General features: G+C 32.3%; 5 protein-coding genes across 5 annotated transcripts in view; 3 read left to right on the top strand and 2 right to left on the bottom strand.

Annotated features, from left to right (window-relative positions):
• Positions 1-797, top strand: part of LOC133783163 (pentatricopeptide repeat-containing protein At2g18940, chloroplastic) — a 2867-nt gene extending 2070 nt beyond the window's left edge. Inside the window, exon 1 of the mRNA XM_062222710.1 lies at positions 1-797. This exon is cut by the window's left edge and continues 2070 nt beyond it. Within this exon, the coding sequence (XP_062078694.1) occupies positions 1-636 (636 nt within the window). The 3' untranslated portion in view covers positions 637-797.
• Positions 798-6749: 5952 nt separating this feature from the next.
• Positions 6750-9646, bottom strand: LOC133783162 (shikimate O-hydroxycinnamoyltransferase-like). The gene is made up of 2 exons (XM_062222709.1): positions 9143-9646; positions 6750-7828 (listed from the first exon to the last, which is right to left on the bottom strand). The coding sequence occupies exons 1-2, from the start codon at positions 9596-9598 to the stop codon at positions 6914-6916; spliced, it is 1371 nt and encodes a 456-aa protein (XP_062078693.1). The 5' UTR covers positions 9599-9646; the 3' UTR covers positions 6750-6913.
• A 9102-nt stretch (positions 9647-18748) lies between these two features.
• Positions 18749-23183, top strand: LOC133783161 (polyphenol oxidase I, chloroplastic-like). Its single transcript, XM_062222707.1, has 2 exons — positions 18749-18956; positions 21287-23183. The coding sequence occupies exons 1-2, from the start codon at positions 18856-18858 to the stop codon at positions 22902-22904; spliced, it is 1719 nt and encodes a 572-aa protein (XP_062078691.1). The 5' UTR covers positions 18749-18855; the 3' UTR covers positions 22905-23183.
• Positions 23184-28502: 5319 nt separating this feature from the next.
• Positions 28503-48212, top strand: LOC133785961 (uncharacterized). The gene is made up of 2 exons (XM_062225173.1): positions 28503-28707; positions 47746-48212. The coding sequence occupies exons 1-2, from the start codon at positions 28503-28505 to the stop codon at positions 48210-48212; spliced, it is 672 nt and encodes a 223-aa protein (XP_062081157.1).
• A 14809-nt stretch (positions 48213-63021) lies between these two features.
• On the bottom strand, positions 63022-69019 carry LOC133783160 (shikimate O-hydroxycinnamoyltransferase-like). The gene is made up of 2 exons (XM_062222706.1): positions 68541-69019; positions 63022-64114 (listed from the first exon to the last, which is right to left on the bottom strand). The coding sequence occupies exons 1-2, from the start codon at positions 68985-68987 to the stop codon at positions 63224-63226; spliced, it is 1338 nt and encodes a 445-aa protein (XP_062078690.1). The 5' UTR covers positions 68988-69019; the 3' UTR covers positions 63022-63223.
• Between the last annotated feature and the right edge of the window lie 3070 nt (positions 69020-72089).

The raw sequence follows: 72089 nt of genomic DNA, 5'->3' as shown, positions 1-72089 counted from the left end.
AAATCTGTGAAGGGCATGGAAAAGGCATTTCAGCAACTGCAAAATAATGGATTTAGACCTGATTTGGTGTTGTTTAACTCTATGCTTTCAATGTATGCTAGAAACAACATGCAAGATCGAGCTCACGAGATGCTGCAATTGATTCGTGAAGCTGGCCTGGAGCCGGATCTTGTTACCTACAACGGCTTGATGGACATGTACGCTAGACGGGGAGAATGTTGGAGAGCAGAGGAAATCCTCAAGAGACTACACGAGACCGGCGGGAAACCAGATCTTGTTTCCTATAACATTGTTCTTAAAGGATTTTGCAGGCGCGGGCTTATGCAAGAGGCCGTAAGGATTCTCTCTGAGATGACAGCTAGAGGGATTAGGCCATGTATATTCACATACAACACATTTGTGACAGGCTATGCAGCAAGGACAATGTTTTCAGAAGCAAATGAAGTGATTAGCTATATGATTCAGAACAATTGCAGACCCAATGAGCTAACCTACAAGATTGTGGTAGATGGTTATTGTAGAGCCAAAAGGCATGAAGAAGCCATGGACTTTGTGTCAAATATTACAAAGATAGACAGTTCCATTGATGATCAATCTGTACAGAGACTTGCTTCTCGCATAAGGGAGAATTTGTAGTTCTGAATTTATTATTTCTATAGCTTCGTTTTAGGAATGTGTATATGATGGCAAGTCAGTCAATGATAGTTTGTATTGTTTTTTTCTTTGGTAAATGACTGTCACAAATCGGTTTTACTCACTTTGAAATAGAAGAAAAAGGATATATAGGCTTTGGATTTTGTCACAAATCGCTTTACTTCATTTTTTTTATGTACTTAGCTTTGGACGATCAAATTACTGATCGGACGGTTGTCTGTGAGACAGAGAATTCATCTTCCAGTGAGACAAAATACAGCCTATATACATATATATATATATATATCTATAAATATAAGACAAGGGTTTCACACAATTTTCAGCGCGATTTTCTTTTATAACCGTGTATATTGTAGCTGTTTAGAGTATCTTGTAAACTTTCAGAATAGTTTACAATACCGAAAATTAGGTTCAAATATGTTGCCAAAAACTGTTCACGGGTCGAGAACACTGAAGAGTCCCACCAGTAAGACTTAAAGTGAAGTGCCTACATAAGAATTGTCCTATAAATATATATTATGTGTGCATGTTTTGAGGATGTTTCATTAATTAAAATTGAGCATTTCACAGTTCACACAACTCTTTTTGTGCTTTTCTAGTGAAGGGGTTGAATTGGTTCTTGGATTTTTAGCGTCCAGAATATAGTTATTATACCTTAGATCTTTACATCAAGAAAACATAATATGTTCTAGGATATTACTAAATTTAATTTTTTTTTTCTAAATTGTGAAAGTTTATGAAGTAAATTAGCTAGTTAAATCACAGCCAACCTAACAACTCTTCACTAGAATTATAATTTGTATAATAAGAAAATAGGATTGTGTTGTATTGTGCTAAATGGATTGTTTATAAAAGAATAACATTAGTTCCACCAACTCATTTTAGTTCTACTTCTCATATTTTTCATAACTTAGTTCCATCACAATACTATTCAATCAAATTCAGTCCCCAATAATTCAAAGAGTTGAAAACATAAGCAAATGATAAATTAAACAAAAATGTAGCAATTCAGGTTTAAAAAAGTTCAAAAATGAAGATGATGATGCTTCATCTTTTAATACTAACATGACGATTGATAGCAATGGCCATGGTGGCTTTTTTTTTTTTTTTTTTTTTAAATTTTAATTTTGGCAATCCAAGTGTGTTTAATTTTGGTTTCACTTTTTTACTATGGAATTACTTTCTAGTTTCCATCAAATTATATTACCATTCATTTGTAAATGTATCTTCTTTTTGTCCTTTTTTGTCATCAAGTTTTGCTCCAACTTTTTTATTGTTTTGTATTATTTTTTATTTTTTAATTAATCTAATATAAATGTGCAATGATTTAAAAAAAAAACAAAACTGCAATATAACGTTTTTTTGAAAAAATAATAATATACATTACTTTTATAACTACTAATTAGAAGAAAAAAAACTCCATTTGACATGTGGTAAAATAATAATTACTCTATAATTAAAGACAATCAGTAATAAGAATGTGAAAAATAATTTGAGTTTCTTAAAACTAAGAAAATAATAATTAATTATTCACAAGTGAAAATATTATTAATTTTAAACAAAAATGAGTCAATTTTTCTAAAAATAATTTAGTTATTTATTTTAAAATATGTATTAATTTAATAGTTAGGGAACATTTGTTAAAATACAATTAAGCTTTTTAATTTTGTTGAAATACAAATATAATAATCCTTATTTAAACTTCCTTTCTAAAGTTATTTTCTTTCCATTTTAAATTCTAACCAAACAAAGTAATCATGATTTTTTTTTTCTTTTCCATTTCGGTTCCAATTGCTATTCCCATTTCAATTATTATTATTATGAACCAAACCCCACCTAAGCTTTTGGCTCTGACATTTGCATTCTTGGTTGGAGAAATGAAGAGAATAGAATAAAAAATAATTCTTTTTTTTTTCTTTCTTTTGTTTGGTTTCAATTTAAGATATTAAAATATCATTATGATTAAATATATTTGTACTATTTTAATAAAATGGTTATTCTTCTAAAAAAACGAGTTAAAAGGTTATTTATGGGTTATTCCGATAAATAAACTTTTTAATCATAATAATTTTTATTTCATTTTGTTTTTGTTCATATTTTCAGTAAGAATAAGAATGGGGATGAAAATTAAAAGATTTAAAATTAATAAAAAAATTGATAAAAAATATATATATATATTTTTTTGTTATGTTTGGAAATGATTTTTTCTTTAATTTTTTAGATAAAATAGTCATTCCAATATTAATTTTAGTTTATAACCAAACAAAAGAAATGAATAAAAATGAATTCTTTTCCTTTCTCTTCAACCAAACGGAGCCTTAAGTATTCTTCTCTAATTGTCTAAAACAACACTATGTTATTTTTAATTTCTTTGGAACATTTGAATAAAGTTTTGTTTTTTTTTTTTTTTGCAAGTTCTTAACATTTTCTCATGTTTTAAATGTTAAGCCTTTGTTTGAAACTGGAATTTTAAAAAAGAAAAAATAAATAATTTTTAAAAGAGCGCAGTTTCTCTTATTTGGATTTAAATAAAAATAAGGGTCTTTCTTATAATATTTATAAATTTTGTAAAAAGGAAGAAAAAATTGTTTTTGGCTTGTCTTGTGGTCAAGCAAAGTTGGACGTTTTAGTAATTTTTCTTGGCGGTAGTCCCAATTATGTAATTATATCATACCACTCTTATTGTGGTCACCAAATTACTTTTGTGTGAGAAAATAAATATCTAACTTTAAATGTAAACGAGACCTAATTTTGGGTTTTTTTTTTATTTTGAAAAGAATTTTGGGTTTTTCATAGTTGTACAGAAAGTGAAGGTATTGTAAACATGGACAAAATAAAGAACTAACCAATAACTACTATACATTTGTCTCTCCAATATTTGTTTTCATTTTTTTTGAGTGAATATTTTTTTTAAAAGCAATATTTGTTTGCATTCATTCATGGTATGTTTTTTTTTTCTCAATAAGAAATTATTACATCTCTATAAATATACTGATCTAAATGGATACAAGAACTAAAATAAATAAGAAAATGACATGTGGATGTCAATGTTGTTACTATGAAAATTAAACACAAGTACTATTATGTTTAGTTTAGCTCGACATAATTTGATACTAAAATAAATTTAGACTAAGTTTGGAGCATGGTAATGGAATTCATAGGAATAATAATTTCTATGTTTAGTGGAATCTTCATTACTAAAACTATTGGAAATGAATCATTTCCAAAATAATATTAGAAAAAAAAAAAGTTAAATGACAATTTTGTTGCAAATCTTTTTATTGAATATTTAAAATAAAATACGAAGTAGAGATATTTTTATCAATACAACACTTGTTACATTCAATTCTTACACCAAACCAAACAAGAAAATTCTAATTCGAGTGTTCGTTCCAAAACTAAAGTGAATATCATTCACATTACCGTTCTTATTCCATTCCCATTATACCCTTCTAATTCCATTCCACTAACTAAACACCACCTTAATTATTTATGAGGCAAAGTTTCATGGCTTTGAAATTTGAGGAATAGCGATGTGAGTATATGGAGTAGAAAGTGACCACACACTATGACTTATTTATTACTTGTAATAAATTAAAGTTCATTAATTATTATGTGTTGTTGATTTGTATAATTGATCAGATACCATAAATACCCAAAAGTAAAAATAGACCTTTCATCCTTCATATTACATTAAAATTGTGATGAGTTGAGACCATGCACCAACTAGGGCAAACAAGGACAAAGTTTTATTGAAGTTATTAATTTGAATGGGACAAAGTCTCAAATTATTATGACACTTGCTAATTTCGCTCTTGAAAATATAATAAGAAGGCCCACTCAATTTATTACTCTCTCTTTTTCAATGTATGTAAAAAAAAATCTTATAATTTATGAGAAAATAACAAATACTTATATTGAAGAGTTTATTCATTATTTGTTTGGACCATGTATTTTAATAAATTATTTTTTGGACCCTATATTTTGTAAAATAGTTAAAATAGAACCATAAATTCAATTTTGATGAAAAAAATTGAATATAACAACACAATTTTTAAGCAGAATGATTTTATTTTTGTTCTGAATTACTAATTTGGTAAATTATTTATAATTTTAGTTAAAAAAATATTGACCAAAATCAGATTTAGGGTTCTATTTTAACTATTTTACAAAACATAAGGTCTAAAAAGTAATTTGTCAAAACACATGATTCAAACAAGTAATAAAAAAAAACACAGGTTCAAAAAAGTATAAACCCTATATTGAATTTTTGTTCGTATAAAGAAAAAAGATCCACATTGTAATAAAACATTGAATATTTTGGGAGTAGGACTTAATAATTACTTACTAGGTATGAATTAATGCTCATTAAGTATTATGTGTTGTCCTGTATAATATTCATTCAATAACTGATAAGTTATATACCATAAATACACAGAAATAAATTAGTATCCAAATACAGAAATAAATTAGTATCCAAATACAGAAATAAATTAGTCGCAGAAAAACAGTACACGTATTCTATGTTTGGCTCACTTATATTTTTCCTTGAATTTCTCTTTTAATTAGTTTTGTTGCGGAGCCAGATGGGAGGTCCATCAATTTATTTATTTAAAAAAATAATTTTCAATTTATATTGTTTAAAAAAAAAAATATCTGAACACATTCTAAAATTTAAAAATATAATAAAATCAAAATAATGATGATAATAATAAGGCGCCCCTATTACATACTCTACATTCGTCTTTATATATTATTAATTAAAACCATATTATAAAGATTATTGTAGATTTACATATCTCTTCTATATAATAAGTGTGTAGATAACAGAAATTATTAATTTTAACGGTTTTTTACTTTTTTTAATGTTAAATTTAACGGAATATTCTTATATTTAACAGAATATTCTTATATATATATTTTTTTAGGAGATAATATTCTTATATTTAACGGTAGTTTATAAACACTTAAACTTAAATAAAATAAAATAATTAATTAAATTAGGATATTTTTGAGATATTTTACAATGATAATTATTTAAAAATAATAAATAATTTAACAACTTAAAATAAGATATTTTACAATGATAATTATTTTAAAATAATAAATAATTAAGCAAATTAAAACATGATATTTTAAAGATATTTTATAATGATAATTATTTAAAAATAATAAAATTATACGTTTTATAACTTAAATAATTTTTAATTAAATTTAAACTCACTTATTAGAATAATATGGTATTAAACATACAATATAATCTATTATGAATTAGCAACAAATTTTTATTTAAAAAAAACTAGCAATAAACTTAAATTTAAAATACACGTATAATATTTAATATTACATTAAATATATAATATATAATCTTTTGTTGTCACTTCCAAATTCAAAAGTTAGAACAAGCATAAAATTAAATAAATTATTTAATTGAAATAAGATATTTATTTCAAAATTTATATGACATTAATATAAATTTAATAAATTCTATAAATAAAACTAAATAAACGTGCATATTGCACGTTGTTTGTATCTAGTATATATATATATATATATGATAACATTGTTTAGAAAAAGAAAAACAAAACTCATTAGAAAGGTAATACTCCAAGGTTTTCCTATAATTAAATAAATCACATTTTAAAAGTTAATTTAACACATTGGATCAATTAAAAAAATTTGAGTATTTTATTGTTTAATAAGTTGATGTAATTGAAATCGGTTTATATTATTCCCTAATAATCAAATTATTCTCTAATATGAATGTCAAGGAGGTCACGTGTAATCTAAGCAATCGCACGTGTTTGTCTACTCGAAAAATACAAGTAAAATCTTTTTTATTTTATTTTTTTTGACATCATTGTGAATGGAAAATTAAAATTCGGGACCTCCTCTGTATAAAGAAAGGGTGTAGTACCACTTGGATATATCTATGACCGTTGTCTTCTTTATTTTTATTGATGTTTATTTTAGCATTTGTTGTTTTTGTTTCAACACATACAATTCTTAGTACAATTAATATTTTGATTAATTAGTTAAATAAATTTAAGTAATTATTTCATTATATATATAAAAAGCTAATCTTATATTGAGACTAAATCAAAATACAAATTCAACAATACATAATTAAAAACATACATAAACTTATAACAAAATAACCATACACACCAAACATTAAAAAATTTATAAAAAAAAAAAGAAAAAAAAAACATTTTAGAATCTCTCACACACGATCTTCTCATTATGTTCATCATGATCATCACATGTCATATAGCAACTTCTCAAATTCTTTCATGTGCTCATGTTGGAGACCAATTGCCACTGACAAGCTCCCATCATCATCATTTGGATTATTCATCAAATAAACTAAACCATCAAAGAGAATTGCAGCAGGTCCCACAAAAATTGGTCTACCCCACCCAAAATCAGCATCATAAAAGGGTAGTCTAACCCAACTAACAATCCCAAGATTAGGGCTACCAAAAGTATGTGGTCCTCTACTAAGGACTGATATATCAGGTTGGAGTTCTAAGTAGTCAATTGCTGATCTTAAATAAGAATCATCCGTTTCCCTTAGTGTACTCTGGATTTGGTTTGCAGCGTACCATAACTTTGAATGGACTAATTCTTCTACCTTAACTATTGGTGTAGTTGAGAAAATTACATTGCCAAGGTAACCAGGTGGAAGTGGTGGCTGAAACCTAAATCTTCCATCGACCACAATGTGGAGTTTGGTCTCTTGATCATGACCAAGTTTCCTTGCTTTGCATGCACATTTCCAAACATGACCTGCCAATATCTCGAAAGTGCTATAGCTGAGCTTGGTGCCATTTTTAGTGTTGCCACACTTGGCTTTTAGGGTTTTGAGTTGTTCATTGCTCAACTTATAAATAGCAACATCAATGCTCTTAGTTGAAGTTTGGGTAGTGATGGTAGTTGTAGTAGTAGTTTTCATTGTGAGAGAGGGTAGTTTGTATTCGATGTGGTCAAATACAGGTTTAGGTGGGTTACGTGCACAAAGTATAGTTCTGTCTATAAATGGTGGAGTTTTAATATCAATTCCACGAGCCATATCTGACCACGTATTGAAAAAATGAAGGGCAGAGAAACCATCTACAACATGGTGGTCCATGGCAACACCAATTGACACTCCTCCACATTTAAAGTAAGTGACCTGCAAATCAATGCAATAACTATTATATTAGTACCATATTTATATATATATATATATGAGTGCATTTTAATGATTACTAGTTATGATGAATGATTATTTTAATATTAACCATTGGATTAAGATCAATGGTCCATATTTATAGTTGTTAATTAATATTTCTAAAAATAAATTTTGACTTTTTCCAAGTTTTTTGGGTTTCCTGATAAAAAACGTGTATTTATTATGAAAATTTAATATTGTAAACTTTTCATTTTTCAAATGCATGTCAATTTCTAAAAATAGCTAGTGTCTCTCATTGGTTGGAAACAACATTAATTATGGCAAAAAAAAAAAAAAAACTAAATTCGAAATTAATGTAGAAAAAAAATATTTACTTATTGGTGACTTGCTATACTAAGTCACCATATTGCCACATCATCATAATTGTTAGTACCCATCTATGGGTAGTAATCATTGAGAAGTCTTCCATATATATATATATATATATACTAGGTAGAAGCAACGTCCAATGCACATTTGCTTAGTTTTAAAGATGTAAGCATTGTCTATAATTTTAATAAAAATTGTTTATAGAATGAATTATAATTCTATAGTATATATAAATATTTATATCAATAATCTCTACATGTATGCCATCTAAACTCAATGTTGCCATAGATATATATATTTACATGGCTACATGACATATATATATAATACAAAAATATTTAAAAAGAAATTAATAATAGAAATAAAATTAGAATAGAAAAAAGTCATAACCTAGATAGTAGTATACATGTATCAACTATTTTTAGTTTCTAATGTATCTCACAATATTTTTTGGTGAATTTGATGAGAAAAATAACTCTAATCACTTGATAAAAAACAAACTATCACACAAATTTATAAAATAAAAAATGATGTATGTCTTTATTGTTTTTAAATAAATATGATTTAATTATTTAAATTATCATAAAATATCATTTTTCAATTAATTAATTAATTTTTGTCTAAGTTTATATTTGTTCTATTTTCAATTTGTCGGTGACAATAAATGATTATATAGTTTTATAATTTTAAATAATTATCATTATTAAATATCTCAAAAATATTTTATTTTAATTTACTTAATTTTATTTAAGTTTAAATTATATTTATAATCTACTATTAAATATAAAACTATTTTGTTAAAGTTAATGAGAAAAATTAAAAACTATTAAAACTAAAAATTTCCTTTTATCTACAATAAAATAAATAATTGAGTAATAGAATAAAATTTATTTTATCTGCACACTATTATAATTTAATTAGATTCTTCAGTTAAGATTCGTATACCTGTACGAGCAGGAGCGGATATGAAGATAAGCCAGCACTGTAGTCAACAGTGGGAACCAAAGTCCTGAGCTTGGGCGATGGAACAAAATCACCAAAATCATCGACCACGGAGCTGGTCTGAGCCTCGACGAAGAGGGCACCCTCGCCATTGCAGTTGATGTCAATACGGCCGCTTTCAGAGGAGGAAGCCATTAGGCGACCGGCCACGGGGTAGAAGGGGATCAGGACCTTCCTTAGGGCTTCCTTGAGTATGGCCGAGTCAAAGAAGTCGTCAACCATTGCTGTTGGTGATACTGGTGGTGGTGGTGCTGGTCTGTAGAAGTATACAGTCGGAACGTGAATGTATCTGGGCACCATCTGGTCCAAGATCGAGGTCCGTAGCACGTGCCGAGGCGTCGCCGCCGCTGGCTTCACCATTGTCGTCTTCGTTACCTTGATGGCCATGCCCGTTGTCATAGTGTCTCTCACTGCCACTGCTAAATAAATATATTATCGTATATATATATCATGTACAGAACATAGTATATATATATATATACATAGAATTAAAGGTTGTAATGAATGAGAATACGTGCTCAATTTTGGAGCACAAATCCACTGTTTTCCACAGTCAATTTTACCCAATCAATAATTTATTACAGAATCATAGCTGGTACGGCCTCTACCTCAGTTTCAATAATATAAAGCCTTCTTTTTTCAGAAATATCCCTGAAATAATGAAAAATTGCATCCAGACCCCTCTTAAAATTTGAAAATAAAAGTTGGTGATGGGAATGAAGCAATTTTTCATTCCTCTCTCTACTTTTCTTTTATCACACTTTTTTCTTCATCCAAACAAAAGATAAAACTATATTCCAAAATTTGAACAACCAAATTTATGTGACTCCCTACTAAAAAATTATATATACAGTATTTTAATTAATTTTTTTAAATATATTTATGTCATTTTATATTTAATATTATTTATTTATTTAAAATTTATATAGCAATCATAAAAATTTAATAAAAAACAAAACAAGCGTGCATCGTGTGTGTTACTTGCACCTAATATGTATAAACAAGAGTTTAGTTGGAAAAAAAAATAAAAAAATTCAATTCACCACAACATTTTATAGTATATATATCATGTTAAAAACTCACACTTTTTCTTTTTTAAAAGTGCTATTATTAAAAACTAATACTGGGCCTACATATAAATAAAAATAGCCATATCTTTAAACTAATTGGGCTCATTAGATAAAAATAACCCTATTAGACATCTTTCTTTCACTGTAGTAAAAAATTCATTTCAGGAAGGCGATAAACCATCTCCTTCGATCATCATCTCCTCCGATTAGTGCTCTGCTCCTCCGATCATCTTTCTCCACCATCGTCCATGGCTTACGTAGTCATTGTCCACCACCTTTCATCCTCTAGCTCATTTATTTTCTATGTTTGTTTCTTTATTTGTCATTCTCTTTAATCTATTAATTGATAATAATTTTCATATCTATTGTTTATCGAGTTTTTCATAAACTATAATTATAAAAGATAAGAGAGCTTAAGAAGAAAAGATTAGAGATAATCACACGATGAATTTTACGTGGTTAGGGCGTTAAAGAACATTAGTCCACGAGTCTGTTATATTAGAGCTTAATAAGCTTTAGTAATGGAGTTTTCTCTGAATTTGAGCAGAGTGTATGTTTAAAGAAGAAAAATGGGATCTTTTCCACAGTGCATAAATGTTCATATTTATAGGTAATTGAGTGCTCTGGGTTTGAGCTGGACTAATCCGGGCCCAATAAGGGTATAAACACTATTTACTCACTGATGAAGGCTTAATACAAATGATTTTATTAAATTAAATACACTAATCAGGGCCCATTCGGCTGACTTGAGCATAACCACAATGTAAGACTAACAACAGTACGCAGCTTTAGTCTGGTTCGCGTGGGCTTCTAAGGAGATCTGAGGGACAAGATCCGCCAGAGTAGTGGCAGTACAGTTCTGAAATAACGTCGTACATTTTGTATGTAACCTCATCTGCAGTTTAGTTGTGGGGATAAAACTTTGTGTTTCTCGGGGTGATGTCAGTGGGGAACCGTTTATCACGCCCAACCCGGTCACCTAGTCCGGGTTCGTTTACTAACATCCTGATCCATTTACCAAGACCCTGGTTCGTTTACCAGAGCTCGGGTTCATCCCCTACCGTCTCAGTCCATTTACCAGAAACCTGGTTCGTTTACCAGAGCCCGGGTTCATCTGCTACCATCCCGGTCCATTTTTAGACTTGGAGGAAACAATATCCTTATCGCTCCCCAGACGACACCGTACAAGGGGTTCGGGAAGATGAAACGTGCCAACTTCGTGGTCCCGACTTACATTTTGGGACAATGTTGGGCTTACTAATATTCAGGCCACCATGAATCACTCATTTCCTTTCTATTGGGCTCAATTTGGGTCTTATACGCGTGGAAAACAGTTTGTTTGAACATAGTTTTCGGCACTGTAAATTATTCAGAATTTCTTAAAAATTTGCAGGATACTCTAAATAACTACAATAAACACAATAATAAAAAAAAATTATGCCAAAAACTGTTCACGAGCCGAAAAACACAAAAAGTTACAAAAGATATGCACCGGTGTATACCTTTTGAGAATGCACGATAAAATTACTCCTATATAGGTTTGTGTACAGTGGAATGGCCGGCACGGTGATATTAATTATTTGTGAGGCACCTAGTTTCATGGATGTGACATCTGAGGCATAATGATTGAGTATTATTGAGTGGGATGTGACTAGGAATTATTTTTTACTTTTTTTTTGTTGATATCGTGAATATGACTTATTTATTACTTAGTAATTATAAATTAGTCCTCATTAATTATTATGTGGGACCAGGATGATGTCCCGATACGGTGGTGGGACTTGTGTTGTTCCATCATCCAAGCTGTGTATTTGTATATGTTTCAATCTTATGGCTAAGAAAGTGCTTGAGAAATATAAAGGATATCTAACATTTGACTGACTATTGAGAGGCTATATATATAGGGATAGCTAATATATCATTACTCCTTAAAACTTAATTAGCCAGTTAGGTCAACTCTAATGGGAGTTGCTATGCCTAAATATTTGTCAGAGATGGTCAAAGGTGGAGATTGAAAACTGAGGTGGAGAGATTATTTTAAAAGAAATTTGGCAACGTTGCCCAACAGTGACAACGTTGCCTTCATATATATATATATATTTTCTATTTTTTGATTGGTTAAGCTTTGATGTGACCATTTAAGCAATCTTCTCCATTGGAGTTGGCCTTAGAAGAAAATACTATCTATTTATTCATTTAATTATCCGACAATAGTCAAATAACAAATTTAGTTCTGCATTTTTTTTTCTTTTCACATGTTTACTATTTTGTATTATATAACAGATAAGACATTCAACAACATTGGAGGGAAACAACTTTAACATATTATTCAAAACAACTAATTAAATATAATATATTATTCAAACAAAAATTTGGTACACTAAACCATCATATTATCTACGCTTTGTTTTACCAAAAAAAGTTAAAAATTTTATACTCCTACATTAAAAATAAAAATAATTAAAATTATACTTTTTGATAATTTCATAAAAAAATCACTCACAAAATTTAATTCTTTTCACTAAACAGAAAATAAAAACAAATAAAATTAAAATTTTAAAAGTATTTAAAAATAAAACTAATAGTAAACGGGTGATGATATTTATTTTAACAATTTTTTTATATTCTTTAATTTCTTTTTTGTATTAATTTCAATCATTTTTTTTAAATTTTTTCATACATTTTTTTTTTATAAAAATCATGTATATTTGTTTTTACTTTAACAAGTTTTAATGTATATATATTATTATTTTTGCCTAATATTTTATTTAAATATATTTAGAATATGTAAAAGAAAAAACAAAGTGAGCATAAGTTAAATATAAATGTGTATTTTATGCTAATTTTAATAAGTGCTTAGGCAAGATTTCATCAACTAAGAATTAGGAGAGCAAGAAGGTAAATAAGGAAATAACTAAGAATTCAATTTCATATTTATAGTAAAGTAACAATGAAATTAATAAATAAGATTATTTAATTCAAAAGTTTAATTAATAATCTAGTTTATTGGAGGTTAAAGGTCCATGGTCTCCAAGTCACATTTATACTACATTGTCTAGTGTACAAAGAGTATTGACAAAATAAATTGAGAGAGAATTAAAATTACAAGGAATTAATTTTAAAGGCAAATGTACAATTATGTGATAATTATATGCAATTAATTAATTAATTTGTATTTAACTTTTAGCTATTTGACTTCGTCACTGTCATTGATCTTGCAAATCATGGATTACATTTGTATTTAACTTTTAGCTATTTGACTTCGTTGAAGATGGAGAGAACTCTCTCTGTGAAAAAGTTGCCGCCCCTTTTCCTCTCTCAGTCCCTACTCCTCTTATTTATATTGAGTAGTTAGGGTTATATTTGAGTGGGCTTAAGTTATTGGGCTTGACCCATTAATTACACAAAATAACAAGTGACTAGGCCTTAGGCATGATCTGGGCCGATGGGTAGTGACATTCCAAAAATGAGTATAACAGCCTTTTGCAAAATACCTTATTAAAATCTTTTTTTTATTTTACCTCAAATTTTTACATTATACCATATATCAGCTTCTCTATAATTTCACTTTACAATATTTAAATATTATATTTTTAGATGTTATTTATTTATTTAATTAAAAAATGATGGGAGAGAAAAAAAAAAGAGAGAAAGAATAGTAAAAAATAATTAAATAAGTTTATAGAATGAATAGTATGTAGCTAAATGTGGAGAATCATTTATGTTACTATGACTTAGCTAAATGTCTTAGATACTATACATCATCTGCTAGAAGTGTCATTTTATAGATTTTGAGCTATATTTTACATATCTAGTTATTATACATAATCAATTAGGAGTGCTCTTAGGTTAAATGTGTTAGAATATTTATTTATTTGGTATATAAAATTAATTTGTTACAACTAATTGATTTAATATATCAAAGCCAATATTTTATTTATTGACAAATATTCTGATTTATGGTCAACATTATTTGTTACTCAATTTTGTTTGTTACCCGATTTTGCATATCCCAATTGATTGAGAGAATATCTCAATCTGTGACAGAGACTCTGATGGAATATCTCACTCTATAAATATAGAGTACCGGTCCCCAAGCTCATAACTCATTATTTTGTCTTTCAGTAACTCCATCTAAAAGAGATTGTAACGACCCAAAATCACTAATGTGGTTTAAGGGCCTTGATTAGTGTGCCGGGATGGCATAATTGGCTTATGTGTGTGCTTATTAAGTTAATGTGTGATTATATGATATACATGCTTGTATGGTTATATGAATGTAAATGTGATTATATGTTATACTTGTGAGAACCACATTATTATGTGGGTAAGTCTGCAACGTGCGATTCGAGGCGATCCTAGGGAGCTAGTTAGTGGGAAGTCACAATAGGGCTTAATGTTTGACTTGGGGCAAGTCAAGGGGTAATTCGGGTGATCGGGTTATGGAAATAAATATATAGAGATATATTTGAGGTTAGGAAGCCTAGGCGGGAATATTGGGGAATTTTACCATTTTGCCCTCGGGGACGTTTTTGGTACCCCGAGCCTCGGGATTGATTTAATTAACTAAGATTAGACTAGGTAAACAGAAAGCAGTAGAACAAAAGTCACAAACAGACCCATATTTACTTCCCTCTTCCTTCCCTTTCCTCTCTCAAGAAAGCTATAGAAGCCTAAGGAGAATCACCTGGAATTCTGTGTTTTGAGCTGAGTTTGTGAGGGATTAGCTTGGTTCTAACTAAGGGACACTCAACCAGGATCAAGGTAAGAATTGAATCTCATTCTTGAGCATTAGAATTATGAGTTTTGGCTGAGTATTAAAATAGTTTATGGTTTTGATGATTAAGGGCTGAATTGAAGCTGAAAAGCTTAGGTTTAAGCTCAGAAATTGTTAAGGAGGAGGTTCATCAAAGGAGGTAAGCTTCAATTCGTAGTTTAGAGCTTAAATTATGAGTTTGCATGACTGGTTTTAGAGTTTTTGAGCTATTGGGTTTCAGAAATCAAAATGGGATTTTGGTGAGTTATTAAGCTAGGTTTCTGTTGGATTGAGTTGCTAAAACCATGTTGGGAGTCTTGTGATCAATGGGTTTTGCAATTAGGGTGCTTTGGGGTGGTTTTTGGCATGGTTGGGAGGCTAAAAATGGTGGTTTTTCTAGGCATGAAGGGTTGGGCCGCGGCTCTCTTCTAGAGTGTCGCAGCCCTGCGAAGCAAGGAAGAGCCAATGAGGCTCTGCAGTGGGGAAGCGCCGCGGCGCCACAGGGCAGGGCAGCGACGCGTGTCAGTCTTCAGAGAGGCTTAGCCTCTGTTTCAGGGGCGGGTCGCGGCTAGGTTTCAGGGGCCGCAGTCCTTAAGGGCATTTGTTATCTTTTGGGGGTTTTAAGAGCAGAAACCTAACCTAGGGTGCTCGGGATCAATTCCACCACCGTGATTGGTGGAATTCGATGTCCCGAAAGCTAGAACTCCACCCGGAAATATTAACGCGATTATTAATGGTAATCCCTATCTTGGTTGTGACTAGGTGTTAAGCTAGGGATCAGGAAGCGGGTCGTGCTCGAGAGGCGTCGCTCGTAATCAGTGAACTTGGGAATTAAAGGTAAGAAACTGCACCCGGTTGTGGAATTATAATGGGACTAAGGGTTCCCTATCTTGTATGCTTTGTAAAGGATGGTATTATGCCATGTAAATAGTAAACCAACGGCCTAAGAGTGTCGAAGTTTACACTAGCGCATAGGGCGCGACTCGGCCACTGGTAGCTGAGGACAGCTTGTTATGCACTGAGCTCGGTTTAAGCGGGCCAGAGTCAGTGGGGTAAACAGAGGGTGCGACCTTAGGTGTCGACCCTGGCTATTATATGATTTGTTTGTTATTATTGTTTGGTGGATTGTTATGCTGAATAGTTGGGTGGTGATTAACTGACTCTTTGGTTGAATTTCCATGCTTTGTGAATATTGTGATATGTTAAGTGTATGAACGTGCTTAAATGGGTATCCAAATATTATTATTGCTTGTTATGTAATATGATATGTTTTCTTGCTGGGCCTTGGCTCACGGGTGCTACGTGGTGTAGGTAAAAGCAAGGACAAACTTGATCAGCCCTGATTTGGAGAGCTCTGAGACCATAACGTACATGAACAGCTGCTTAGCCGCCACGGTTGAGAGGGAGATAGGAATAGGAGAACCGAAAACGTCTGTTTTGCCTTAGAGTGGCTAACGAATGTTTAAATTTTGGAAATTTTGTAAACTGACTTTTGAACGCTGTTCCTTTTTGGGATCCCATGTGTCAAATGTTTAATTTTATGAAATGTATCTTTTTGAGACCAAACCTTTTTAACCCTAGCACCTTAATGGTTTCGGTGACACGTTTTTAACTAAATGGCTTGATTAGCAAGTCTTGCACCTTACAAGTACACAATGTAGCGGTCTTGGCTATCCAGGGCGTTACAGAGATAGTGAGAGCTTGGAAGCTCGTATACTCGTTCTAATTTCTCTTATTTTCTTTTGTAAATTTAGAGTTGTAGATCGAGATTATCAATAACAATGGCTAGAAGTACATATATTCGATCATCTAAATTTTTATAACAATCTATTTATTCCACATTAAAATGATTATACATCTAGATTAATATTTAATCTAACAAAATGTTTTTCAACGTTTGCGATTTCGTTTTTGTTGTGTTAATAGAGACCTTAACGAAGCTTTTGTTGATTGGGCTAATAAGGATTGAGTTTTTTGCGCTTTCAACTTTTGGGGGTGATCCCTTCTGTGATCACCAATATCTCTACTGATTTTTTTGTTTAATATATTTGTTTTTCGTTTTTTTACAGGAGTATTAGCCAATCTATTGACAATTTAGATATGTACCTTAAAAAAATATAAAGTAGAGTTTGGAATCTCATATTTATTTATAAATGGTGGGTGTATAATTTCGACATAAATAAATATATATTTATATAAAAGTAAAAACTTCATCCTTATTACACTAAAATTGTGATGAGATTAGACCATGCACCCACTAGGACAAACAAGGACAACCTTGTAATGGAGTTGTTAATTTGAATGGGACAGTCTCAAATTATTATGGCACTTACGTACAAAATTATAATGAGAAAATAACAAATATTTATATTGAACTTCTTTTTCATATAAAGCAAAACAATGAATTAAATTAGTCGCACAGGAACAATACACGTATTCTATGTTGGGCCACTTGTATTTTTCCTTGTATTTTTCTTTTATTGCAGAGCCAGATGGAGGTCCCTCAATTTATTTATTTATTTAAAAATATAATAATAATTTTCAATTTATATTGCTTTTAAAAAATCTGATCAACGCATTCTAAATTTTGAAAATAATAATGATAATAATAAGGCGCCCCCTATTACAAAACCTCCATTGGTCCTTATAAATATTATTATTAATTAAAACCATATTATATAGATTATTGTAAATTTACATATAAAAAAATAGTTTCAAGGAAAAAAAAAACTTATTAGGAAGTCAATACTTCAAGGTTTTCCTATGTATATTTAAATAAATATGAAAATGATTATTTAGTATTTTAAGGTGCATAATGCCACGTGAAGTAACACGTTATGATTAGTTAGCAATATACAATATTTATTATTAAATTAAACTATGTGGGACTTGATATTAAAATTAACCATTAGTGATATGTCACCTCACCACCACCGATTCCCTTTTAGTAATTTTCTAAATAAATCGCATTCCATTACATGTGTTCAGCAATTATAAATTCTAAATATATGTTAAATAAAAAATTTTATATTCCTTATTATTACTATATTGTTTGCAACTAAATTTTTAATAGTTGGATTTCAAGTTAGCAACTTCTATTTTTTTTCTTCGCTTTGGATTGGAAAATAGAAAAATAGAAGCGCCAAGGCCGCTGGCTTCACCATTGGCGTCTTTTGTTACCTTGATGACAATAAATAAATAAATAAATAAATTATATATAATTAATTAGTTAAGGTTGTAATGAACTAGCTTCGTACAAAATGAGGATACGTGCTCAATTTTGGAGCACAAATTATCATCGTTTTCGAAAGTGAATTTTACCAAATTATTTTAATTTATAAAATTATGAAATTTTTTTTTTTTATGATTGAGATTTACCATTTTTTATATTTTATTTAATAGCAAAATACACTTGAAATGGATGTAAGTTATAAGTTAAGTACGTAGAATAGACATAAATAATGTTATCATACTATTACCACTTGATCTAACATCATTATCATATTTGTGTGCTCAAAATCTTTACACGATCAGTGCCCCCTACTTTTGGTGTTACAAAAAATCCTCCAACAATCCTTTGGTCAGAAAAAAATAAAGAATTATAGTATTTTGAAAACATTTTATTATTTTGTCTAATCATCATTATTATTCTATTGACATGTGAAGTCTTTTTGGATTTGTGGGAACTATATATATATATATATATACATACATACATGCATACCTTCATGTGTGCACATTGACAACATTGAACTTCTTCTTCTTCTTCTTCTTCTTCTTCTTTTCATGCTTTTATAAATTATTATATGATAAACTGTTAAGAAGCAAATATGGTTGCCCAAAAATGCAGCTGTGTAGTTCTACTGGCGTTCATGGCAGTAGCCTTACCTCCGGCGACTCTCCTCATCCTCACTACCTGCACGGACCTTTGGTATATATATATATAACTATATATATGTTTCTATTTTTTTATATGTGGTCATTAATTTCTTTTTAAAAAAAAAAAATTAGATATTGCTATGTTTTTTTTTTTTTGAAAGAGAATAGATATAGCTATGTTACTGGGAGTAGCAATAATAGCAAAAAGAAATCTATTTTGATAAGTTGAAAACATTGTTTGAAAAGACTGTTCCAACCATCAAATGAAAATGGAAAACGAAAAATAAAAACATATATTGTTTGAATTTATTTCTTATGTGTTAAAATCTAGTAATTATTAAAATATGATTTCTTAAAAAAAAAATAATTAATATTTAACAAACATAAATATGGGAAATTCAAATCATATGATAAGTAGTGCGCCTTATCTTTAATAAACCGTACGTGAGCTCATTTGTGGCCACCATCATTTATTTTATATATTAATTTATAATGTGAGAATTGCAAAGAGGCACAATTGTGCACAACACCATAAGAAAGTGAGATATTGTTATTGGTGCAATTTAATATCGAGTCTCATATATTTAAATTTAATAAATATTATAGGAAATCGTTAACAAACCATATGGTACCATCTCATATGTTGTTGGGTATCTTAATGTGCCAAATAGCAACAATTTTTTATTTAATTTAATAACATTCTTTTTCATTTTTGGTGAAATATTTCGGAGTAAATTAGTTAATTGAAATATAATTGATATGTATATATATATATATATATTAGATATAAGTAACGTGCAATGTACGTTTTCTTAGATTTATTTATAAAATTTATTAATTATTTTTATTAAATTTATATTAATAATGTCATATAAATTTCAAATAAATATCATATTTTAATTAAATAATTTATTTATTTTTCTTTAAGTTTATGTTTGTTCTAGTTTTTGAATTTGGGAGTGACAACAATAGATTATATATTATATGTTTAATGTAATATTAAATATTATACGTGGATTTTAAATTTAAGTTTCTTGCTAGTTTTAAAAAAAAAAAAAAAGTAATTTGTTGCTAATTGACAGTAGATTATATTATATGTTTAATATGATATTATTCTAATAAGTCAGTTTGAGTTTAATTAAATTTTATTTAAGTTATAAAACGTATAATTTTATTATTTCTAAATAATTATCATTGTAAAATATCTTTAAAATATCATATTTTAATTTGTTTAATTATTTATTATTTTAAAATAATTATCATTATAAAATATCTCAAAAATATCATATTTTAATTTGTTTAATTATTTATTATTTTCAAATAATTACTATGGTAATATATCTAAAAAATATCCTATTTTTTTAATGATTTATTTTATTTTATTTAAGTTTAAGAGATATTTACAAACTACTTTTAAATATAAGAATATTCTGTTAAAGTTAACATTAAAAAATAAAAAAAACCGTTAAAATCAATAATTTTCCGTTATCTACACACTTTTTATATGGAAGCGATAACATTAAGCAGTATCACTATTAGTATAAACAATGAGAAGAAGGAAATCTTTATAAGAGGAGATCATATATATATTCTTCTCCAAACAAAATTTAATCTGCTTCATGTCTGTAATCACATACTTTATATTTATATCTTTTTTGTTATGAACTAAGTCTTTTCTAGCTGTTTGATTACTCCATATTTGAAAATCCCCCACTATAAATATTTATTGTTTTTTTAATAAAAAAATTAATATTTTTACATTCTCAATGAAAAAATGTTTAAGAATAAAAAAACCTAATCACAATTTTTTATTTATTTTTAACTTAAAATAAGTAAAAATATAAATAATTAAAATTTTCAAAAAGTATCTTAACAAAATCAAAATAATTTGTAAAACATTTGTATACCTATAGAAAATATATTATTACAAAATGAATTTCTTCAAAATGATAAATGAATTAATATATTAACTGATATATTATATTTTTTTAAGGTGCTAAATAATTAATTTTTATTTGTTAATATTTAATGAATTGATTTAAGATAATTTATTAGAACAATATATTTAGTAATAATTAATTAAGTTGGGTTAGAGTCACCCTTTACAATTTTAGTAGCATTGTTAGATTTAGTAAAATTAGGAGTGATTATGCAAATATTTATTTAAAGCTCATATAGATTTTAGTGATTCAATTTTAGTCAATAGTTATGATCAGTTTATAAAACCCAGGTCACAAAATATGCAACTCACTATCTCAAATTTTAAAGATACAATTTTTTTAAATTTTTTTGAATTTATAGTCATTGAAGGTATACATTTAATTCTTTTTATTATTATTTTTATTTTCTTCTAATAGAGTTTAAACTTGTTTTCACTTTCAGGGAACTAAAAGTAGCAATCCTAAACATTGTACTAAGCCATGATAGAAAACCATCAAGCAATGATAATGTTACCAACTTTTACGAGGCCAATATGGCGAGTGAGATTAGCCCTAACTTAACGTCATGCCACGACTCATATGGTCGAACAGACCTCCTAGTCAATTGTTGCCCTCCACCCTCGGACAAAGCAACCAATGTGCCCATTGATTTTCAATATCCTTCAAAATTGTCAAGGCTTCGAGTCCGTCGCCCAGTACACCTCCTAGATAGCGCATATGTTGCTAAATACACCAAAGCTCTCACCATCATGAAGTCTCTTCCCCATAGTGATCCTCGAAGCTTCTCTCGCCAAGCATTACTCCATTGCGTCTTCTGCACTGGTGCGTATGACCAGAAATTCTCATCCGCCACAATTAATATCCATCGTCAGTGGCTCTTCTACCCTTACCATCGCATGTACATGTACTTCCATGAGCGAATTCTTGGCAGCTTAATAGGAGACGACACCTTTGCTTTGCCGTTTTGGAATTGGGATAATCCTAACTCAATGATTTTCCCAAAGATGTTTCTTGAAGAACCCTTCATTGATTCACAACGAGAACCTTCACATTCTAGCCACGCTGTTGATTTGAACTTTGATAAAACAGGAATTGTATTAGAAAGAGAAGAACAAGTTGATGCCAATTTAGCATTAATGTATAACCAAGTTATCGCTGCTGCAAAGAAGCCTGAGCTTTTCATGGGATGTCCTTTGTATCCGGGTAAGGATGGGTATTGCGATGGACCTGGCACTGTCGAAATGGCACCACACAACACTGTCCACACATGGGTTGGGCTTGCTTCGAATCCTCATCAGGAGAACATGGGAGCTTTCTACTCGGCAGGTTGGGATCCATGCTTCTATTCACACCATGCCAATATTGATCGAATTTGGGATGTTTGGAGAGACATTCATGGTATGTACTTACCCATAAATGATACTGTGTGGCTCAAATCATATTTCTATTTCTATGATGAGAATCTTCAACTAGTGAAGATTAAAGTTTCGGATGTTTTGAATACAACTAAGCTAGGGTATACTTATGAGAAGAGTCATCTTCCATGGTTGAACAAGCGCCCTAAGCCCTTTGTGTCGCCAAACATTGCCAAACATACATTGAAGGCTCAAGAGAATTATTATAAGGAAAATTCAAGGTTACATTTGTTTAGCAATAAGCTAGAGGGTCGGAGTCTGGAACACCCTATAACAGTAAAGGTTTATAGGCCCAAACCCTATCGATCTATAGAGGAGATCAAAGAAGAAGAGGAGGTTCTTGTGGTTTATGGAATCAAAACTGAAGGGGATACAAAAGTGAAGTTTGATGTGTACGTGAATTTAGTAAATGAGACGAATGTGGGACCAACTTATAGAGAATTTGCTGGAACTTTTGTTCGTTTACCTATGAGGATTAAAACAAGTGATGCAAATAGGAAGTCTAATTTGAAGTTAGGAATATCAGAATTATTGAACGATTTGGAGGTGGATGGAGATGACAGTATTTGGGTGACTATTTTGCCTAAAACTAGCTCATGTGCTGGCATTACAATTGATGGAGTTCGAATTGATTACATGAGATAAATATGATTAGTTATCTTCTTAATTAGCTCGAATATGCTTCACAAGAAGCTCATGATATGGAGAATGGGAATCAAGAAGGAAGTTCAGATCACTTGGACAACAACATTGTTGAACAAATTTGTTTTTATTATTTAGCCAAGAAAAAGATTTAGCCATTAGAAAAAAATTGTTTTGTTTTGTTTGTTTTTTATCAGTCTTTATTATTTTTGTTAGGTGTGGTGCCTGTAAAACATGTTATGAGTACATTGAAATAAAAACAATAAATTATTTTGTATGTAATCAATTGTTAATGTTATTAGTAGAATAGTGTTTACCCAAAAAACGGTTCCTGATGACGTGGCAGGACTGGCTAGCACGTGGCTGGTACGCGGCGGTTTTACCTAAAACGAATCCTGTTCGATGATCGACCAGAGAATCATTAATTCATCAAGTCTCACATTTAGGTTCGACCAATCTGGTTGCATGCTTTCATTTACTTCCTATTGGATGTGCAATCTTGTAATAATTTCATTAATTATATTTTCCTTTATTACCTTAATACGTAAATCTAATTGTAATTAAGGTCCTTCGGCCCATGTAACCCCCTTGAGCCTATAAATAAGAATCAAAGGGCTCAAGGAAGGGACTTTTGAATTTTTGATCTTTGTACTAAGAGAGAAGAATATAGTGTGATTATTCACCGAAATTGTAATCTTCCCAAGGCTTGTGAAACTCGTGAACCCTATTTCATTGATCACAGTGTTGGGATTCAATATCAATAAGAACACTAAGTGGACGTAGGTCATTACCATCCATTGGGGCTGAACCACTATAAATCGTTTGTGTCATTTGTTTTCCATTTAATTCTCTTCTTGTTTTCCTCTCAGTTTCAATCGTTTATCTGATTTCGTGTCGTTGACCAATTTGAGGGTCAATATTTTGGTGCTTTCATTGAGAGATTAATCTGAAATTTCAAGAAGATCAAATGGCAAAGATATCCAAGAAGACGGGACAGACTGCTGGCGCTGCATCCACCCAGCCTCCTCCACCAAATATGGCCGAAGATGAGCCACGGTTGGATTTTGAGGAGGAGGAGATGGATTCTGAAACCCTGAGGACAACACTGAGTGTGTTGCAAGAGGATTTGGCCAATCTGAAGGCCAATCAACAGAATGTGGCTGTGACATTGGCGCTGTAACAGAGGGAAATCGAACGACAGCGCCAAGAGCTGAATGAGTGACAGGTAGGCATGGATCGCCGGCAGAGAGATTCCACTGTCGCCCTTGAAGCAGGCATTCAGTTGGCCCAGGGGCAAGCTGCGCTGACTTCTCAAACGGATCAGCCACTAAATGCACCACCACAACAGGCCTCAAATCCAAGTCCTCCACTTCAGCCAGCAAGCCCTCAAAGGCCGGAGCAGCCGCTTGCTGCTCAACAGGATGTTCCAATTCAGGATCTTGAGCAGTAGCCACTTTCTCGCGCTGGTCGAGATAATGCCCAGCGTCAGAGGTAGAATAGGGTCGGGTAGCCTCCCCGAAGCCCTAGACGCCTAGTGGCTGATGAGCCGAATCCACCGAGCAGGGGGCAACGTCCTTCTACTAACAGAAGGCATGCCAAATCAGGCTCTGCGGTCAGGGGCCCCCACGGCATAATAATGCACGGGGACCCATCGAACAACGCAGGCCTCCCCTTGACGCTCGGGAGGTGCCAACTAGAGGGGGAAACAACGTGACCAGCCGGTCGCGCCATAGCCGGTCACAGTTTAGGGACAACCATGATTATAATGAAGTTGACTCCGTTAGGAGAAATGCTGGTCGAGGGCATGACGAAAGAGGTGGGGACAAGATCCCCCCACCAAGAGAAAATAGGCCTGCAAGCCAAAACGCTAGGGGCAGCCTAGGCAGCATAACGTCTTTGATCGGTTGGGCACTAGCGAGCAAAGGTGCAGAGATGATGACCTAAGGGACGTGCTCAACAACAGGTGCGAAAGGCACGATGAGTACGCCCCTCCAGCACCAGTCGCCCCAGCAATGCTAGACGCCGTGCATGTAGAGTCCCATAATTTACTTAGCTAGTTAAATAGTAGTAGTAGTAGTAGTAATAGCTAGTATTAGTTATAATATGTTCATTACTGTGGATTTTGGTTCAAGCTGGGACTTAGTTGGAAACTCATAGCAATAGTTATGAATTTTATAAGTTTAACCTATAGTTTAAGAATATTAATTATAACATAAGGTTTGATTAATATTGTTGGTCCTAGGTGTGTTATTTATTATACTATAAGGTTTAGATAGAATTATTAAGATCATGACACTTGTCGTGTGCATGTTTATTTAAGGATTTAATTATAGTTTAAATAAAAGAAAGTTCAAGAAAGCTCTAGAATCTTCCAATACCATTAGGAGCATGACATTTGTCACAATCTTGTTTATTTGTGGATTAGAATGTTATTTAGATAATTAAATAGATTTTCCGTAACTTTAAGGTACTATAACTTCCGACCTATTTTTGACCTAGTTATGTTATGAATTTTGAAAAATAGTATTTCTATAAAGTTGTAGATAATTGAATTATCTTTCTAACGGTATAAAGATAGTCTAAATAAGAGCTCTACAACTCTAGTTATGTTAATTTTAATACTGGTGAGTTTAGAGTTACAAGATTTAGAAAGTTAGAAGTTATGATTCTATTTTATTTAAATTTAAATTTGGATTATAGTTAGAATGAAATTAAGTATTTTTTTAAAATAGAAGAAAGATCTAGAAACTCAAGAACCTTCCAGAACCACTAAGAGCATGACACTTGTCATAATCATGTTTATTTGAGGATTTAAGTATTTTTTTTAATAGGATAATTTCACTCCTCAAACTCTATAAATAGGACCTAGTACCCAACCCTTTCACTTACTCTTCAGCTGTGATCATACTCCAAGGTGCTAGTGAGAACATAAGAGTGATACACTTGGGTTGGGAAAGAAAAAGCTTTATCATTCTTAAGCTTTATCAAACACTTGGGAAGTAAGGATTATGGTATTTCAGTATTGGAGTTAGGCCAATCCTTAAGATCAACAAAGGTACCCTTATTCTTAAGTTTAATTCTTTTGATTCCTTAGTTTTTTTTAGTTTTCATTCAAGTTGTAACTTTTGTTATGGTTTTGTGGTTAGGATTTTAAGTTCTTTGAACTTAAGGTGTCTTTTCGGTAAGTTTCCTCTTGGTGGTTTAGTTCTATTCTTTTCATCTCTTTCCCTTAGAGATACTCTCTATTCATATTGTTGGTTTAGGAGTGTTCCAAGTCTCGCATTTGTTCTCAATTATCTCGGTTTTGGTAAGGAAAATAGGCTAGATCTTGTATGTTTGAATGATATGTTATGCTTTTATGTTATGTTATGTATAATATGTTATGATAAGTTTATGTTTTAATATGTTATGATTTACCCTACCTCAAATATTAGACAGGGGACGTAGATGGGTTATCATACACTACATGTGATTTACCCTACCTCAAATATTAGACAGGGGACGTAGATGGGTTATCATACACTACATGTGATCTAACCTACCTCAAATATTAGACAGGGGACGTAGATGGTTTATCACATGTCATAATGGCCATTATTAGTATAGTCTTATATGGAATATGTTATAATATGTTTTTAGTATATGTTATGATATGTTTATAGCATATGTTATGATATGATTTTATGTTTATGTTTTTGGTGTTAGTAGTTTTTCCTTGTTGGGCATTAGGCTCATTCCTTTATTTTTTTTTAGTGTGATGCAGGAAGTTAGATATGGAGGCGGAAGGATTCTTGGAAGCTTGGCATGTGTGTTGAGGATGAACGGACTGGGTGGACTACGTGTCAATCGAGGATGACGTTATTTTAGTCTTTTAAAAAATTATGTTATGATGTAATTCTGCAACTAGTATTTAAAGTTTATGCTTTTTATGTTTTGTCAAACAATGTTTTTATGTTTTAAACAATGGGTACCCATACCATGTTTTACATTCTATTTTGTAATATTTGTTTTTTTGGAATTTTAATAAAGTGATTATTATTTTCAAAGTAGTAGCTATGTCTAGTAGTTTTAATGATCCAAGGACTTAGAAATAGTTGGGTCATTACAATGCAGGCCCAGATTGATGCATTAAACCAAGCTGGCCAGCAGCTGGTAAGGAGCCGGGCATCCCACATTGAGTATGATCGGAGAAGAGGCACTCCATTCATACAGAGAATAGCTGTGGCAGAGACCCGTAGCAAATTCAAGATGCAAGTACTGCCAAACTTCGATGGGTATGGGGACCCAATATCTCACGTGAACAAGTTTAAGATACAGATGGACATCCAAAAGATTTCGGATGATGCTCGTTGCAGGATCTTTCCTGCCACCCTATCCGACGCTGCTCAGGAGTGGTTCTTTAAATTCCCTCCTACTAGTATAGTATCATGGGAAATGTTCGTGAAGGAATTCTACGGACAATTCTACACTGGTCGTGTACACCCAACTGAAGCCAACCAGCTGGTCGAGATACGCAAAAAGGTGGGAGAATCCTTAAAGGAATACGTCCAACGTTTTATGCGAGCAGCAGCAGGGGCTAAAACAGTGGGCGATGAAGGGAAAATGATGGCCCTTAGTGCTAGAGTAAGACGCCATTCTCCACTCTAGAACAGCCTACGAAAGAATGGGGTGAAGAGTACCCAGGAGTTTCTTGATCGAGCAGATCGATACATTAAGCTCGAGGACGCAATTGCCAATGAGGGGAAATTGCCTGCGAAAGACAAGGTACCAAAAGAATATCCTGCTAAAGCTGCCAACGGGTCAGATAAACCCAATGGCAATGGCAAAGGCAACGGGAATGGTAAAAATGGTGGAAAAAGGGTAAACGCTGAACCATCAACGTCCTAAAATAAGCGCCCTAAAGGCAACAGATATGAGCCAAGATTTACCAAGTACACGACCCTTGTCGAGAGCAGAGCGGAGGTCTGCCAGGCAACTAGCTCCATTGTCCCTTACAAACGACCAGCACGTATAAGGAAGGATATCTCCAAGAGAGATACAACAAAGTTTTGTCGTTTCCATTACAACTAAGGCCATGACACTAATGAGTGTAACAAGCTGAAGGATGAGATCGAGTTCCTTATCAAACAAGGACACCTAAGGAGATACGTGCGAGCCACAGGAGGTTCTCAGCGAGAGGCTTAAGGAGGCAATGAGCATGCGCCTGTACGCCAACGCTCGCCACCTTTACAGCCAGCTCCTATGGCAGGTGCGTTACTCACCATCTGTGGCAGCCCACATATTCATTAAATTCACATAAATTAATACAATATAACAGTTATTGCCCTCCCGACACACTAATCAAGGCCCCAAGCCTTATTAGCAAATTTGGGTCGTTACAAGCAGCTTCGACGCTCCCCAGTGGCAATTTTTGAACAATGCTCGGGACTACAACACCCTTTATGACAAGAGTGTCGAGCTCGCTGCTGCGGTAACTTCTCTCACTTTTCCATTTGTTGTAATTATGCGTAGCATGTGTTCTAACTGGATTTGTTTGTGTTTCAGTCTCTTGCTTCCATTGCTTAGCTTAACTATAAGTTGAACAACGAGGTTCGCTCGAGCATGTCCTATGCCCAAGATTCGAAGAATCTTCAACTTAAGCTAACTGACGAGTTCAAGGCTGCAAAGGCAAAGATGGAGGCTGAAGCCGAGCAGATGAAGGGTAGGATAGCCGAGCTCGAGAAGGTGAACGCCAGGCTCAAGGAGCTTGAGAAGATCAATGCCAAGCTTGAGGAGGAGAAAACGACCACCTTTGAGATAATGGAGGGTGAAAAGGCTCGTCTTCTCGCAAAGTTCAAGGAGAAGAAGGATCGGGCGGTCGACCTGGCCATGTACAGGATCTAGGCCAGTAACGCCGATCTTGATACCATCTTCCTAGGCTCTTTTGAGGAAGAGCTCGTGGCCAAATAGCAGGCTCGGCTCGATGCGGAGGAGGCTGCTCGGGAGGAGGCAGAGAGGGCCAAGGAGGATGCTGAGAAGGCTAAGGAGGATGCTGAGAAGGCTAAGGAGGGTGCTCCTTCCTCCTAAATCTCAACCCGGGGCTACATCCCTTTGAACCTCTTGTAATAGTTTTTTATCTTCTGTTTTTTATGCCCTTGGGGCTAAGACAATTTATAGCTCGTGAAAGAGATATTTCCTTATGATATCTATAATATCGTATTTGACTTTACTTTAATATTTTTGCTTTGCATTTCTTAAGTCAAAATATTTCAAGCAATTTATATTAAAGTGTCCTTATGTCTTTTTATTCATATAAACACGTGGTGGATTTTAAGCTCGAGCTTCAATGCATTCATGCACAGTTTACTCGTTGTATCCATGTCTGATCTCGTTACTTGTCAAGGTCGGAACTTACTTTTACCATGCACTCGAAAGTACTTATATGGCATGTAATATAGGTTGTTTAGTAATATCTTGATTTTCTAGTCACTTTTTCTCATCCTCGAGTAGCTCCCCAAAGTTATGAGGTCGAAACAATCTTTTTGCAAGATACTCTAGCCTCGATCTCGACTTAACTTGAAGTAGGTATATTTATATTCCAACTTTCTGTCGATTAGATTTAGCTGGTTTGTTCCAAACCTATTTATGTCTTGTTTTTGGTTCGTAATCCACACACAAATATTTTTGATCTAGTTATGTCTAGATCGCGCATTTGGTTTTATCCAAATTACTTTGCCTCACGCATTTGGTTATATCCAAGCATTGTTAGCTCGCGTATTTGGTTATATCCAAACACTTTTATTCCTAATAACTTGGTTATGCCCAAACTATCTTAGCTCGCGTATTTGGTTATATCCAAACACTTTTATTCTTTTCGTATATGCTATTTTATTTTTTAAAGCTGACGGTATATATACCACTAATGCCCCCTTAATATCCTATGAGTGTGACCATAGGTTATTAAATTAAGAGAGTTTGCAAAAAATACAGCATATTGAAACGAAAACAAACTTTATTCAGAATTAAACAATTTGTTAACAGAAGCATAGTAAAGATAAACGAGCACGGTTACAGGTGACATCGTCCTACACTATTGATAGTAAGGTCATAGATGTTTGCCATTCCATGCTCGTGGTACCGAATCCCCATTCAATCTTGCCAATTTGTAGACGCCAGGTCGGATAACCGAGGCGATCTGATAAGGTCTTCCCAATTAGGCTCGAGCACGCCAGCAGCCGGGTCCCGTGTAGCCAAGAACACACGCCTTAGCACCAAATCTCCTAAACTGAATTTTCTATTTGAAACCTTTTTATTGAAATACGAGGTAGCTCGTTGTTGGTGTGCAACATTTTTTAGTTGAGCCTCGTCCCGTCTTTCTTCAATCAGGTCCAGACTTACTTTGAGCTGGGATTGGTTGGAGGATTGATCATAAGCGTGGGTACGAATGGTAGGTATTTCGACCTCGATTGGCAGCATAGCCTCGCATCCATATGCCAGAGAAAAAGGGGTATGTCCTATTGAAGTACGAGCTGTGGTTCGATATGCCCACACGACTTGGGGCAACTCTTCGGGCCATTTCCCCTTAGCTTTCTTCCAATTTTTTCTTCATAGAAATCTTTAGGGTTTTATTCACAGCCTCGACTTGGCCATTCTCTTGGGGATGGGCCATAGAGGAGAAGCTTTTTATTATTCCATTTTTCTCACAAAAGTTGGTAAACAAGTCGCTATCGAATTGAGTACCGTTATCGGACACTATCTTCCTTGGCATCCCATATCGGCAGATGATATTTTTTTCCATGAAGTCCAAGACTTTCTTCGAGATAATTATTTCCAGAGGTTCGACCTCGGTCCACTTCGTAAAGTAATCTACCACAACTACTGCATACTTAACTCCGCCTTTGCCAGTTGGCAACAAGCCTATGAGGTCAATTCCCCAGATCGCAAATGGCCATGGGGAGGTCATCATAGTTAGCTCGAAAGGTGGAGCTCGAGGGATTGTGGTAAATTGTTGACACTTATTGCACATCTTGACGTAATCAAATGAGTCTGCTTTGATGGTGGGCCAGAAGTACCCTTGGTATAATTTTCTTAGATAGGCTATGCCCCCCAGTGTGGTCCCCACAGAATCCTTCATGAATCTTTTCTATGATCTTCTTAGCCTCGGGTGGAGTCACACATCAGAGTAATAGCATAGAGTATCCTCTTCGATATAGCCTTCCTTCCATAATAGTGTACTTGGGAATCTGATACATCAGTTTCCGAGCCTTGGTCCGTTCTGCTGGGAGAATGCCAGTTTCAAGGTACTCAACTATCTAGGTCATTCAGGTTGGCTCGGAGTTAATCATGCAGACATCCTCCTGTTCAGGCTTGCTTATACTGGGTGTCGATAGATGTTCCATTGGAACAACATTCAGCTCATCGACCTCGGTGGAGGCAGTGAGCCTGGCTAGGGCGTCTGCATTCGAATTTTGCTCTCAGGTAACCTGCTCTATCGTGTAGAATTCGAAATGTTTGAGTGCTTCTTTTGATTTTTCTAGATATGCAGCCATTCTTATCCCACGAGCTTGGTATTCCCCTAAGATTTGGTTGACCCACCAAATGAGAATCACTGTAGCAATGTATCGCCTTAGCCTTGAGTTCATTGGTTATTCGAAGTCCTGCCAGTAGAGCTTCGTATTCAGCCTCGTTATTTGACGCTTCGAAGTCAAATCGCAAAGTGGAGTGAAATCGACTCCCAGTTGGGGTGATCAGTATTATTCCTTCCCTCAATTCATTTTCGTTGGAAGACCCATCGACATAAAGTTTCCACAGCTCGCGGGCTGGGGTTATAATTTTGTTGTCAGTCACTCCGGTGCATTTCACTATGAAGTCTGCCAGAGCCTTTCCTCTTATGGTTTTCCTTGGATGATAAGTGATCTCGAATTGCCCGCCATTTTAGTAACCGGCCTGAGGCTTCTGGGTTTGATAAGACTTGTCGTAGTGGTTGGTTGGTCAACACATGGATAGGGTGTGCTGGGAAGTAAGGTCGGAGCTTTCGAGACAAGTGGATTAGGCTGAGAGCCAATTTCTCCATTAAAGGGTATCTCGATTCTGCCCCCAGTTGCCTTTTGCTGACATAGTATACTGGCTTTTGCACCTTCTGTTCTTCTCGGACGAGCACGTCACTAATGGCGTGCTCGGTTGTAGCGAGATATAGGTACAAAATTTCTCCTATGACGGGTTTCGACAAGATAGGAGGTTCTGCGAGGTACTTTTTAAGTTCCTGAAATTCTAACTCTCATTCCTCTATCCATTCGAATTTTTTTCCCTCTCGCAAAAGGTTGAAAAATGGAAGACAGCGGTCTGTAGATTTTGAGATAAACCTACTTAATGCTGCCATCCGTCCAGTCAAACTCTGGACATTCTTATGCTTTCGAGGTGAGGGCATGTCAATTAACGCTTGGTTCTTATCAGGATTATCCTCTATTCCCCAGGCATTCACCATGAAACTTAGGAACTTCCCCGATGATACTCCAAAAGAGCATTTCTGGGGGTTGAGCTTCATGTTGTACTTCCGTAACACGGCAAAGCACTCTTCGAGGTCGTCCACATGGTTATTGTTATGTTTAGATTTAACTAACATATCATCAATATAAACTTCCATGTTATTACCTATCTGTTCAGAGAACATCATGTTTACGAGTCGTTGGTATGTGGCTCCAACATTCTTGAGCCCGAACGGCATAACATTGTAGCAATATAGTCCTTTATCTGTCACAAAACTCGTATGCTCTTGGTCCGGGGCATGCATGGCAATCTGGTTATATCCAGAATAAGCATCCATGAACGACATAAGTCCATGCCCAGCCGTGGCATCTACGAGCTGGTCGATTCGAGGTAGGGGAAGCAGTCCTTAGGACATGCTTTATTGAGGTCTGAGTAATCAACACAGGTTTGCCATGTTTTGTTAGGTTTCAGAACTAGCACCGGGTTAGCGACCCAATCTGGGTAGAAGGTATCTCGTATGAATCGATTTTCCTTTAACCTGTCGACCTCTTCCTTTAGGGCCTTCTTCCTGTCGTCGTCCAAGAGTCTTCACTTTTGCTGCTTCGAGGGGAAGCTTTTGTCAATATTAAGAGCGTGGCTTATCCCTACCATGTCCGAATGTGACCACGTGAAAACATCCTGGTTCTTTTTCAAAAAGCAAATTAATTGCTATTTCATTTCTTCCGAAAGGTTTTTCCCTACCTTCATTGTTTTCGGGGGGTCTACTTCTTTGAGCTTAACCTCTTCTAGCTCGTCTAACGACTCGAGATCACCTGTTTCCTCTATTCTTGGATCAATTTCTTCATCTATCTCGCAGATTGCTCCATCCTTATTTTGAATTATGACAAGTGTTTGTGCACTTGCCTGTTTCTTTCCTCTAACGGAAATGTTATAGCATTCCCTCCCTGCAAGCTGGTCTCCTTTCAGTGTCCTGATGCCACTAGAAGTCGGGAACTTCATGGCCGTCAGAATGGTTTCTTGAAAACAGAAAAAGCTTGATTAGACGTGATTAGGTCACTGTTTTCAAAAACGTACAAGGGCTCTGACAGATTTCGTGAGGCATATGAAAAGTTGTTTTTCTAAGTTTACTTATTGCTGGTCGCAATAAATAAACTTGGGGGGCAAATGCTTATCCATAAATTAGTTGCTGATGACGTGGCAAGGATTTTTGACACGTGGCGGACACGTAGCAGAGATACGGCTCGCCTATCGACCAACATTATTTCTACACGACGAGATCAAGTTTTGTGTACGACCAGGCTGGTCGTATGTTAGTTCATTTATGTAAAAATCTGTATAGTTGTGATGATATCCGAGAATATCTCTTCATTATGACTTGCAGATCCCATCATTAAGGATAGATATTATTTCCTAATTTATGTAACTCTTCCTGAGCCTATAAATACACAAAAAATAGCTCAAGAAAGGGGATCGTTCTCTTTTTTCTGAGAGAATTATATTACTATTATCCATCACTGTATTGCTTGATTCCTCAAATGTCCGTGAAACTCAGGAACCCTTGTTCTTTGATCACACCTTGGGAGTTCAATATTAATAATAGTATCAAGTGGACGTAGGTCATTACCAATTCTTGGGGCCGAACAACTATAAATCACTGTGTTCTTTATCTTTCCATTAGATTATTTTCAAGCTCTATATCATTTTCTTGTCGTTTCCTAGACTCCGTGTCGTTGACCAAAATCAGGGTCAACAGTTGGGTCATTAATATTTGAATATTCTTCAGTTAAATTCATTATTTTTATTCAAAATAAAAAAGAAGATTTTTATTCCTAGAACTCTATAAATAGGACTTAGAACCCAGCCCTTCCATTCATTCTTCAGCTGTGATCAGACTCCAAGGTGCTAGTGAGACCTTAAGAGTGATAAACACTTGGGTTAGGAAAATCTTTGCCATTATTAAGCTTTACCAAACACTTGGGAAGTAAGGATTAGAGTATTTCGGTATTGGAGTTAGTTCAATCTATAAGGTCAACAAAGGTACCCTTATTCTTAAGTTCAATCCTGTTTGATTCCTTAGCTTCTTTAGTTTTCATTCAGGTTCTAACTTTTGTTATTGTTTTGTGGTTAGGTTTTTAAGTTCTTTGAACTTAAGGTGTCTTTTCGGTAAGTTTTCTCTTGGTGGTTTAGTTCTAGTCTTTTCATTCTTTATTCTTTAGAAATACTCACCATTTGTATTGTTGGTTTTAGGAGTGTTCCAAATCCCGTATTTGTTCTCAAATATCCCGGTGTTGGTAAGGAAAATAGGATAGATCTTGTATGTTTGTATGATATGTTATGATTATATGTTATGTTTATGTATAATATGTTATGATAAGTTTATGTTATAATATGTTATGTTATGTTTTTATGTTATCTAGGGCTTATAGTTGCTTAGCTAGCAAGCCCTAGTGTTTATCATTTTCATGGTTTAGAGTTATGATTTACCCTACCTCAGATATTAGAAAAAGGACCTAGATGGGTTATCATATACTACCATGTGATTTACCCTATCTCAGATATTAGACAGGGGACCTAGATGAGTTATCATATACTACCATGTGATCTAACCTACCTCAGATATTATACAGGGACCCAGATGGTTTATCATATGCCATGTTAATGAGTTAATGGTCATTAATATTGTAGTCCTATATGGTATATGTTTTATAGTTTATGTTTATGATGTAGCTTTATGCTTATGATATATGATGTATGTTTTTAGTAGGTTTTCCTTGCTGGGCATTAGGCTCATTCTTTTATTTTTAGTGTGATGCAGGAAAATGAATCTGGAAGGCGGAAGGATTCTTGGTTGCTTGGCTTGTGTGTTGATGATGGATGGAATGTGTGGACTGTGTGTCGATCGAGGATGAAGTTATTTATTTTTAGTCTTTTAGATCATGTTTTTCCGCATTTAGTTTTGTAAACAATTTTCTTTAGTTTAAAATTATGTTTTATGTTTTAAACAATGGGTACACATGCCATATTTTCTATTATTATGTATTTGATACAATATTTTGAGTTTTAATAAAGATATATTATTTCTTATGTATCTTTGCCAAAATAGTAGCTATGTCTAGTAGTTCTAATGGTCCAAGGTCTTAGAAATAGTTGAGTCATTACAGCCCTGGATAGCCAAGACTATTACATTGTGTATTTTAAATAGTGCAGAACTTGCTAATCAAGCCATTTGGATATAAACATGTTACTAAGGTCATATAACAGATTAGGGTTAACAGATTTTTATCATAAAATAGTTGTTTTTCATTAAAAAGCAAGAGTTTGTACACGAGATACTAAAATGGTGTTTATAAGGAAATTACAACCCTCAAAACAAGTACAACTGAAGCCAGCCTAAGTGGCAAAATACAATTTGGCTCTAGTCCCTGTCAATCCCTCGACCGTGGCGGTCAAGCAGCTGCTGATGTACACACCGCCCCTAAAGCTCTCCAACTCACGGCTGGTCCAACTTTCCCTTACCTGCACCACATAGCACCTGTGAGCTAAGACTTAGCAAGAAAACTTAATTCAACAGGAACAAATAAGCAACAACATATGAACAGTAAACTTAGATCAATTAATTCAATCAACTACAAGATATAAGTAATAACCTTAACAATAATATTCAGCTCAATCAAACACATAAACCAATCTCATCAACCAATACAATTAGATAAGTGCAAACAACACTTCTGTTTATTGTATAATGTTCAGGCCTGACACCATTAGGCCAAGTCCTCTCGTCTTATAGCTGACCCTGGTACGCTTAGGTAGGGCTGCGTTCCAAATGCTTGCTATCGGCCCCTGACGCCCTTAGGCTGGCCTTCAGAATAGATATAATCACAAATATACATTGCACAACAAGTAATCATAGGCCTCATATACAAGCACACCTATCTAGATATTCTTAGATACAGATATAATCACAATCATAACATATTCGTTAGCAGGGTTCTAAGCTCCATTCATAACCCGTGTGCAGTTTTCTTACCTCGAGTCCCGAGCTGAAGATGTAAGGCGGTCCCGAGCACGATCCTCAATCCCGAGCCTTAACGGTAACCCTAGTCACAAAGCAATAATGGATTGTAACACCCTAAATTCTCATAGATTACCGAGATCACAACGTTGGGTCATAATCGTAAATATTGCTCTTTTATTTAATAAAAACTTAAAAATAATTACATGGATCCATGCTTTTATAAAAAAAAAAAATCACTTGTCTTTAAAAATAAAAATGAGCAACATTTAAATTAAACCTTAAAGTAAACTTTAAAAAATAAATAAATAATTTGGCCCACTTGATCTTGCTCGACTATATGGTCTCCAACGAATACATCACGAAGCTCTTAGGTCCCACTCGCCACCGACCTTTCTATCCTTAATTTCCAAAAATAACAACATCATAAGGAGTGAGCTTCTAAGCCCAGTAAGGAAAATACAAACAAGGGTTAGTCATATAATCAAACATAACATATATTCACCAAAGTCATACAAACACAAACCTCTAGATCATATCATAACTTAAGTCATAATTCTAAATCATAATCTAAGCCATAAATCATAAATCATACTCTAAGTCATAAGTAATAGGTCATAAGTCATAGATCATAAATCAAAACTATAGGTCATATATCATAATCATAACTATAGGTCATATATCATAATCATAACTAAAATAACAAGTCAGATATAATAAAAAGATAAGTGTTTATACAGGGGTGGCAATTAAGCCCCGGACAAAAGTCCGTCATACACCGGACATAGGTCCGTCATAAAGTTTTGGCAACCGAGCCTACCGGACATAGTTCGTCATAAGTCATTGGACACCTTAGGTCCAGACACACTTACCCCTTTATTGTACCTGAAATGTTAGGTCATACAAACATAAACTATATTATACATTACATAAACTAGATCATAACACTAAACTATCTAATTTTCCTTACCAACACCAGGATAATTGAGAACAAATTCGGGATTTGGAACACTCCTAAAACCAGCAATAAAAATAGTGAGTCTTTCTAAAGGAAAGAGATGAAAGGAATAGAACTAAACCACCAAGAGGAAACTTACTGAAAAGACACCTTAAGTTCAAAGAACTTAAAAACCTAACCACAAAACCATAACAAAAGTTAGAACCTGAATGAAAACTAAAGAAACTAAGGAATCAAACAGAATTGAACTTAAGAATAAGGGTACCTTTGTTGACTTTATGGATTGGCCTAACTCCAATACCGAAATACTCTAATCCTCACTTCCCCAAGTGTTTGATAAAGCTTAAGAATAGCAAAGTTTTTTCCCAACCCAAAGTGTTTATCACTCTTATGGTCTCACTAGCACCTTGGAGTCTGATCACAGCTGAAGAGTATGTGAAAGGGCTAGGTTCTAAGTCCTATTTATAGAGGTAAGGAGTGAAACTAACCCAATTTTGATTTGAATAAAATAATGTTTTTAATTGGAGATAATTGAATATTCGTCAATCAGAGGCTGAAGACTCGGTCAAAACTATCAGAGGTTGGTCTAAGGAGTCAAAGTTGGTTTTTAAAAATTAAAATAATAATAATAATAATAATAACTAGGCCGATATATTGCCCCTATGTGGCGATATATCAACTCTGCCCTAATCCCGAGCCTCCGTTTGTACAATCGTGCAACGTCAACGTGTTTTCCGTATTCTTCGTCAAGCGATTTATCGGCTCCACTGCTGCGATATATTGGCATACATGAATATTTTCAACACGTAATTGCACTTTTTCAGCATAATTAAGGTTGGATAACTACTTTGACTGAGTCAAACTACGACCCTAACAATTTCTGGTGAAGACTAAGTCTTATATTCCCTTATTTTATCATTAAAATAATAATTCCTTAATAATCATGCTTATGACAAGTGTTATATTCCTATTGGCTCCATCTAAACCTTAGATTAAAATAAGAAAAATATTTAGGACCAGCAATATTAATCAAACCTTATATTATAATTAATATTCTTAAACTATAGGTTAAACTTATAAAATTCATAACTATTGCTAGGAGTTTCCAACTAAATCCCAATTTGAACTAAAAACCATGAAATTTAAAATACTACAACTACTACTATCTAGCTAACTAAGTAAAATTCCGAGATGCTACATGGATAACCATTAAAATCTAAATCAATTAAATGCTTTAGAATAACGTACTAGCCTTTGGGAACTCGAATTCTACTAAACCGGGTAGTAGAATCCTTCCCGAGCACTTAGGTTTGAGTTCCCGAGCCTAAAAACCTGATTTGGCTATTTCTCTCAATTAAGGCCGCGACCCAGGCCTTAATGGCCGCGACGCACTACAAGTCAGAGAGCCTCAAGACTCTCTCCTGGGGGGACACGGGCCGCGGTGCGCCTCAACATGTGATGCGACACCTAGGAAACTTCAGGGACCCCTAGGACCTTTTCACGCGCACGGGCCGCAGCGCCTGAAGAATAGGGCCGCGGCTCGAGCCCAAAAACCAGAAATTCCCAACGTTTTCAATACAAAAACCCTCATATTTTCCTACCAAAAAGCCCCCATTTTTCCCAAAACCCCCCAACAAGTTCAATGCAACACTTGCAACATTTATAACCTATAAACTAGCTCAAAACTACCTTAAATCTCAAAATTCATGCTTAGGCTAAATATTTGGGAAAAGCTTAACTCAACATGAGGAATTCACCTAACAACTGGTTTTAAACCTTACCTTGATGATGATTTCGACCCTGAACTAATTCTCAAGAGACCCTAGCTTGATTTCTTAGTCCCCAAGCTTCAAATCCTTAACTTCTGCACCAATTCTCCAGGAGTTCCACTAAGCTTCTATGCACGCATAGGAAAAGAGAGAGAACCGACTAGGGAGAGAGAGAGAGTGTGTGTGTGTGTTTGATGTTTTCTGGTGGATTTTAGAGGTTTTCCTAAGTATATCCCTAACACAAAAGACCAAAATGCCCTTAGTGTTAACTTAGTCGTTTTAACACTACCAAAGGAAAAATCGTCTTTTGCCACCATTTTTTTGCTAAACCTAAAGTGGTCCTATAAATTCCCCATTAATCCCGACGTGACCAGATAAATCACCAAATAATTATCAGTTAACCAATAAATCCCAAATACGCACTAACTCCCCGAAATACCCCTAGGCTCACCACTACCCGGGTATTAGACCTCATTGTGACTATTCCGCTAATCTGCTCACTAGGATCGCCTCGAGCTGAATACTGTAAATATATCCACATAATAATGTGGTCTCAATCATTTAGCACATATAATCACACTTATACCCTCAACGGGTCAAAATTACAACTATCCCCTTATTAATAAAAGACGGGCCCGCATGCATATCTAATACACATAAACATGCATATATAATCATATTACCATATAAATCATGTATGCCACGTAGTCACACATTTAATCAATCAATTACACATACATATATATATATCCAATTATGCCATCCTGGCCCACTAATCAAGGCACTAAACCTTATTAGCATTTTAGGGATGTTACAACTATCTCCTCCTACTGAAAATTTCGTCCTCGGGATGTTGATCCTGCATAACCGATTACAGCTCCTAGGTCGCTTCCTTGACCTTACTATTCCTCCATAATACTTTGACTAGAGGAATCATCTTGTTCCTTAGAACCTTGTCCTTCCTGTCTAAGATCTGTACTGGTCGCTTCTCATAAGACAAGTTTGTCTATAGCTCCAGGTCATCATATCTCAATACATGTGTCGTATCTGACACATACTTCTAAAGCATTAAGATGTGAAACACATCATGAACTCCTGATAATGATGGAGACAGAGCCAATTTATACGCTACCTACCCGATCTAAATATCTGAAATAGAAAATGACCCTACAATAGGAACATTTTTTATGCCCTTATGTATAATTATCATATAATATTCATGCAAGGTTAGATCAAAACACTAAAATAAATTACTCAAATATGTAAATTTTGTACCGTTAGACACTATTATTTCATTAAAAATTTTGGTTAAACGTAAAATGTATTGAAGGGTGTGAGTCCCTATTTCAATAGACACCATTTTGAGACATAAAATTTGACACTAAATTTAATTCTAGTTGCAGTACTGTTTTTGGATTTAACATGTCCTTTTCTTTAGAATTTTGAGAGAGTTGGAACGGTCCCACCATCCATTATTTTTATTTATCAATTTCACATTATTTTAGATAAAGTGTTTAATGTATCAATCAAAGAAGTCATGATACAACTTACACTCTGGCAAAAATTTGTGTTAAATACAAACAATACGATTGTCACTCCTTATTAAAATATAACAAATTTTATATTCTATTTTTCAAAATATTTTATTAAAATCTTTTTTTTTATTTTAGGAAAAAAATTTATATTATACCATATATAGCAGTTTCTCTATAATTTCATTTTATAATATTTAAATATTATATTTTTATATATTATTTATTTATTTAAATAAATAAATAAAAAATAAAGAGAGAAAAAAAGAGAAAGAAGGAGAAAATAATAAGAAAATAAGTTTATAAAGAATAGTGTGTAGCTAAATGTGGAGAATAATTTTATGTTACTATAACTTAGCTAAATGTCTTAATTATTATACATCGTTCCGCTAGAAGTGTCATTTTATAGATTTTGAGCTATATTTTACACATCTAGTTATTATACATAATCAATTAGGAGTGCTCTTCGGGTAAATGTTTTTCCAATTTGTTGGGTTAATAGAGACCTTAATGAAGACACTCAGTCTTTTGTTGCTTGGGCATAGTTTTTTCGATTTATTTATTTTTTACACGAGTATTAGCCGATTTATTGACAATTTAGATATGTACCTTGAAAAAATATAAAGTAAAGTTTGAAATCTCATATTTATTTATAAAAAGAAAATTTTAGAAATAAATGGTGAGTGTAATTTCGACAAAAATAAATATATATTTATATTAAAATTGTGATGAGATGAGATGAGACCATGCACCAACTAGGACAAACCTTGTAATGAAGTTATTCATTTGAATGGGACAAAGTCTCATATTATTATGGCACTTACGTACAAAATTAATTTTGCTCTTGAAAATATAATAAGAAGGCCCCTGAATTTCCTCTTTTATATATATATATATATAAATATTGAGGAATTTTTTTATAGGGGCTTTACTTTAAGTCCTACCAGTAGGGCTCTCAGTGTTTACAACCCTTGAACAGTTTTCGGCGCGATTTTTTTTATGACCGTGTATATTGTAGCTATTTAGAGCATTCTGCAAATTTTCAGAAAATTCCGAATACTTTACAGTACCGAAAACTAGGTTCAAACATGTTATTGCACGCGTGACTAATTTTTTTTTATGCGAGTGAAAAACAACATGTTTGAACCTAGTTTTCGGTACTGTAAACTATTCGGAATTTTCTGAAAATTTGCAGGATGCTCTAAATAGCTACAATATACACGGTCATAAAAAAAAGTCGCGCTGAAAACTGTTCATGGGTCGAGAAACATTGAAAGTCCTACCGGTAGGGCTTAAAATGAAGTCCTATAGAAGAATTGTCCTATAAATATGTATATATATATACACTTTTAATGGTTATTACACATGGATACTTACTTTAATATTAATCATTGGATTAAGATCAATGATCCATATTTATTGTTGTTAATTAATATTTCTAAAAATAAATTTTAATTTTTTCAAATTTTTTGTAGGGTTGCCTGATGAAAAACGTGTATTTATCATGAAAATATAATATTATCAACTTTTCAATTTTCAAATACATGTCAATTTCTAAATATAGATAGTGTCTCTCATTGATTGAAAACAACATTAATTATGGCAAAAAAAAAAATTAAATTCGAAATTAATGTAGAAAAAATATTTACATGTTAGTGACTTGCTGTACCAAGTCACTATGTTGTAATATCATCATAATTATTAGTACTCATTTATGGGTAGTAACCATTGAAAAATCTTCTATATATATAAAAATAATCTTATAATTTATAAGAAAATAACAAATATTTATATTGAACTTCTTTTTCATATAAAGCAAAGCAAATGACCTTGTATTCTTTGGGGTGGAAAGATGTGGCTATTAGGAGTTATCCATATACGGAAACAAATTTGTCGCAGAGGAACAATGCACGTATATTCTCTATGTTGGGCCACTTGAATTTTTCTTTTATTGCAGAGCCAGATGGGAGGTCCCTTAATTTATTTATTTATTTAAAAATGTAATAATAATTTTCAATTTATATTGCTTTAAAAAAAAAATCTGAACGCATGCTAAACTTTAAAAATATAATAAAACCAAAATAATAATGGTAATAATAAGGCGGCCCTATTACAAAATCTCCATTGGTCCTTATAAATATTGTTATTAATTAAAACTATATTATATAGATTATTGTAAATTACATATAAAATAAAATTATTTAGAAAGGCAAAAAAAAAAAAAAACTTATTAGGAAGGCAATACTTCAAGGTTTTCTTATATATAATTAAATAAATATGAGAGTTGTTATTTAGTATTTTAAGGTGCACAATACTACATAAAGTAGTATCTTATAATTAGTTATCAATATTTAATATTAATTATTAAATTAAATTATGCATGACTTGATATTAGATTATACCAATAGTGATATATTACATCACTTCACCACCATTGATACCCTTTAGCAATTCTCTAAATAAACTGCATTCTATTACACGTGTTGAGGCGTCAACGCTGCTGGCTCCACCATCGTCATCTTTGTTACATTGATGACGATGTGCCTCTCATTGGTAAATAAATATTATATTGATGCACTGATATTGCAAAAAAAAATAATGAGTTCTAATTGTTCCCTATATGTATATATATAATTAAGGTTGTAATGAAGTAGAGGATACGTGCTCAATTTTGGAGCACAAACTCATCGTTGTCGAAAGTAAATTTTACCAAATTACTTTATTACAAAACCATAGCTGGCATGGCCCCTCCCTCATTTCAATTAATAAAGTCTTACTTTTTTTTAGAAATATCTCTAAAATAATGAAAAATTGAAACCAGACCACCCTTGAAATTTGAAAATAAATAAAGAGGAAATTATAATTTATATGAGTTTTTTTAATAAAGTTTACAAAAATATGGTTTTTTTTAAAAAAAATTATTCTAGGCCTTTTTTTTTTTTAAGAATTTTCATTTTTTGTACAATAATTGCAGATGTTATTACGCTTTAAAGGCTGGTGATGGGAACCAGGCCCGCCTGTGAAAAAGAATTTGGCTAATGGAAATTGAAGTTGGGCCGATGCTTTGGAATTGAAGTTCATGGGCTGCTAAGTAACAAAGCCGAAGCTTGTTGGGCTCACTAATTTATTTTGAGAAATATACATCCCAATACACTTTTCAGGAAATCACAAGGGTTTTTTTAAAAAAACTTTGAAAAATATATTTAGGAGGTAACTGATTATAGCTAAGTCTGAAAATTAATAAATTTTGAAAACCCAATATTATGTGCATGTTAAAAAAAATTAAATATGAAATGCAAAATAAGATTTGAAATGACAAAATCAGATGTGAAAAAGAAGAAGAATGAACAAAACGAATAAGATAAAACCAGATCCGAAGAAAGAAGAAAAGAAGAATCTGATGGTGGAGGTGCGTCGCCGTCAGATGCGGAGGTGGCATTGCTAGTGGAGGGCTGAGATGAGGGAACCAAATGGGAGATGATATAGGAAGAAAGGAGAAAAGAGAGGGATAGAGGAGAGAGTGAGAGAGAGTTTTGTGTAATTACGTTTATAGTCATCTATTTTTATATTTTATGGAAGGGTTGGTAACTATTTGGTAACCTGTGTTTTTGCAAAGTATCATCTTGATACCCTGTGTTTACAAATAATACTCATTTGGTACCCTGCAATTTGAAAACGTGCATATTTGGTACCCTGTATTTTAAAATTGTACATATTTAGTACCCTAAACTCAAATTTAATTAATAATTTTTTACCAATTTAATCAAATTACTCTTAATCATACAAGCTACAAATTATATATAACTATTGACAGTTTTGCCATATTGACAAAATTTTATCAATTAGGATACTAAATATCTATGTTTTTAAAATACCGGGTACCATATGAGCATTATTGAAAACAGAGGGTACCAGAATGATACTTTGCAAAGACAAAGGGTACCAAATGAGTAAATTCCCTTTATGGAACTATCATCTTTTAAACCTTTTTTTTTTCTTCAAAATTTACTATATTTTGTATAATTACTTTTTTTCTCATAAATATAGAAACTATGTTTATTTTTTCCATATAAACTTCTTCACATTTTTCTCATTTTAATTACAATAACGATGTGACTGATTTTATTTATAATTATATAGTTTTTTATACCATTTTCAAATTACAATTCTCAAGCTATTCTCTCTCTCTCTCTTCTTCACAACTTAAAAAAAAAAACGGCCACACCATTGGTTGTTTAGGCTCAAAAGTGGTATCATTGCGACCTAATTTTCAAGGTGATCATTTTTATATGTGGAAAACATATATTTTATCGTCGTTGCCAGAAAAGATGGCCAAAATCAAAAGTAACTTTTATTAGTTTCTTTTATATTTGGTTAACCAACAACTATTATTTACGTAAAAATTACATGAGTGACCAAAAAGTATATTTTAATTTTATACTTAAATAATAAAATAAATAGCATTTTTGCTCCCCGATCTATGATCACTGTATGATTGTGCTCAATGAATGATTCGGGACGTTAAAAATCCCCCCCCCCCCCAACTATGCACATTACTAAAATATGTGAATTTCGTTAGATTGACAGATTGATGATGTGGTATTTTTCTGTTGATGTGGCACTGACATGTGTATAATAATTATCAATTTTTTCCCACAAACTTTGACCACTACCAAATTGTGTCATTTTTATTAAAACTAATTTTTTTTATGAGAACCTAATCTTTTTTCTTAAAAATAATTATTATATCCTTAAATATTAAAAAAATCATTTTAAAAGATTAAGAAAATAAACAATAATAAATGTTTCAAATACTCAAAAATTAAAAATCTAATTAATAACAAATAACTTTTTTTTAACTTTTTCTTTTCTTTTATAATATAAAATAAATATATCTTAAAATAAAAATTATAAATAAATCCTAAAACAAAGTTTGTTCCCCTTCATTCCCCATCCTCTTAAATTAAAAGTTTTTTTATTTAAGTCATTTGTCCTTCGTTCTCCTCTTTATTTAAATATTTTTTTCTTTATTTTAGTATTTATTTTAAATTTTCATTCAAAAATTGATTTATTTTATATTGTAAAAGAAAAGAAAAAATAAAAGTAAAAAAGAGTTATTTGTTATTAATTAAATTTTAAAATTTTCAAGGATTTAATTATTATTTTCAGAAGAAAAAAAATTATATTTTTTTAATAAAATAGGTATTATTTGGTATCGGTCAAAGTTCGGGGGTAAAATTGCTAATATTCTACACATGGCAGTGCCACGTCAACAGAAAAAATGTCACATCATCAATCTGTTACGAAATCTAACAGAAGTCTCATATTTCAGTAACGTGCATAGTTTGGGGGGAATTTTTAATATCGTGAATCATTCGGGGGGCACGATCATATAGTAGTCATAGTTCGGGGGGTAAAAATGCTATTTATTCTAAATAATATTATGTAGTATATCAAATAGTATCATTTCTAAGAAGTTATTTGGTAACTTATTATACTTTTGCTATATTTTTTTATATATAATTCTAAAGTAAGTTCTAAATTTCTTTTCTAGTCAATTAAACCTATATAATTCACATATAAATAAAATGAGCGAGTAAAAATCAAACTTAAACACAAATTAAAATCATCTAGCTAGTCTCATAAGTTACCAAAATGTGTTTTGTTAGTTCATAGTTAAAAGTTACTAAATAGTATCATAAACAAGTCTCTTTTAAAATAAAAACTTCAATGGCGTTTCTAGATAACTTATAAAGTAATCAAAAGGTGTCTTAATTTACTTTTTTTTTTGCTGAAATGAAAATAAATTTTTGGAGCTGCTTCTTGAGTTTGTTAAATAAAAAAGTTAAATTTAACAATCCTAAAAAGTGTATTTCTTTTCCATGATTCAAAAGAAACTTCTAATTTTCTTTTTTCTTTATTAAATAAAAAGATTATATTATTCACATGTAAATCTCATTAGTGACCAAAATGTGTATTTTATATGTTACATTTTAAGATTGCTATGTAGTATACTACATATAGTAACATTTCTAATTAATAGGCTATAAATTTTTATACTTTAAGTGTATTTATATGACTCTATAGTCATTTCTAAGTTTCATTTCTACTTGGTTAATAATAAAAAAAAACTACATAATTCATATGTAAGTATCATGAGTGACTTAAAAGTATATTATTATTTTTTATTTAAAAGTAATTATGGCGTATACTAAATAGTATCATTTGTTAATAAACTATATATGGTAACTTGTGAATTATATGGATAACTTGTTATACTATATGGTTCCTCACGAGTTTCTAAAATACACTTGAAAGTAATGTCAAAAGTATCTTAAATAATAAGATACCATAATATAATCTAAAAATGAAATCATGTTTTTAAAGATAACTAATGAGTATCATAAAATAACTAATTTTCTACAAATAGGCTTTGAAGTTAACCAAAATGTAGATGAAAAAACAGGATTTAAAAATAAACTTTTTTATAAAAAAAATAAGGTAATCAATCATTTATTTTTATTCTCTAACAACCCTCCAATTAGTTTCTTTGAATAAGTGAGATTAATTCAAATCAACAATATATAATTAAAAGTAAACATAAATTTAAGAATAATGATATGTGCACCCAAAATCTGCATCCAAACATTACACACGGTGATGTGGCAGTGTTTTTTAAAACAGTGGGTCCCAGTTTTAATAAATGTGATTGGCTAAGCTAGTTTGCCACGTCACTGTATGTAATGTTTAGGTGCATATTTTGGGTCCACATATCATTCGTGTTGAAGAAGGTACTACTTCCACTCCTTCTACTTCTACTTCTACTGAACAATCCAATCCCGCTTTTCTGGTTTGGCTTCGTATGGATCAAGCCATTATGAGCTGGTTTCTTGCCTCAATTTTTGATAACATGCTCGATCATGTGATGCGATGCAATACTTCTACTCAGATCTGATCTGTTTTTTAACAATTACTTGTTGCTAATTCTTGTGTGAGATTGTTGCAACTTCGAATGCAGCTACAAACTACTAAGAAAGGCTCGGTGAGCATCAATGATTACTTTCTCAAAATGGAACCATTGCTGAAATTCTTGTTGCTGCTGGTCAAGGCATTTCTGATGATGATCTTCTTTTGTACATCTATGGTGGTTTGAGTAATGAATTTGATTATGTTATTATCATTCTAACCTCTCGTAATGACACTGTTACTCTTACTGAAGCTCAGTATGTGTTACAAAGTCAAGAACTTCAAATGGAGCAACAACTTGCTCACTCTACTATTGACCTTACAATGCCTCTGCTAATGTTGTTAACAAAAGTTTTGGTGAAAACTCTCGTAGTACTAGCACTTTTTCGAGGCCACAACATCAGATTCAATGGTCACTATGGCAGGACCAATGGAGTTCGTGGTCCACGTGATGGATATGGTGGTCACAACAACAGAGGGAGAGGCACTCCTGGCAGTGGACATGGTTTTAGCCCAGTTTGCCAAATCTGTGGACGTGTCGGCCATCTTGCTTTTCATTGTTATTCTTACTTTGATCCAAATGTGTCTTTCACTGCTCAAAATGACTAGTCCAACCCTCCACAATCTTCCTCTTCATCAGCTTATGTTGCATCGCAACCGATTCTTCATGATCCTTCATGGTATATCGATAGCGGTGCTACCAACCATATGACCTCTGATTTGGAAAATCTCTCTGTCAAAGATGATTACAAAGGCAAAGAGAAAATCATAATTTGTAATGGTGATATTTGCTCTATCTCTCATATTGATTCTACTATTTTAATGAATCCTCAATCTAAACCTCTATTGCTGAATAATATTTTACATGTGCCAAAGATTACTAAAAGTTTGTTGAGTGTTTCTAAGTTCACTAAAGATAATAATGTTGTGGCTGAATTCTTTTCGAATCACTGTCTTATTATGGATCGCATTTCGAGGATGGTTCTACTTCGAGGAGCACTTAGAAATGGGTTGCATCAGCATGATGACACCTACTATGACTCTTCCACATACAAATTTGCATCAAGTTGCAGCTACTAAACGTGCTAGTACTTCACCTGATGCTGATGTTACTGAGTTTCCAACTCCACATCAAGAGTAAGTTGCTGATTTGTGGCATTTTAGGTTGGGGCATCCCCTTGTAAATGTTCTCAAAACTGTACTCAAGTCATGTAATAAGGATGTTGGACTTCATTCTTTACATTTCTGTGATTCCTGTCAACTTGGTAAATCTCACCGATTACCATTTTTCAATTCTACCAATAAAACTTCTGCTCCTTTAGAATGTATGCATTCTGATTTATGGGGTCCTGCTCCTATATCTTCTATGGATGGATATAGATATTATATTATTTTTCTTGATGAGTTCACTCGGTACACTTGGATTTATCCTTTACGACTCAAATCTGATGTTAAAGTGGCATTTCACCATTTTCTTGCTTTTGCTGAAAGATTTTTTGGAGCTAAACTGAAATGCTTGCAAACTGATTGGGGTGGTGAATATAAGAGTTTATTACCTCTCTTAACACAATTGGGAATTCATTTTTTACATCCTTGTCCTCATACTCATGAGCAAAATTGTAACACCCAACATTTTCATAATACATTTTTTATTATAAATCAGAGTTTCAATACATAAAATGTACAAGTTTACAAATTTAAGAAATAGTAATGGAAAAATAGTGTTTAAAACACGATTTTATGTTATTAACGAGATTAAAGAGAGAGAGAGAAACTTGAGTAGCCAAGTATTGGACCCAAATGTCATATAATTTTAATTGATGATTTTTATAAAATTAAGAAAGTTTTGCTAAAGGGCTTATTTGAAAAGAGTTTTAATATTTTGGGGTCCAAATGTAATTTAAAAAAGAGGCTTCAGCCTTATTTTCCCGTATCCTCTCTCTCTGTCCTCAAATTTTTCCTTTTCTTTCTCTCTCCTTCTCTTCCTCTTTCTTTCTCTCTCTTTTTCTCTTTGTGTGCTACTGTGTCCGACGACAAACAACCACTTTCTGGTCGCCACATATAGCCACGCGCCATACTGTTGGATTCAGAGGCCTCTGAACTATCGACCACACAGGAATTTTGATGGTACCTTGTCGATTAAGCACCTCAATCGGTCGATTTAAGTTCGACCACCGCGCGACTTCAAAGTTGTGATTCGGCCACCTCGGGCATCCGTTTGCCGATCCGTCACCACCATCGTGCTCCTCGTGTTGTGGGCTTCAAAACCAAATAAATTGTTCCTACATCTACCATAGTTGGGTGGTGGGCCCACCACGAGCCACCACGATCCACCGTAGATCGACGGTCAAAACTTAGTGTTCGAGGTTCCAGAGTTCGTTTTGAGTTTCAGAAAATCATCGTTTGACTTGTTGTGAAACCCGATCATTATGGTATAATTTCTTTGACCTATATTGTGATTAATTAGAATCATTGTTATTATGTGTATTTATAGTATATAGTTATATATTCTTGATGTACTGAATATTTTCTATAATTATACTGGCTGTCTGGGATTATATGTATATTTATATACATGTTTTGATTTTGGGTTTGTCCATTTTATGGTCGTTGTGCTGCCCAATTTTATAGAATATAGTAGGCAATTAATAAATTTAAATTATTATTGTTATTATTTTGTTAAGTAATTCAAGAATATAGTTTCATGTATATATATATGAAAAGTGTGATTTATAGTAAACTTATTATTTAACAATTATTACTGTATATTGATATTTTCGTTAATATTTGAATATTAAAATAATATCAAATATTAGTTTCTTACAACTATTGATATTTGTAAGACCAATGAATTTTGGAGAAAGTATATTTATTATATCGCTGGGATTGATATTATGACTAATTAATAATAATATAAATATTTATATTTATATTATTATCATTATATCGATTATTACAATTTTATGTTAAAAATATGATTTTTTTTATAAAATGACTATTTGAATATATACATTCACATACGTATTGCTATTGCGGTATTTTGTTAATAATATTTAAATAAGTTTATTTATGGACAAAAATTATTATTATTATTATTATTATTATTATTATTAAAATACATTATATTATGAGTAAGGCCTAAAGCAGTGTTTTGTAAAGAGGATTATGATGCATGAAAAATATTAGCATTATGATGATAATTATTATTATTATTATTATCATTTATGTGGTTTCTCAGATTGTTAATATACACCATCAATAGTGTATATTTACGATTTTTATAGAATTTAATAAATGATGTACCTTGAATAAGATCTGTATGGATTGGATTGATTAACTCTTGGTGAGCAGTTTTAAAATAAGCTAAGGACTTAAGGTAAGTAAATTTCACATTTTGTGCTTAAGTGTGATATGCATGACTACATTGATTGTGTATGTCCGTTGTGTTAAGTATGAGATGATGATGCATATGATGAGTGTGATGAATGGTTATATGAGTTATGTGTGGTATATATATCATAATGGATTATATGATATATAATAGATAAATTTCGTGATATGTGAAAGTTGTCTTAATTAGTTAATTTTGATTTGAGTTATGTGCAAGTATGTGTTCTCATGTGGATGAATATGTGGACTACCTTCTATGTTCATGGTTTTGTTACATGTTATGATATAGGAAGCCTTTAAGCTTTTAGGCTGGAAACCTTAGACCTGAGCCATAGCTCTACGTTAAGGTATAACAATGACACCAACCCAAAGCTTCTTATATTATGACTAAAGGTATTTTGAGTTGTAGTGCCTAGACTAAATGTCATCATACATGAATCATGAACATGAACATTAGCATTTCAGCATCCGCATGTATGCATGGCATGTTCAGTTGTATGGTACATTATTATGTGATATAAGACCGTGCATAAAAATATGAGAAAAGTTTTGAAATGCCTTGAAAAGTATTATGTAAAGTTAAATATTTTAATGACAACAACGCTTAAGCAATGTGATAATAAGATGTTGAAAACGGTGTCACTTTTTTAGGAAGCAATTAAGTAAGTTCAGTAAAGAAGATGGAGGTTTATAAGACTTATAGTGACTGCCCAACTAGTGTAAGCTAGGTCAGAGTTGACCATTCAGATATGTTTGCCATGTTCCCGTCTTTCTCCTCCATTTATATGTGTAATAAATATGGCAACTATGGCAACGATAAAATGAGTAATATAATGAGCTCAGCTGCGATGGTGGCTAGCCGGAGGAGAACCCATGGGATTTTATATTATATATGTAACAAGCCCTGCAGGCATTGGCTAAATCGAACAGTGTGCACATAAGATAACGGGCCCATAACAATGTGAAAGTAAAAAGAGAAAAAGCACAAGAGTAAAGTTTGAAAGTGCATGAGCAATAAATGAAATGCATAAGTATATAAGTCAACATATTAGTATATGTGCACTTCAAACTCGCGACATTCATGTGTATGTGTATGCATGAGATTTACTTACTGAGCGTTAGCTCATTATGTTATTTTCCAACATTTTTCCAGGTGTGGCTTTAGATGTTGAGCAACTTGTGGAGCATGGACTCAGTAGCAATGCAATAGTGGTTTAGGGTTTTTCATATTGCTACATTAAACTTAAAGTATTCATATATGTAATAATTTCTATTAATAAGTTTATATCCAAGTTTTAAATTTTTTGGTACTTCTTAGTATCATTTTATTTAATTCATTTGGTCAAGTGCTTCACATACTCGTAAACCTTGGAATTACGAGTATGTGGCAGACGTACCCTACCTTAGGGGCATCACAAAAATGGTAAAATATAGTGAAAACATAGGCATGTTGTAGAAATGGGGCTTACTTTACCTGCCAAAAGTCATTTGCCTATCATATTTTGGTGGCATGCTTTTGCTACTGCTGTCTATCTCATTATTAGATTGCCTACACCTTTCTTAGCATTTGATTCTCCCTTTCAAAGAGTTCATGGAAAGTTACCTGATTTTGGCTTTCTTCGCGTGTTTGGGTGTGTGTGTTATCCTCACTTGCAACCTTATAACATAAACAAATTGGAGTTCGGGTCTACCAAGAATGTTTTTCTTGGCTATAGCAATAAACAAAAAAAGATATCTTTGTCTACATTCTTCGGTTCGTGTCTATATTGCTCGAAATATTGTTTTTGATGAGCTTTCTTTTCATTTTGTTGAAGGATTTCCTCCTGTTGTTCTGCTGGGTTCTACTATAGCAACTACTATTATTGCTGTCTATGTGCCATTACCATGTTCCTCCTCTATGGTTCAACCTTCTAATCTTAAGTTTTCTACTGAATCTTGTTCTAATTCAACAGCTGCATCTCATGATTCTACTGTCCCTTTTATTGTTCCTTTTGTATTTCAGCAACCTTCAAATACTTTGATGGACCCAAAACGGGTATGTTTTAAAAATTTATACTCGCAAGCGCACGAATCGTATAGGAAATATAGTGTTCGTGTAAGCACAAGATCAAACTCAAAGGAGTTGTCTAAAATAAAAAAAGAAAACTATTTTAAACCAAAATTAATAAATTATAACCTAGCTCCGAAGATTGATGAGTTTTAATGTTATGAACATGAAATAAAAGATTGAAAATAAAGATATTTAAGAGAATAAAAATAAACCAATAATGATTTGAAAATAAGTTTTAAAAGAAAGATTATTAAGATACTAGAATCTACAAAATGTAAGTTTAATAATACTTATTAGTATATTGATTCCCAAGTTTAGTGATAGTTAAAATAAGTTAAACTATCATTTTCCAAATAGATTTATAATTTTCTTCACTTTTCAAAAAGTATAATTTCAAAGTATTTAAAGTGAATCAACCTAATAAAACAAAACAAAATCAAATAACATTATTTATAAGGCAAAACATAATATTTTTGTTCTAAGCATTGAATGTGTACAATTTAATGACACATCTTACACAAAGAATATTATGTTTTTGCACTAATGAAGAACAAAGTGTAAATATGTGCTAACAATAAAAAATACATGATATTTAAGATGAAAGAAGATATTTGAAAAAGAAAAATCCATAAACTTTGTTGCACAAAATGGGAAATCAACATACAAAATAAATACTATCTAGTTACATATTGTTTCATCATCACCTTAATAATCTTAAAAAGATTAGAAACTCGTAACTAGAATAGAAAATACAAACAAAAAAATTACAAACATAACTTAGGAAAATTTGGAGGAAAACCCTCAAATTGTTCCTCTAAAAATACATAGAAAATTAACCAAAAAGAAAAAGAAGATGAAGAGAATAGAGAGGTTTGAAAGTGTAGAAACTTTGTGTAACCTCTCCTCAAATAAGCACTCCCAAATAGTCTTGAAAATTCCCTATTTGTAGCCAAAATGAAAGTATTAAAATAATCAATATAAATTAATTAAATTGATTAAATTAATAATAATATGGAAAATAGGGATAAATTATAGGGTGTAATGATGATGTTACGGGATAAAATGTGTAGAAAAATTTGGGTAAAAAAATGGTAATTTTGGAAGAAAAAAAAAGGACAAAGGAACATTAATGCCTTTGTTGGGCTCAAGAGAAAAGAGGGTAGCTTGTTGGCTGCTGGTGGTAGGCGGCCAGTGGGGTGCAAGGGGGCAGACGACTAGGAAGGGGCTTGGTGGAGTGTTGGGCGTGGGTGGCTTGGCCTGGTGGGCAAGGTCAGATGGTTGGCCTGGTGGGACTTCAGGAGGAAGCAAACGAGCTGGGGGCAAGGGGCTTCGGCTGGGCCTGGAGGCGCGGGCCCAGGTGGCAGCTGGTGCTGGCTGGAGGTTGAAGTAGGAGGGCTGGGGTTACTAGTGGGCCTGGCTGGAGCGGGCCCAAGGCTGGGGGAGAGCTGAGGCACGGCTGGGTGGGGCTGATGGCGTTGGGCCTGGTGGCGTTTGGCCTTGGAGCTGTTGAGGAGCAACAACTTAAAAAAAATGACATTTTTAGCTCTTTCTTTTCAGTTTTTTGCCATATTCTTTCCTTTTTGTCACTTTACAAAGCCCAAAAATACAATAAATTTCCTACAAAATAAACATAAAATAAATCATAATAAAATATTTTCAACTATAAAATAAATCAAGTTAATTCTTTGAAAATATTAATTATAACTTCATTTATATTTAACATTGAAGTTCAATAATTCATCATTTTTTTTACCTCAAATTAAACAACAATAATTCCAATAATTAACTATAACATTTTACAACAAAATAACTATAAAAAAATACAAAAATATATAAAATCAAAATAAACCCAATAAATTCAAAATTACTTTATAACTTAATAAATCAATTAAAAACTCAAGAATTAAGCAATAATTAGCATATAAAAAGTGGTCAAATAACTCTATTTTGTAGAGTTATCACACTTCTAATGTAGCTTCACACTCAGCATCTAATGATTCTTCATGCTCTATTTTTGTTCTGCCACCACCTAAATCTAACATGCAAGCTCTTGAAGTTTGTCTTCCTCTTGCAGCCATTAATACCATTTACAGGTCGAGTTCTACTTCAGTTCATTCCATGAAAAATCCAGCCAAATTTGGTATTTTCAAATCAAAAGTATTTTTAGCTAATTTTTCTTTGTCTGAACCCAATTCTACAGTTAGTGCTCTTAAAGATCCAAAATGGAAGGCTGCCATGCAAGAAGAGTACAATGCTTTGCTTAAAAATCATAATTGGTACTTGGTTCCGTTTTCATCTGATATGCATGTTGTGGACAATAAATGGGTTTTTTGCATCAAATATAATAACTTGTATGGTTCAGTTTAGCGATTTAAAACACGCCTTGTTGCTAAGGGGTTTCAACAAACTCCTGGTTTTGATTATACAGAAACCTTCAGTCCAGTTGTTAAGTCTTCTACCATTCAAGTTATTTTCACCTTGGCTGTACAAAATGGTTGGCATATTCAACAAGTTGATATTAATAACGCCTTCTTAAATGGTGACCTTCAAGAAACAGTTTATATGAAGCAACCCACTTGTTTTGTGGATCCTCTCTACAGCTTAAAGCAAGCTTCAAGAGCTTGGTTTGACAAATTGGCTTCAGTTCTGCTCAAATGGGGGTTTTCTCATTCTTGGTCAGATTCTTCTCTTTTTTATATATTATCGAGCTCATGATGTAGTTATTTTCTTACTCATCTATGCTGATGATATTTTGATTACGGGCAATAGCAAGTCTCATGTTTAGAAGGTTATGACAGATCTTAATGTTTAATTTGCTCTTAAAACTCTTGGCTTTGTCAATTATTTTCTTGGCTTTGAGGTCTTTCGCAACAATAAAGGTCTCTTTCTTACTCAAACTATAAGTACATTGGTGATATTTTGCATAAGACTAACATGGTTAATGCCAAGAGCTGCTCCACTCCAATGTGTGGTCACTCAAAATTATCTAAAAATGATAGTGTTGTCTTTGAAGATCCCATTCTCTATAGAAGCACGATTGGTGCTTTACAATTTCTTACGCATTCTCACCCAAATATTGCTTTTTCTGTCAACAAGTTAAGTCAAATCTTACAAGCCCCTACTGTTGAACATTGGAAAGCTTGCAAAAATGTTTTGCGTTATCTTAAAGGCACTTCAACTCTTGGCTTACATTTTCAAGGTACTACATCAACTATGTTTTGTCTTGAGGGCTATGCTAATGTTGAATGGGCCAGTTGTCTGGATGATGAAGGTCTACTACTGGCTATTGTATTTTCTTGTTGGGAATTTGATTAGTTGGAGTGCTAAAAAGCAGCATGTAGTAGCTCAATCTAGCACCGAGTTTGAATACCGTGCGCTTGCTCAAGCTACTGGTAGCGAAAATATTATGTGCAAGTATACACAATCGATTCAAGTAATAAAATAGTAAGTAAAGTATCGTTCCCACAAGGACTATCAACCAATTACCAATAATTACTTTTAAATTTCTATTTGGTTGTCGAAAATAGAATGATTTTTAAGCTAAGACTTAAAATTGAAATAAACTTTGCAATAATGAAGATTGATTCAAGAATTTAAAATCCTAGGGTATTAACTTCATCAACTTTTCAACCTGTTAATCTTACTAATCAGCACATATAATTCTTTAATTTCTATCAAAATAGCAGGTTAACTAAAACAATCATAATTCTTTTTAAGATAAAAAAATCTCAACCTATATGCAGACTTTCTACATATCTATGATAAGTTTTAACATATAGCATGCATGAATCATAGAAACCCTAAACGCTACACAAACCCTATAGTTATTATCGTCCTATATGCAATTTAAGTTGAGATCTCTCGTCTCAGATCTCGAATCAAAATCATAAATCATGTAAATAATGATCAATTATTCACATGCATTAAGCACTAATCATATAGATAAAGGATAAAAGAAGAAGAAGTTATATAAACTTCATAGAAAATTAACAAATATCCAAGTGACTACATTAAACCCTAGAGAAAAATATTTAGTTCATGACAAACATAGCTAATAGCATTAAAATAAATGTTATCATCTTTAATATCCAAAACTTGAAAAGAAATTAAAGAAGAAAAATGTAGAAAATAAGCTTAGCTGTCAAGAACTCTCTGAAAATTCGTAATTAAAAACCCTAATCAATACCTAATATCTAATGTTTTAAACCTAAATAGTAATTTTTTTCTCTTCAGGGAGGCACGCCGTGGCCCTCGCATTTCCATGTCGCGACCCATGTCTTTAAAATATCCAGGAGGTTTGCGCCTTCATCTTCAAGCGTCGTGGCCCTTAAACTCCGTGCCGCAGCCCGTGTGAAAATCCAGTTTTTCTTTGCTCTCTGCCACTCATCATGTCGTGGCCCTAAAGAGCATTCTGCGACATTAATTCATGCCAGATTTGAGTAGTTTCCGACTTTTCTAGAGTCGCGGCTCTTAAGCCCATGTCGCGACTCTAATTTTATTTTTTCCAAAACTTGACCATTTTAAGTCCGTCCTTCATCAAAACTTCTTCTAACTCCTCCTTGATGCCAATTTGACTCGAACAACCACCAAAGGCTCCATTTTTCCACTATTTCTTCTTCTTTTCGCGTTTAGCTCATAATTCATAGCACCATCCTACAACAAAGACAAACACAAGCGTAATCTTACACAAAACAAATAAAAAGTCTCAAGATTACCACAAAAACATATCCTATAAAACAACACTAAAATAGAGTTATTAGCTACGACTGAAGTTATGTGGTTGCAGTCTCTTTTTCAGGAGCTTCAGCTTTCTTTTGGCTCATCTCAACCTCCTGCTTTGTGGTGTGACAACCTTTGTGAGGGTACTTTAGCCTCTAACCCTGTGTTTCATGCTTGTACCAAGCATATAGAGCTTGATATTCATTTTATTCGGGAGAAGGTTGTTGCTCATCAACTTGAAGTGTGTTATGTTCCCACTAAAGAACAAGTTGCAGATGCTTTAACCAAGCTCCTTTGTGAGGATCATTTTCTTTATGTTCGGTCCAAGCTGCAAGTTGAAGTCTCTCCTTCCAGCTTGAAGGGGTTGTTAATATTGAATCTTCCAGTATCAGTTAGTTATGTATTCTATTAGAGGTTGTTATTCATGAGCTAGCATAACTGTTTCAGTTAGTCGCCTTAACAAATGATCTCTTATTTATATATATATATATATATATATTTGGTGACCGAGCTCAAGAAAGTTGCTGAGCATTATTTTCATTTTTTGTCACTCAAATTTTTCTCTCTTTCTCACTTAGTTTCTCTGCTCTCTCAATATCAAAGTATCCACAAAGAGGACAACTTCATGAGTATGGCGGAATCGAAGAAAGTCAGCTATATATATATATATAGAACAATTCTCTTATAGGGGCTTTACTTTAAGTCTTACCGGTGGGGCTCTTCAGTGTTCTCGACTCGTGAACAGTTTTCGGCGCAATTTTTTTTTTATGACCGTGTATATTGTAGTTGCTTAGAGCATCCTGCAAATTTTCAGAAAATTCCGAATAGTTTACAGCACCAAAAACTAGGTTCAAACATGTTGCTTTCCATAAGCATAAAAAAAATTAGTCACACGTGCAATAACATGTTTGAACCTAGTTTTTTGTATTGTAAATTATTCAGAATTTTCTAAAAATCACTACAAAAAAAAGGTTCAATACCGAGAACATTATACCGACAACATGTCCTCGGTATAGACATTTCATATGCGCGGGACATTTTCGCGGTTCTGAATAGGTTTAGTTGCTATACCGAGGACCTATACCGAGAACATGTTCTCGGTATAGGGTTTATAAATATCACACTCAGCTGCGAAGCCCCTTCTCCTTCCTCTCTGGTTTCTCTTGGTTTTCTCCGAAACCTCCGCCTCCCTCCGCCGATTATAGTCGTTTTCCTCCATAAAAGCTCGGTTTTAAGCCCCAAAATTGCCAAGGGTGAAGGAATTTCTGTGTATTTGTTGAAGGTATGGTTTATTTATTCATTTTATATATATATATATATTTATGAAATTGTATAATGATATTTTCTAATTTTTGTTTGAAGGTTGGGTATTCGGTTTTTGTTGGACTATAGGGATTGCTAGCAAGATATTGAAGGCATTGGTAAGTTTTTTTTAATTTTTCTGTATTTTTTTAATTTTTTTTTCAATTTTTGAATAATTTATGTTTTTTTTATATAAATAATATAATATTAATTTTAATAAAAATCTGAAATAATTATATTAGATAGAATGTATTTATTTTTAGGTTTTCAAAATAAGTATTAGTAAAAATGATATTAGGAATTAGAAAATTGTTAAATGATTAATTAGTATTTTTTTTAAATAAATTCTATGTTGTGTTTGGTGAATTTTATGTGTATTAAACATATTAGTAAACATATTAAATATTTGAGTGTTAATTTGAAAATTTTGGTGGTAATGTTAGTATGTTGTTGTTGTCAATTTTAATTTTTTTGCTTATGTTAGTAGTAAAAATTCAGATTTTATGAATATTGATGATTAATTTGTTGTTGTTAATTTTTAGTAGAATTTTAATATTTTGGTTAGAAAATTGAATAATTAATAAAATTTAGACTAATAATTATAAATTATATAGTCATTTAAAATAAATTTGTAATGCTCTCTGCATGATCTGGGTCTGGATATTTTTTATGTGTTATTTGCAGGATTTTAAATTTTGGGATAGATGAAAATATAGTCGTTATGCTGCCGAATTTTTTATAGAATTGTAAAATTTAGAGATATTGTGAATATTAGTAGAAGTACTCAATAAAATTTCTAATTTAATAAATAGTGAATTGATAAGTAAAATCATTTATTTTAAAATTAAGATTAAAAAAATTAACATTAACATTATGCAACTAAATTTTAATAAAAATAAACATTAATTAAATAATTTAAGTAATAATTAAATCCTAAAGTAGTTAAATAAATTTTAAACAAATCTTAGAATTTTTTTTTAAATTAATCAAACTATTCAATAAAGCATAAGTAAAATATGTAATTTAATAAATACTAAATTAATATGTAAAAAAATAATATGTGTTAGTTCTGATTAAATAAAATTAACAAATATATTATTAGAAAACCATTATTAAAATTAAAATTAAAATTAAAATTAAAATTAAAATTAAAAAAATTAAATTTAATATTTGTTAGTTTTAATCATTATTAAAATTAAAATTAAAAAAATATGTTTTTAATATTATTTGTTAGTTGTTTTTAATTTTTCTGTATTTTTTTTAATATTTTTTTTCAATTTTTGAATAATTTATGTTTTTTATATAAATAATATATTTTAAAATTAAGAATAAAAAAAATTAACATTAACATTATGCAACTAAATTTTAATAAAAATAAAAATTAATCCTAAAGTAGTTAAATAAATTTTAAACAAATTTTAGAAATTTTGTTTAAATTAATCAAACTATTCAATAAAGCATAAGTAAAATATGTAATTTAATAAATACTAAATTAATATGTCAAATTTAAATAAGTTTAATAATATTTACACTGAAATATATTATAGTTAGATATCATAAAACAACATAATTAACTTCAAAAAGCATAAGACATTAAAAAAACATATTTAATTATATTTGCTTTTTTCTTTGGTAATAAGAAATTATTACCAAAGATATAATAGTATTATTATCACATAGTGATAATATTATATTTTTTTAGTGTTCATCACAAGAAGCCTTAGACCCGTTTAGAGAGGGTGAGTCATTGAAGACTCTTACATTTGCCTCTCTCTGAATTAGGACACACACAAATTGATTGTAAGTTTGATGATTAGTGTTCCGTGCAGTGCTACATTCATACAATGTCGATCGACAAGAGTTGGATTAATTTGACAGATCGATTATCCGATGAGTATGAGGCTGGTGTGATGGATTTTCTCCAGAGAGCCCGGAAGTGCGTTGACTCAAGGGGATTGGCCACAAAATCGTTATGGTGGTTGCACGGATACGCAGTGGCAAAAAGCAATTGATTTTTTCCGTCGCCCAGAAATTACGGTATTAATTTCTTGCTAAACTTAACTATCTTAATTAAATATATTACTAACGATAACTTTTTGCAGAAACGTTCTCTGGTCAACAAGGAAAATAGAAAGAAATTGAAAGAGCTTAGCTATGGAGGTTCTCAGTCAATCCCAGCCTTACGCTATAAAAAGGTTAGTTAATTAATTATTTTTTAGTTTATTTTTCTTATTTACGTTTAATTATTAATTTTATAAAAATATATGTACGTGACAGCGCAATTTAGAGACTGGGCAACTTGAGTCCATCCCAGATAGCTGGATGGATACTCACCATAAATCAGGCACAGGGTGGGTGACAGAGACAGCAAAAAATACTTGGGTACGTTAAGTTTTTTTAAACATTTTTCAAATTTTTAATTGTTTCAAAATTTTAATTACATTATACATTGTATCACAGGAGGAATTGCGTGCATACCGCGACACACAGCAGACACAGGCAACTGATACTGAGAGTTCCACACCAGTTTCAAGTGCGCCTGAAGATGAAGACATATCTTTGGTACAAAATGTCTTCGGAAAACGACGGGGCCACCAGAAAGGATATGGACGTATCCTTAACATAAGGGACCGAACTCCATTTGATTTTCGTCCTTCACAAACTAGAGATGAAGAGTTGTCTGAGATGAGAGAGCGTCTTCGACAGTTAGAGGAGCATGTCCGGACTCATTGTATCACCCCGGGATCTCAATCTGCCCCACCACCACCACCCGATGATCCTGATGTTGGAGCACCGACTCAGTAGGACTTATGTATGAATTTTATTACAATTGACTATTACATTATCATGTTTAAGACAAGTCTTTATTTTAATTCAACGAATACACTCTTATGTTTTTATTTATATCTTTAATATAAGTGTTTTAATTTTATTCTATTTTCTTATATTTAATTCAAAATAAATAAATAAATAAGGGAATAACAAATATAAAAAAAAATTGGGGACAAGTCTATACCGAGGACATTGTCCTCGGTATATACCACCAAGATGTCGGTATATACCAGTATGATGAGAAATTGAGGTTTGTTGTACCGAGGACATTTGTCACTTTCTATCGAGGACATTATCCTCGGTAAAACGTATACCGAGAACATTTTGAATGTCGTCGGTAGACGTTTTGTTTTACCGACGCGGCTGTACCGACAACTTTATACCGACGACATTGTCTCGGTATAAGATATACCGAGGACATTTCGGCTTATACCGAGGACATTTGTTCTCGGTATAGGCCCTGATTTTTGTAGTGAATCGCTCTGATGCTCTAAATAGCTACAATATATACTGTCATAAAAAAAATCGCGCTAAAAACTGTTCACGGGTCGATAACACTGAGAGTCCCACCGATAGGGTTTAAAGTGAAGCCCTAAGAGAATTCTCATATATAAATATATATGTTTGATAATATTGATTTGTAAACTTTTTTAGTTTTAAGTACTACCGAATTGTTTTTGATATGTCAAATTGTTTTTAGCTCAATTATATATTAGTATTTCAGCTACTTATTTTTTTGCTGGTAGATAAAATATCCATTAATTAAAGGGATAATTTGAAAAATACCCAGTTTTAGGATTAGTTAACTAAAAATAGCTACTAATAATATTTAGTTGAATATTACCCACTTTTTTAAGCACATTTCCCATATTACTCTTAAAACACTACTAAAAGTCTGATGTAAAAATCTCAATTTTGGCCTCTGTCGTGTCATTTACTTCCTTCTTTAAATAATATTCCACTGTCAGTTCCACTAGACCACTGTATAATGGGTAGAGTCATTAATAATTTGAGTATTAATCAAAAAGTTTTAAAAGGTGGGTAAAAATTAAATAGGTTAACTTAAATTGGGTACTATGTGTAATTTTCACTTAATTAAACGCTAATTAACACAATTGGAATATATATATATAATTCTAATAATATTAATAATTCATAATTCTTTTAATTCTCTAACAACCCTCCAATTCGTTTCTTTGAATAACTGAGATTAATTAAAATAAACAATATATATATAATTAAAAGTAAACATAAATTTAAACATAACATACTATCACCAAACTCATAACCACATAGCAGGACAAAAAATGCGAAAAATCTCCTTCGATCATATGTCATATAAAAACTTCTCAAAACCCTTCATGTGATCATGTTGGAGACCAATTGCCACCAACAAGCTCCCATCATCATCTGGACTAGACAACAAATAAGTTATACCATCATAGAGGATTGTAGCAGGTCCCACATAAATTGGTCTACCCCAACCAAAATCAGCATCATAAAAGGGTAATCTAATCCAACTATTAATTCCAAGATTTGGGCTTCTAAACGTATGTGAGCCTCTACTGAGGACTGATATATCAGGTTGAAGCTCTAGATAGTCGAGTTCCGATCTCAAATAACAATCATCAACTTGTCTTAATGTACTCTGGATTTGGTTTGAAGCGTACTGTAACTCTGATTGTACTAATTCTCCAACCCTAACTTTCGATGTAGTTGAGAAAATCGCATTACCAAAGTAGCCAGGTGGAAGCGGTGGCTGCAGCCTAGACCTTCCATCAACCACAATGTGCAACTTAGTCTCTTGATCATCACTAAGTTTGCGTGCTTTGCATGCACATCTCCAAATGTGACCAGCCAGTATCTCGTAGGAGCTGTACTTGGGTTTGTTCTCATCGCCATTTTGATTGCTAACCCTACACTTGGCTTTCAAGGTCTTGAGTTGCTCGCTGGTCAACTTATAGATAGCAATGTCAATGTTCCCAGTTGTAGTAGTTTTCTTCGTCAGATCAGGTTTAGATTCGACGTGATCAAACATAGGTGCAGGTGGGTTACGTGCACGAAGTACAGTTCTGTCTATAAATGGTGGCGTTTTAAGGCCAATACCACGAGCCATGTCAGACCATGAATTCAGAAAATGAATAGCAGACACACCGTCTACCACGTGGTGTTCTATGGCAACACCAATTGATACTCCTCCACATTTAAAGTAAGTTACCTGTAAATATTAACATTAATTAATGTAAAATTATTGTGGAAGATATATGTACACAACTCTATGCACTACAAAAAAATGTTAGATTTTACCCAGAACACAATGCAAAGAACATATTCTCGGTACAAGCGTTTTCAAAACCGCAAAAAGAGTACACGGTATTTTTTTTTGTTTTAGTTGATATGGTAGAAGTCCTTTATATGCTTCTTCTTCCCCGACCAGAGGTCATTTTCTCTTAAACAAAAAAACCCCAAACAGATTTCTCTCCGTCATTTTTTTTGTATTATCTGGATTTCCGCCCCCAATAAAGGCTAGTTTTTGTGAGAAATCTTCCCCTTCAAAGAAGATTTAGTCATCAATAGGGTCTATCATCGTATGTATTTGTATATATTTCATTTTATTTTGTGTATAACTTTATCTAAAAAAAATTCTTTCTGTTTTGGCCCTCTCTACTCCGATTGCATTATTCACAAGAGCTCTTACAGGTATCCACAAATTTTATTTATAATTTTTTGGTTTTTTTAATATTTTTTGCATAAATGCATATTGGGGTTTTATGTATAATTTTTTAATATTTTCAAAAAAAATTGTGAAAATAGAAAAAATAAACTTATATTTACATATTTTTAATATATTGTTATGTGTCATATTATATATATAATATTTGATTATGTATTTATAATAGGTAAGAATAAAAATTAGGTAAAAGTTTAGTGATATCCAATTTTTAGGATATAATTAATGTTGCGTAGTATTTTAGTGAAATACATATATAGCTTTAGGATTTAGTTAGTGTAATTTTTTGGATAAATAATTAATTTATTAGCAATTAGTTTGTGTTGGATTAATTAATGATGAATGTGAGTAATAAAATTAGTATAGAAATTTATTAATATTAGTTTATGTTTGCAATTAGATTTAATATGCTTTAAGATATTTTTGGTATATAATTTGCCTTTAGTTATAAAAATGTGTTTGCAATGTTCTGTTGTTTTGTCTGGGCATTTTCTGAGTGTTGTTAGCAGGTTTTTTATTTTGGGATAGATGAAAATATAGTCGGTATGCTGTCAATTTTTTTTATATATATAAATTTAGGATATCAACTAAAATATTTAGTAAAATAAGTTTTCAATAAAGCAAACATTTAATTGATTTCATTAGTGAGTTAACAAGTAAATTTAATAATTTTTTAATTATGATGAAAATAAATTTTATAAATATTAGTGAACATTTTTATGTTAAATATTAAATATAAAACTAATTAAACTTTATTATATAATTAATTGAAAATAATAAAGTAGTTTAATTTAGAAGAAAAAAAGTAAGCCTAATACTTTGAAAATAATTTTTATTCTAATCAAAATAATGTTGAAATTACTAAATTTAATATTGAACAAAAGATTAATTATTGATAAATTTAAATAATTAAATATAAATAAATAAATATAATTATTAAACAAATTACAATTAGACATCATAAAACATTATATGTGATAATTATTGAAAATAACATAAGATATTATGAGACAACAAATTTATCTATCTGTTTATCTTTGGTAAGAAAAATTATTACCAAAGATAGGATAGTGTGTTATTATCACATAGTGATAATTTTTTAATTATTTATATTTTCTTAAAAGCCTTAGACCCATTCGGAGAGGGTGAGTCATTAATGACTCTTAAATTTGCCTCTCTCTGAATTGTCCAGTTTAGATAGTTTGGGATTACTATATACCTATAGTGTGATTTGTTACTTATTTATTGTTTCATTTGTAGAGATTTGTTCTCGTAAGTGGGCAGACTTAATTTTAGCTTGCGCACTTATGAGAACTATGGGGAGGTGCTGCCGAAATTTTTACCAATATGTAACAATATTAGGAGTGTAAATCACATTATATATATATATTGTAAACTTGAATGGGATAGGTTCTTTACCCTTATAGAAATAGAGTGAAAATATGGATTAGGACACACACACAAATTGATTGTAAGTTTGATGATAAGTGTTTCGTGCAGTGCTACACTCATACAATGTCAATCAACAAGATCTGTATTAATTTGACAGATCGATTATCTGATTTAGTATGAAGCTGGTGTAATGAATTTTCTTCAGAGAGCTAGGCAGTGCGTTGACTCAAGGGGATTGGTGATATGTCCGTGTAGGAGGTGTGTCAACGTTGAATTTTAGACGATTGATGTAGAAAATCATCTCTTTGTAAATGGTTTTCTTTAGAAATATACCAATTGGCATGGAGAGGATGAAATAATACCAATGAGGAAAGTGATAGATCAAAACGATGAAGATGAAATTATGGATGTTCTCAATGATGTTATGAAAAATGATAATGACGAATATGAAGAGAATGAGCACGATCAAGAGATACCTACAGCAAACTACAGGAGTGGGCAACATTATAACGATTTGTTTGCTGAGATCGAGACTCCATTATTCCCTCGGTGTCATAATTACACATCATTGAATATCCTAGTGAAGTTGATGCATTTCAAAGTGTTGGGAAAAATTCCCAACAAAATATTTGATGGAATGCTGGAGTTGTTACATGATGCATTTCCAGCCCCAAATAAGCTTCCAAAATCGCATTATGCAGCAAAAAGGTTGTTGCGTAAACTTGGATTGGGCTACGAGTCAATCCATGTCTGCAAGCATGATTGCGCACTATTTTGGAAAGAACATGCTTGAAAAAGTAAATGTCATGTCTGTCAGGAGGATCGGTGGGTGGGCAAGAACACCAATTACATAGAAAGGAATTTCCTAATTGGTTTTATAATAAGATTTATCATCTTCAGCAAATGGGTTCCTCGGAAGTACATGAAGAATTAATCTCTTTAGCAAACGGTTCTTCAACTCGCGTTGCTTCGTACCCTGGGTGTGTTGTAAATGGAGTTAGATTTTTGTGTTATGACAGGGACAAGAATCGCAAAACTCAAAATAGTGGAGTCTCTGTAGCGGGAGTTGAAAATAATAATTATTACGGCCAGTTGGAAGAAGTTTTAGTGATGTCATATCTTTCTGCTTGTTCTGTAGTATTATTTAAGTGCAAATGGTTTGACACTACTCAGTCTTCAGGATTAAAGTCTGAGAAAAACATAACGAGTATTAAAACTAGTTCGGAGGCGTTCAAAGATAATAAATTTATCTTAACAACTCAAGCTAACCAAGTTTTCTACATTGATGACCTTAAAAATAAATCTCACTAGAAAGTCGTCCAAGTAGTGCATCACAAAAATGTGTGGGACATCCCGCTAGTTGAAGAACAACTAGAGGATGTAGAAGTAGATGTTACGCATGACACTTGTTCCTCTGATTTCTAATTATTCATTGATCTTGGTCCGTTGCCACAAATTAGCTTTGAATGTACGGGGGCTCTATTACAATTTGTTGAGATAGATAATGTTGCAATTGAGGAGGAGATAGAGACGGGGGAAGAGGAAGAAGAGGAGGAAGTTGAATGCATATAAGAAGATGATGAAGAGGAAGATGCAAGTACACAACTCTATGTACGATGAAAGTATTTTTCATGTAAAGTTTTTATTAGAATTTGTAATTATTAAGACTTTCAAGAAGAAATTTATTGTCACTTTTTTTTGGTATTTAACTTAGAATTCCACTACAGTTTTGTTACATGAAAAAATTGATTGTGATTGTGATAGTGATTATAAATAGTAATTTGAAAATAATAAATGTACATACATATGTATATAGGGAGCGACTATAACACATCTTTTTTTTGCAACATTAGTGCATCATTTTTCTATTTCGGCACCTGAATAGTTATAATGCTAAAAAAATTTATATGATAGTGTATATTATAGCTATCTAGAACATCCTACAAATTTTCAAGAAATTCTGAATAAATTATGGTACCGAAACATGATCTAAACTGTCTGTTGCACGTGTGCCTATTTTTATGTGTACGCGTGTAAAATTTGACAGTTTAAACTCTGTTTTCGGCTTCGTAAACTATTAAGAATTTCTTGAAAAGTTGCAGGATATTCTAAATATCTACAATGTACACCGTCATATAACAAAATTTGGGATTATATCTATCCAGGTACCGAAATAGAAAAATAATACACTGGTATTACAAAAAAAAAGATCTGTTGTAGTCGTTGCCTATATATATATAAATTTAAATTTAAATTTTTAATTTTTATTATAATTAATAATTATGTTCATTTCATACATTGTTTTGTTTAATTATTATTTTGATACAAGACCTATAAATATATAATTTATTTATTAATATATGAGTTCTATTGTTACCCCGTACTAGTCACTTTTTTCCCTTTTAAAATAAATTATCCCATAAAAAATTTTATAACAAGACTTCACAGTTTTCGAATATTTATTAATTACAAAACTATAGATGTACTAATAATAAAACTATTTATATGTATATATATATACCTGTATGAGCAGTAGAGGATATGAAGATATGCCGGCAGAATAATCAACAGTGGGAACCAAAGACCTAAGCTTTGGTGATGGTTTAAAGTCACCACAATCATGGACCACAGAGTTGGTCTGAGCCTCCACAAAGAGGACACCCTCGCCGTTGCAGTCGATGTCGATACGGCCATTTTCGGAGGAGGAAGCTAGCAAGCGACCGGCAACGGGGTAGAAGGGGACCAGGACCTTACTTAGGGCTTCCTTGAGTATGAAGGAATCGAAGAAGTCGCCGTGATCAGCCACCGTTGGAGTTGATGATATTATTGGTCTGTAGAAGTAAACGGTTGAGACGTGAAGAAATCTGGGCACCAACTGGTCCACGTTCGAGTTCCATAGCACGTGCCGAGGCGTCGCCGCCGCTGGCTTCACCACCGTCGTCTTCTTTACGTCGATGAAGATGCCCATCTTGCTTATATAAATTACTGTTATATATATATAATTGAGATGAGATCGATCGATAACATGTATATATATATAGTGCACAAAATTAATTAAGGTGTGAATAGTCAATTTTAACGACCTGGAAATAAACTAGTGGTGGATGACTTAGGAATATGTATGTTGGAACACGTATTTTGATTTTTCACTTTGAATATATGTATTTTAGTTTTGTATTTTGTGGCAGTGACCTAAATATTTGGTATTCTTTTTTCCAGAAATAAATCTCTATGAATTAATTTGTAAATTTCGTTGACATGATGATCATTTTTGTTGTTTTATATTATTACGTTGTAGTCTTGACAAAATCTAATTAGTAATTGTGTTCAAATTGGAGTTCCACTTTGAATTAGAATATGTATACAAATTGAAATTCTGGCCACTTCGAAGTATACACTTTTGTAATTATTCAGTCTTATAAATCTACGGTGTATATATATTTATTTTCATATTTATATGTTGATATAGTTGTGACTTTTCACAATTATAAGGAAGAAAAAAACTAATGAATTGTACTCTTTCTCTCTTTAGCAGCTTCAATTCCATGGTTGATTTAGATCCATATCATAGAGGTGCACGGCTTGGATTTGTGCGGTTTAGAAGAATTATTAACCATTGGTAAATGAAAAATCAAACCAAACCAAACCATTAAAAATAAAAAACTAAATGGTTTGGTTCAATTATAACCATATGACAAAAATATTAAGAGTTTAAATTTTTTTTATTATAAATAATTATATTTAATAATTATAATAATTTTAGCTTTACTTTTTAAGAGCACTCCCATCCGGTGAGGTATATTACCAAAAACTGTAAAAAAATAGTTAAAACTAAGAAAAATGAGTATCCATCGAATGATGTATTTTACAAATATTTTTAGATAAAATTACAGTAAAAAACTATATCTAATGTACACTATTCATCCTTCAACCCAATATATTATTAATTTTTCTCTTCTTCCCATTTTCTCAATCTTTTCCCTCGTTTTCTTCCAAGATTGGCGCCAAAAACTGTTTTAGCACTTCTGATTTGGGCAAGTTTGTTTGGTTCGTGCTCCTCATTCCCCTCCCCTCCTCACAGTGATCATCTTCTCTCCTCATTACACCCACACCAGCCACTTTAGCATCTCAGACTTTTAGACACGCCCACTCTCTCTCAATCAGGTAACAAAATGGCACACTCAAGTTCTTATTTTTTGGTACTGCAAGTCTTGCATATATAATATATATATTGATAATTTGACTATGGAACTGGCACACTCAAGTTCTTATTTTGGCACTGCAAGTCTTGCATATATAATATATATATACTGATAATTTGACTATGGAACTACTTGATTCTATCCTCTTCAAATTTCACCTTTATACCTAATTATCTTAGAAATTTCTTTTCATGCATTTCTACAAATACATGGAGATCATTACGTAGGAATATTATCTGAAATGGTATTTCTTTAGTGCTTATCAGATATTTCAAAGAATCACCAGGTGAGAAAGTACACCATTCAGCTTGGCGAGAATGAGTTTGTCCTCAAGGTCATTTACACTCTTTCCAATTCGTTTTCTATTTTAAAATTAATGTTTGGTTCTTGTGTAAATAATTGTTTTTGAGGTGATATTTTATATTTAGAGCTCTACCCAATTCAGTTGGTATATTTCATTGTTGGAAGTGCTTTATATTGATTTTCACAATTATATTCTTCAATACCCATTACTAAGGATAAAAATGAAGAAGATGCCCAGTTTTGTTATCATTTTTTTCTTTTGCACTTATTTATATATTTATATGTGGCTTCTGATTTTATTTTATTTTTGGTTTAGGAGTTAGACCTTTTGAAAGAAGATGCAAATGTGTGCAAGTTGATTGGTCCAGTTCTTGTGAAGCAAGATTTGGCAGAGGCCAATGCAAATGTGCACAAGAGAATTGAATACATCTCTGTTGAATTGTATGTTTCTGCCTCTCTTTTCTTGTTACATGGATCATTGTAAACTTTTCTTGCTTCTGCCTCTCTTTTCTTGTTATATGGATCATTGTAAGATTTGGCAGAGGCCAATGCAAATGTGCCCAAGAACAAGGTAGGATTGATCATCTTTAATGTTATTAAATGGCTAGACAATCATATAGGTTCTTGACGTGAATTTTATGTTTGGAAGTTGATCAAGGGAGGATAAAAATTACCCTAGGTTTCGACTATAGTGCTTCAAGGTAAAATCACTTTTGTTTGGATTTGGGTAATAGTATTGTAATCCTTTGGGCTGTGTAGTTTTGATGGTGATTTTGGCGTTGGCTTGATCTTGTTAAGTGGGGAAAAGGCTAAGGTTTATCTTTTAAATAAAAATATTGAGTGTTGAAGCTTGGACCCCTAGCTTTCATGGTGTTGGTCTCAGGACTTTTTCCTCTGCAATAAAAATCCCTATAAGCTAAATAAGTTGAATGTGATTATGACTTTTTCATATGTAATACCCTGCAATAAAAATGAACGTTAGAAAAATGGTGGCAACAGTTATGGTAGATTTTGTAACGTGCAATATTGATATGTAATATTGAGATAAATATTTGAAGCAGACACCTATCTTGTGGTTACATGGAACGGATGCCGGAAGGGTATTGTTTGAAGCAGGACAAGATGGCCCCCCTCTCCTTGAAAAAGCTGGTATAAGCTACGAGTTTAAGGTAAGATAACTGTTGGTCAATAGATTAATTTACTTCTTTTTTTTCCTTTCCTTTTTGTACTAATATTTAACCCGTGACAAACTTTGCTTTATTATTTGCAGGCTTATCCTGGTCTTACTCATTCAATAAGCACTGAAGAGCTCAAGTATCTGGAGTCATGGTACAAAACTCATCTGCAAAGTTCTTCTTAGATATTTGATGGTAATATCACCTAATCAATAAGTCATTATTGCAGAGCATCATTTTTAATAGGAAAAAACAAAGTTTCCGACATCTTTTTTGGGGCTAGTATTCTGTTGTTTGCTTATATGAACAAGTTTTGTTTTTAAAGAACAATATTTATATGTTTTTATCTTAATGCAATAAAAGACAACTTTCACCCACCTCAAGATCATA

This window comes from Humulus lupulus, chromosome 6, assembly GCF_963169125.1.
Source record: "Humulus lupulus chromosome 6, drHumLupu1.1, whole genome shotgun sequence".
Classification (NCBI taxonomy): Eukaryota; Viridiplantae; Streptophyta; class Magnoliopsida; order Rosales; family Cannabaceae; genus Humulus; species Humulus lupulus.
Note: the sequence above shows the minus strand (reverse complement) of the source record. Positions and strands in the feature narration are given on the sequence as shown.

What these genes read in the sequence shown, in the direction of transcription:
- LOC133783161 (XM_062222707.1), top strand. Translation starts at nt 18,856, where the DNA reads ATGGTTGCCCAAAAATGCAGCTGTGTAGTTCTACTGGCGTTCATGGCA. An exon ending in ACTACCTGCACGGACCTTTG is followed by an intron (nt 18,957 to 21,286) that starts GTATATATATAT and finishes TTTCACTTTCAG; the next exon opens with GGAACTAAAAGTAGCAATCC.
- LOC133783162 (XM_062222709.1), bottom strand. Translation starts at nt 9,598, where the DNA reads ATGACAACGGGCATGGCCATCAAGGTAACGAAGACGACAATGGTGAAG. An exon ending in ATCCGCTCCTGCTCGTACAG is followed by an intron (nt 7,829 to 9,142) that starts GTATACGAATCT and finishes ATTGATTTGCAG; the next exon opens with GTCACTTACTTTAAATGTGG.
- LOC133783160 (XM_062222706.1), bottom strand. Translation starts at nt 68,987, where the DNA reads ATGGGCATCTTCATCGACGTAAAGAAGACGACGGTGGTGAAGCCAGCG. An exon ending in ATCCTCTACTGCTCATACAG is followed by an intron (nt 64,115 to 68,540) that starts GTATATATATAT and finishes TAATATTTACAG; the next exon opens with GTAACTTACTTTAAATGTGG.
- LOC133785961 (XM_062225173.1), top strand. Translation starts at nt 28,503, where the DNA reads ATGTCCTATGCCCAAGATTCGAAGAATCTTCAACTTAAGCTAACTGAC. An exon ending in CACCTTTGAGATAATGGAGG is followed by an intron (nt 28,708 to 47,745) that starts GTGAAAAGGCTC and finishes CTGCTGGTCAAG; the next exon opens with GCATTTCTGATGATGATCTT.